We start from the raw sequence: 69,710 nt of genomic DNA on the forward strand, positions 1-69,710 counted from the left end.
ATTATTTGTGAAAGAATTTAAATATTTATATAAATAATTTAATTCTTGAGAAGAATTTTATAAAAATTTCTAAATAATTGATTTCTTTCGACTAATTTTATGCAAATTCTAATTTAAATTGAATAATTGCATTCCTGAAATATTTTAAATTTAAATAAATGAATTCTGTTTAGAAATTTTATGAAAATAGAAGATTTTGAAAATCATTTAACTGCGAAAAGTTTTTAAAAATAATTAAATTTTACAATGAATTCTATTAAAACTTTTAAGAATAATTAAATGTCTGTGTGGAATTTTATTAAATTTTCATAAAAATAATTGAATTCTTGTGATGAATATTGTTAATTATGAAAATAATTACATTTTGCAAAGAATTTTATTAAATTTTTTTTAAATATTTGTATTATTAAGAAAATATTATTTTCAAAAATAATTAAATTCTTGCGATGAATATTGTTGTTTATGAAAGTAGGTAATTGAATTTTAAAAAGAATTTTATTTAAATGCCTCAAAATAATTGAATTTTCAGGAACAATTTTGTTATTTATCGTAATAATAGAATTCGTTTATTTAATTATTTATAAATGTATAAATAATTCAATTCTTGTGAAGAATTTTATTAAAATCTAAAAGAATAATTCGATTACTTCAAAAAAATCTAAATAAAATTGGATTTAAAAAATTGATTTCTTTCGATCAACTTTAGATATTAAAAAATATTTTAAAATAATTGAATTTCGTGTGAAAAATTCTAATATTTTTGAAAATAATTGAATTTTTCATAAAGAATTTTAAGAAAACATTTTTTTTAAATAATTGATTTTTTCGAGGAATTGAAATTAAATTTTTAATAATAACTACAGTTTTTAATCAATTCCTGTAAAATTGTATTAAAAATAATTGAAATCCTGCGATGAATTTTATTGTTTATGAAAATAATTGAATAGTTTCAAAGAATCCTATTAAAATTTTCAAAAATAATTGAATTCCTGAGAAGAATTTTATTATTTGTGAAAATAATTGAATAGTGGAAAAGAATTTTATTCAAATTTTTAAAAATAATTGAATTTTCAAAAAAAAAATTTATTCTTTTTAAAAATAATTGAATTCTTATAAAGAACTTTATTAAAATCTAAAAGAACAAATTCAATTATTTTAAAAAAAATTTATTTAAACTTGTTTTTCAAATAATTTATTTTTTTAGATCAATTTTATTTAAAAGTATTCTAAAATATTTAAATTCCTGTGAAAATTCAAATATTTTTGTAAATAATTTAATTCTTAACAAAGAATTTTAAAAAAAAATTTTTTATAAATAATTGATTTTTTCCAGGAATTGAAATTAAATGTTTAAGAATATAACTACAGTTTTTGATCAATTCCTGTAAAATTGTGGGTATTAAAACTAATTGAAATCTTGTGATTAATTTTATTATTTATCGAAATAATTGAATAGTTTCAAAGAATTTTATTAAAATGCCTCAAAATCATTGAATTTTCGTGAATAATTTTGTTATTTATTGACATAATTAAATTTTTGAGAAGAATTTTATTAAAATCTAAAGAATAATTGAATTATTTAAAAAAATTTTATTTAAATTAAGTATTAAAATTTAAAAATAATTGAATTCCTGAGAAGAATTTCATAATTTATGAAAATAATTGAATTATTGCGATAAATTTTAATAAAACTTTTAAAAGTAATTGATTTTCTGTGAAAAAATTTGTTAAATATGAAAATAATTAAATTCTTCATAAGAATTTTATAAACATTGTTTTAAATAATTAATTTTTTCGAAATATAATAAATATAATGAAAATTTTATTTTAAATAATTGAATTCATGTCGAAAACTGTATTTGTGAAAATAATTGAATTTTTCGATCAATTAATTTAAAATAGCATTAAAAATAATTGAAATTCTTCGATGAGTTTTATTTTATTTATGAAAATAATTGAATTCTTGCAAAGAATTTTATCAAAAATTTGTTAAAAAAAAATTGAATTTCCATGAAAAATGTTATTATTACCTAGTGAAAATAATTGAATTACTGGGAATAATTGTATAAAAATTTTCTTAAATAATTAATTTTTTTGAAATTTTGTTTAAAATGCTATTCTAAATTAATTGAATTCCTGTGGAAAATTTATTATTTATGAAAATAATTGAATTTTGAATGAATTTTATCAATTTTTTTTTAATAATTGAATTCTTTTGCGAAAATTGATGAAAATACTAGTTATTGAAAATAGAAATTCGAATATTTTTTGAAAATAATTGAATCGTTTTAAAGAATTTGATTATAATTTTTTAGAACAGTTTTTTTATTTCTAGCATTAGCGAATATTCTTAAAAAAAATTTTTAAAATATTTGCATTGTTCGAAGCAGTTATTTTAAATTTTAGGTATTAAAAATAATTGAAATCGCAATGAGTTTTATTAGTTTAGTGTCTGAAATCTAAAAAATGTCCCCAAATAGAAGCATAAAGTTAAAAAAGCAGTAAATAGTAGGTTTTAGTAGATGAGTGCGAAGCCTATTGAATATCGTTTCCGCCATTTTGAATTTTGTAATTCTGACTTTAAATCCGTAATTAGTAACAAAAGAATAGAAAATCTTTTAAACACTACCGAATTTATTTAATAATTCAATAATTTCTTTAAATGCATTTTTGCAAAAAAAAAAAAAAAAAAAAAATTACACCAAAGCTGAGAATAAAAATTAGGAAAAAGAGATTGCAATTGTATTACAAGTGTATATAGTGGGTGAAACGAAAATGCATCGGGACTGGAATGTAATTCATTATTATTTTATCCATTCGGTGGTGTAGCAAATCCCGCGAGGAACTTGATACGTGGTTTAATCACAGTACTATATTGCTCGTTTCATTCTACACAAATCGTGATCTCACGCATCTGCTTATGAATGTGTCAGTGGCTACTATGCAACGCCAATATATATCTATGAACGATATATCATAAAGTATATTGTAGAATGTCTGGTGCTCTTATTGCGAAATCGACACGTCTGTATAATTGTTTCAATTACTGATAAACCAAGTCACCAAGTGTCTTTAAATATTTCCTGAGTAGAAATTTCATTAAAACATCAAATTACATTTTTACACTATAGATTTTTCATTTTTTCAAACTATGGGCAAAGAATTGCAAACAAAATAAAAAAAATTATTTTTTTATTCTTAAACTATATGGGCAAAGAATGGCGAACCATTTAAGGAAAAAAATTGTTTTTTTTATATTTTCAAACTATCAGACTTCGCACTCGATAATTTAAAAAAAAATTTTTTTTAATTGAATTTCTATGGAAAATATTATTATTAGTGAAAGTAATTGAATTATTGTGAATAATTGTATAAAAATTTTGTTCAATAATTGATTTTCTTGAAATTTTTTTGAAAATGCTATTTTAAATTAAATATAGTAAAAAAGTAGTAGATAGTAGGTCCCCATACTTTGCCATATGTTGTCCATGGTTCAAAATTTCAAAAATAAGAAAAATTGAAAAGACTTTTTTTAAATAACAATATTTCCATACCTAATGGTTCTATAAGTATTTGAAAAAATTAATAGCGGATCGAAACTTCTCGGAGATATTGAATTTTTTGTCCTTGTGCACAGCTGCACACAGCACACAGCGAATCAAAGAGGCTAAATTCAAATTTATATTTAAAATCATTTATAGTCCGTAAATTGCATTTGAATTAAATTTCTCTTTCTCAAGACTAATGAGAGTAGAATATAAGTTAATAAATTTGAAAATTTCTTACTCTACCAAATAGTTGTCACTGATTAAAATAGGTTACCATTTTTTGACAGATTCAGATTTGCATTCATAAAGCCAAAAAAATAAAAAACAAAAGTGAGTATTTAAAAAAAAAATTTGCAATTTGTGGAAGAAATAATATTTGTACATTAAAGTATTTTTTTCAATTAGTGCTCAACAAAGACAAAAGTCAGCATCTTTAACGGAGAATAATGAACAATTTCGAGGCGTATACGCGAGAGTGCGAGACAATATACAAAGAACTCAATAGCTTTCAAATTTCAATGCAAGGACAAAAGGATTTCCAATAATCAGTCAAAGATAATGTCACAACCTCCTGCAAGTCAAGGGGTTCTATATTTTTTTTCTCCTCTAAAGAAAGATAAATATTTACTTTGAAGTAAAATAGTCGAGGAAAAAAGGTGAATTATTGACACACGGACTATTAAGTCAATACAAACGACATAAGAAAATGATGGTAGATTGTTGTCTGAAAGGTGAAAAAACTGCCATTCCTTAACTTCTACAATTTTCACCTTATTCTGTGTTTTTACTTAAAGAAATCGAATTCGTTTGTTTGTAATAACTAATAGTAATCGGAAAATTTTTAATATTGTTGATTACAAATCAGAATTTAATTTCAAAATCCAAAATGGTGGATTCAAAATGGCGGATGAAATTGTTAAAAAAAGTTTTAAAATACAACTAAAATTACCCTTGTACAAAAATAACTGTTTTTGTGTATCCACATAAAATACTTTTAACATAAACTTCATTTGACATAAAATCCATTTTACCACAATTTTCATTTGATAAAAAATTTATTTAACATAATTTTCATTTGACAGATAAATCACTGGATATAAATTTCACTTTACGTAAAATTGTATTTGACATACAATTTTATATAAAATTCATTTAACATAACACACATTTAAAAAAATTCCCATTTAACATAAAAATACTTGACATAAAAATTAATTTTATGTCATATAAAATTGAAGTCAAATGAAATTTCTAAAAAATAAATTTTATGTCAAATGAATTTTATGTCAAATGAATTTTACGTTAAACGAATTTTACGTCAAATAAATTCTTTCATAAATGAAATTTATGTCAAATTTATGTCAAATGACATTTACGTTAAACTCCTATGTAAAATGATAATTATGTCAAGAAAGCTTTATGTCAAATGAATTTAATGTCAAATAAAATTTAAGTCAAATAGATTGTATGACAAAATCTATGTCAAACGGCATTTACATAAAAAAAATTGTACGTCAAATAGATATTATTTATGACAAGCAAACATTATGTCAAATGAATTTAATGCCAAATAAAATTTAACTCAAATTAATTTTAAATCCAATAAATTTTTTGTCACAATAAATTTTATGTCAAATGATATATAAATGTCAAATGGCATTTTTGTTAAACGAATTTAAGTCAAATAAATTTTCTGTCAAATCAAAATTAATGTCAAATTTCTGTCAAATGAATTTTTTGTCAAATAAAATTCATGTTCATTAATTTCAAATAAAATTTTAATGTCAAATGAATTTTCTGTCAAATTTCGTTTCACAGATGTTACATCCTTCTATCAAATGATATTTACGTCATGTGAACTTTACGTCAAATAAATTTAATGTAAAATAAAATTTAAGTCAAATGAAGCTAATGCGAAATGAAATTTATAGCAAAAAAATGTCAAATGACATTTTTGTCAAATTTATATCAAATAACATTTACGTTAAACGAATTTCACGTCAAATATCAAATTTCTTCTGACAGAAGTGATTTACTTCTGTCAAATGATATTTATGTCATGTAAGCTATATGTCAAATGATTTTAATGTCAAATAAAATTTAAGTAAAATGAAGTAAATGTCAAATGAAATTTATGTCAAATTTCATAAAATAAAATTTATGTCAAATTTCATAAAATAAAATTTATGTCAAATTCAATTTAAGGCAAATTTCTTCAAATTAAATTTAATACAAATTTCATCAAATTAAATTTATGTCAAATATAACTACTGTCAAATGAAATTTATGTCAAATTTTATAAAATAAAATTTATGTCAAATAAAATTTATGTCAATTAAAATTTAATGTCAAATAAAACTTCGGACAAATTAAATTTATGGCAAATTTTTGTCAAATGACATTTACGTCAAATAAAAGTTTATGTAAAATAAAATGTAATGTGAAATGAAACTTCTGTCAAATGAAATTTATGGAAAACTTCTGTCAAATGAAATTTATGGAAAATTTCTGTCATATGACATTTATGTCAAATGAAATTTATGTCAAATATATGTCAAATGACATTTACAATTAATGCATTTCACGTCAAATGTCAAGTTTCTGTCAAATTTTGTCTGATATATGTTACTTACTTCTGTCAAATGATATTTACGTTTATGTAAACTTTATGTGAAATAAATTTAATGTCAAATAAAACTTAAGTCAAAGCAAGTTAATGTCAAATGAAATTTACGTCATGTAAACTTTATGTCAAATGATTTTAATGTCAAATCAAATTTAAGTCAAATGAAGTTAATGTCAAATGAAATTTACGTCTAATTTCATAAAATAAAATTTATGTCAAGTGAAATTTATGTCAATTAAAATTTAATGTCAAATGAAACTTCTGTCAAATTAAATTTATGGTAAATTTCTGTCAAGTGACAATTATGTCAATGAAATTTATGTCAAATAAAATTCAATGTGAAATGAAATTTCTGTCAAATGAAATTTATGTTAAATGACATTTATGTTAAATGACATTTATGTTAAATGACATTTATGTTAAATGACATTTATGGCAAATGAAATTTATGTCAAATAAAATTTAGTGTCAAATGACATTTATGTCAAATAAAATGTAGTGTCAAATGACATTTATGTCAAATGAAATTTATGTCAAATAAAATTTAGTGTCAAATGACATTTATGTCAAATGATATTTAAGTTCAACGCCTTTCACGTCAAATGTCAAATTTCTGTCCGACAGATGTAACTTACTTCTGTCAAATGATATTTACGTTATGTAAACTTTATGTTAAATAAATTTCATGTTAAATAAAATTTAAGTCAAAAGAAGTTAATATCAAATGAAATTTGTGGCAAATTCTGTCAAATGAAATTTACGCCAGGTAAACTTCATGTCAAATGATTTTAATGTAAAATAAAATTTAAGTAAAATGAAGTTAATGTGAAATAAATTTTTAAAAAAATTATTTATGTCAAATAAATTTAAAAAAATAATTTGTCAAATAAATTTTCTTTCAAAATGAAATATATATATCGTATAAAGTTTGTGTAAAATGAAATTTTTTGTAAAAAAAATTTTACGTCAAATAAATTTGTCTATATTTCTAATTTTTGTCATTTCTTAAAAAATAAACGTAATGAATAAGTTAAAAAAATTTTTTTAAAATAAATTTTACATTTTAAAAATAATTTTCTTTTTTTCACCTCATTTCTGCGAATAACTATCCTACATTCGAAGACAGTTTTATTAAAGTTAGTAAACTTTAAAGTTTAAATCTTTCTACTAATGTTACTGTAGATGACATTTTAATTATTTTCATATAATTAAGCAACTATAACGTATGGTGGAAACGAATGTGTATATATACGTATTTCGTATATGACAGGTTTGAGGTTTGATTCTACATGAATTTTGCGTGTCACTTAATGGTAACAAGCGAGGAGGGTAAATAGTACACGAGCCGAGTGATAGACAGTTAAAGCAAAAGTAGGTCAGGAATATTTACTAATAAAATTAAATGTCAAATATTACTCAAGAGATAAAATAAATCCAACTGTGTCGTAAATCATTACTTTTTTACTTCTGTTTAAGCAAAAATATTTACAATATTGTCTCATTATATGGTAAAATAGTATTTTATTACTCACCCCAACTTTTCAAGCAGATATATCATAAAAATTTGAACTCACCTGAAAAAATAAAAATTACTTACATTATTTTACATATTAAAAATATAAATAACGATTTAAAATTATTTTTTATGCATTAAAATCATAATGTTCTAAAATTATTATTACTTTCTTTTATGCAAAAGAAGAGTCAGGTTTTAAAATTTCAAAATAGCGGATCCAATATGGCGGACGAGTTATTGTATTAATAATTTGATTAATACCTATTATGTAAAAAAAGTCATTTATTTTGACTTTGAGAAAAAATTTTAATTATTTTTTTCACTGCAATAATAGTTTATAGCCTTGAAAAAATTTAAATTGTCAAAACTGATAAGAAAATAAAAGCAATAAGCAAAAATTACTAATTTCTGTTGTTGACAAAATGAGTGAATTTTATTTCCTTTTTTGCAAAAGTTATATAGATAAACATAAATTTTTATCTTTTAAATTTACAATTTCGAAAAAATTTTATGCGCTACTTTAAAATACATTTTATTGATATTAAATTAACTATAATTAATTCTTTTTGTAAAAAAATATCATTTTTTATACAAAACAAATAATCTATAAAATGAATATTATATATTTTACCTGAATTTACAGCTTTTAATGGAAAATGGATCATAATTATAAAAATAAATTTTTTAATACAAAGTAAAAATGCAAAGTACTCATAAAATTGAGTGTAATCCCCCAATGATAAAGGACCATTTTTTCTATTTTATTTTGTATGACCATAAATATTTTAATGTAACCATTTATATTCTACATACGTTATTTATTTTTTTTTATAATTTATAACAATATCATCAAACATGATAGATCGAAAAAAATGTATTTTTAATGACAAGTGCTATTATTATTATTATAAGGCGTTGTACTCAAGAATTAATTTTAAAAACGTAGCAAAAAGCAGCTTTAAAAATATAGAAAAAAGTTATAAAAAAGTAGCTATCGAAAAATTAAATTTGACTACTCAGTTTTTTAATAATTTTCAAATTAAATTACATTCAAACCAAGAAACTTTTTTTTAAAATTAATATTTAAATACCCATTTATTTTTCCACAGGAATTAAAATACTTTATATGAAATTTTAAATAAAATTATTCAAAACTTTAATCATTTTATTTCAAAATAAAAATTTTAATATTAATACAGTTTTACGACAATTAAAATTTTCAAAGATTTCAATTTAAAAATCCTTTGAAAATTAACTATTTTTAAAAATCCACACTACAACTATAGCTTCTAATTATTCAATTATTATCTAAAATTTTAACTGTAATTCAATATTAAATCCTATTATTCTTATTAATTTAATTATTTGAATTTAAAAATTAATAATTTATTCAATTTAATTTATTTTATTAAAAATGAATTCTTATAAAAAACATCAAAAATTTTTAATTTTTTTAATTTTTAATATTTTAATTTTTTAATTTTTTAATTTTTTAAATAATTTAATAATATAATTGCATTTTTCGGGGAATTCATTTAAAATTGTATTAAAAATAATTCAATTTACATTGAACTAATTAAATAATTGAATTTCTGGTAAAACTTTATTATTTATTAAAATAATTGATAAAAATAATAAAAAAAAGGTAAGATTTGTAAAAGTACAAATTTAACTGTTTCGAAAAAAACGAGGAAAAAAATTGAAGTTCGTAAGAGAAATTTAATTGAAATAATATATTTATAATGAAAATAATAAATTGAATTTTACAAAAAAAATTAATTAGGTACTATTTCAAAAAATACAGAAGTGAATTTGATCAACAAATGTTGAACTTTTTAAAAATATTTAAATTCCATCTAAAAAATTGTATTCAAATTGTATTAGAAATAATTGGAATTTTTTGAAGAATTTTATAACTTGTAAAAATAATTGAATTCTCACGACGGATTTTATTAAAAATTTTATTTAAACAATAGAATGGTTATGGGAAATTTTATTGAAATTTTATTATAAATTTTTAAAAATAATTGCAATTTTATGAAGAATTTAATTAAAATTTTTTGATAATTTTTTAATTGAAATTCTTTTGAAGAATTTAATAAAATTTTAAAGAATAATTGCATTTTTCGAGGAATTTATTAAAAATTGTATTGAAAATAATTCAATTTACATATTAAACTAATTAAATAATTTGAATTTCTGGTAAAATTTTATTATTTATTAAAATAATTGATAAAAATAATGAAAAAAAGGAAAGATTTGTAAAAGTACAAGTTTAACTGTTTCGAAAAAAACGAGGAAAAAAATTTAAGTTAGTAGGAAAAATTTAATTAAAATACTGAAAATAATTGAATTTTTCTCAAAGAAATTCATAAAAATTTTAAAAAATACAGAAGAGAATTCGATCAACAAATTTTGTTGAGCTTTTTAAAAATAATTAAATTTTATCAAAAAATTTTATTAAATTTGTATTAAAAATAATTGAATTGTGTTCGGAAATTTTATTGAAATAGTAAAGATTGAAAATAATTGAATTTCGAAAAATTTTTGAAATCAATTAAATTTCTATGAAGAATTTTATTAAAATCTCTTCAAAAGAATTGTTTTCGAAAATAATTTAATTTTGCAAAGAATTTTAACAATTTTTGTTTTAAATAATTGAATTATTTTGGGAAATTTTATTGAAATAGTAAATATTGAAAATAATTGAATTATTTTGAGAAATTTTATTGAAATAGTAAATATTGAAAATAATTGAATTTAGAAAAAATTTTTGAAATTAACTAAAATTTTTTTGAGAATTTCATTAAAATCTTTTCAAAATAATTGTTTTCGAAAATAATTTAATTTTGCAAAGAATTTTTGTCAATTTTTGTTTTAAATAATTGAATTCTTTTGCGAAATTTCATGAAAATACTAGAAATTGAAAATAGAATTTCGAATATTTTTTGAAAATAATTGAATCGTTTTAAAGAATTTGATTATAATTTTTTAGAATAGTTTTTTTATTTCTAGCACTAGCGAATATTCTTAAAAAATTTTTAAGAATGTTTGCATTATTCGAAGCAGTTATTCAAAATTGTATTTAAAATAATTGAAAACCTGCAATGAGTTTTATTAATTATGAAAATAATTGAATTTTTTTCAATTAATTTTTTTAACATTTTTAAAAATAATTGAATTCATGTGAAAATTTTTTTATTTATGAAAATAATTGATTGTTTGCAAAGAATTCTACAACTTATGAAAATAATTCAATTCTAACGACGAATTTTATTAACAATTTTATTTAAATAATTAAATTGTTTTTGAGAAATTTTATTGAAATTTATATTGAAATTTATATTGCAGGAATTTGTCGTCATTAACCAATTGAAAACACTGAAATATTAAAATACACTTTTAGTTAAGTGTCATTAAATAAAATCAATAAATCAATAACTTCAATTCTATTTAAAAAAATATAAAAATGAAATTTAAACGTTTTTCATTATCCATTAACTTTATGTGTATTGAATAAATAATTTCAGCGAACAATTTTTATTTTCACATTTTCTATAAATATATTTCTTGGAAAATTTGTTTTAATTGAGAATACTTAACTAAAAGTGTTTCCATTAAATTTAAAACAACTTTACTTATAACGCTAATAAATAGAAATTGATAAAATATTATCAAATTTCTAGTTAGTTGGAAAAAAAAATTTTTTTTCTTCGACGAAAATAAAACCTATTCCTGGAAAGTATTTCAAATAATGCAAACAGAAAATCGTATATTTATCTTCGTAAAACATACAATATAACTTCAATTGTATCAATATCAAATTTTTACCTTCATAGATATTTCTCGTACTTAGATTACAAATAGCACTATATGGCAAAAAAACCGACCACAATGAGAAAAAAAAATTTCTTTTTTTTTTTTTATCGAACTGACTGAAATGAATCAGCAGCTACTTGGGACGCGATTAATTCACACATAATAGACAATGGAATGTTATATTAACAATCTCAGCGCCAATGGATAAGTGTCAAGTAATATAAAACCGGATGAATCGTGCGAGCCAAAACATGTTTAAGCAGGAGCAGTATATGTAGATTAAATACGGAAAATACAAATGAAAGAGCAAAGATCCATGGATATATAGAATTTCCTTAGCTTTAGGGAATAAAACAATTTTTTTTATTGATATCCAATTTAGGTGCCGGGAAATTCTAGAAAATTTAATTTTCTATCATTCGGTCAGTCGTTGGAATATTGTCCGAACATTTTAGTTTTATAATAGTTGGAGTTTTTTGTTGTGGCCTTTGGTCAAGAAATTAACCATTTTTTTTTATTTTTTTTTCCTAATACAGACTTCCCACTCATCTACTAAAACCTACTATTCACTATTATAATTAAATTCTTTTAAACAATTTAATTATTATTTTCAAAAAATTTTCGAAATTCAATTATATTCAAAAAATGTTCGAAATTCAATTATATTCAATATCTAATATTTTTACAAAATTTTGCAAAAGAATTCAATTATTTCAAACAAAAATTGATAAAATTCATCCGAAATTCAATTATTTTCAAAACCAATAAAATTCCCAAAGAAATTCAATTAATTCAAAATAGCATTTTCAAAAAAAAAAAAAAATCAATATTTAACAAAATTTTTATACAATTCTTCACAATAATTCAAATACTTTCACTAATAATAATATTTTTCATGGAAATTCAATTTTTTTAAAAAAAATTTTGATAAAATTCTTTGCAACTATTTAATTACTTTCATAAAATTTATAAAAGTAATTGAATCTAATTATTGTCATAAAAATAATAAAACTCATCGAAGAATTTCAATTATTTTTAATAATATTTTAAATTAATTAATCGAAAAATTCAATTATTTTCACAAATAAAGTTTTTCACAAAATTTCCATTTATTTAAAATAAAATTTCCATAATATTTATTATTTTTACATAAATAATTCTTCGAAACAATTTAATTATGTCGGTAAATAATAAAATTATTTACGGAAATTCAATTATTCGGAGTGACTTTAATAAAATTCTTTTCAAAATTCAATTATTTTCATATATAATAAAATTCATTGCAGAATTTCAATTATTTTTAATACAATTTTACGGGAATTGCTAAAAAATTAAAATTATTTTTAAAATTATTTGGAATAATTAAATTATTTATAAAAATATTAGAATTTTTCACAGAAATAATTATTCAAAATTATTATTTCAAAATAATTAAATTTTTATGAAGAATACAAAAATAAATTTTTTTAAAATAATTAAATTCTTTCAAAAAATGTAATTAAAAATATATTGAAAATAATTATTAAATGCTAATAAATAAATTATATCTAAATTTTTTTCTAATAATTGAATTCGTTTGAAGAAATTTAATAAAATTGTTATTAAGAATAATAAAATTGCATTTTTCGTAGCAGTTTTTGAATATTTTGTATACAAAAATTATGAAAATCGAGAAAATAATTGAATTTTTCTAAAAAGTTGATTACAATTTTTAAAAATACATAAGTGAATTTGATAAACAAAGTTAAACTTTTAAAAAATAATTAAATTGAATTGAAAATAATTGAATTGTCTTCTGAAGAATTTTATAACTTATGAAAATAATTGAATTCTTATGACGAATTTTATTAAAAATGTTATTGAAATAATTGAATTAAATTTTATTAGTTATATAAATAATTAAATTTTTTAAACGAATGTTATTAAAAATGTTTAAAAATAATTGAATCCACTGGGAAATTTTTTATTAAAATAGTATTGAAAATAATTGAATTTCTAAAAATTTTATTGAAATTTTCTGAGTTGTTTCAATTATTTTGATTCAATTATTTTGAGGCATTTTAATAAAATTCATTTAAAAATTCAATTATTTTCAAAAATAACAAAATTTGACAAAGAAATTCAATTCTTTTTAAACATTTTAATACAATTTTTCACAACAATTCAATTATTACAATTCCTCGAAAAAATCAATTATTCAAAAAAAATGTTTTTCTTAAATTCTTTGGAAGAATTCAATTATTTACAAAAATATTAGAATTTTTTACCGGAATTCAATTATTTTCAAATATTTTAATAAACTTGTACGAAAGAAATCAATTATTTTAAATACGATTTTAATTAATTTTTTTTTGTAAATTCAATTATTCTTTTAGATTTTAATAAAATTCTTCATAAGAATTCAATTATTTACATAAATAATTCTTCGAAAGAATTCAATTATTATAGATAAATAACAAAATTATTCCCGAAAATTCAATTATTTTGATGCATTTTAATAAAATTCTTTGCAAATTTCAAGTATTCAATTATTCAATTATTTTCATCACAAGAATTCAATTATTTTTAAAAACTTTTCTCAATTCAGTGATTTACAATATCTACTATTTTCATAAAATTTCCAAACAGAATTCAATTATTTAAAAAAATTTTTGTAAAAATCTTCGTTATAATTCAATTATTTTCATGAATAATAAATTTTTTTCAGGAATTCAATTATTTAAATTAGAATTTGCATGAAATTAGTCAAAAGAAATTAATTATTTAAAATTTTTTAAAAAATTCTTCGCGCAAGAATTCAATTTTTTTCTAAATATTTAAATTCTTTCATGAATAATAAACTTCGTTGCAGGAATTCAATTTATCAAAATATATTTTTTAAATTTCACGAACTGGATATAATTTTCAATAGAAAAAAAATTTCAAGTCAAAAGTTCAAATGTAACCTAAAAAATTTATGTTAAAAATAATAAATAAAAAACATATTTTTAAATTTGAAAAATTTTAATTTAACTTTATTTAAATTAATTATTATACACGAAAAAAATATTTCACCTGGAACAGCGTTAATTTTCTCTAGAATATCGAAAGTGTTAATACTGAAACATCTAAAAATTTCGCTAATATAATAAAATTTGTACTTAGTTGTTTCAGATAAAATTTTCTTTTGCTTGTAAGATGGCAAATTACAGTTAATTTATTGCGAAAAAGATTGTTTTTTAAATTCACATTTGCAAATAATTTTAAGGTCGTTTTTCGTTTACGAACAGGGTGACGAAGCAATTCTATATGCTATATACATAAATACATACTGAAATGAATTGTTTACAAGCATTACATTATCGTATATTTTTTTTTTTTTTTTTTTTTTTTTTTTTTGTAGGAACTTTAGGGAAGGCTAAACCTGTTGAAAAGTGAACACGTCGAGAACTCTTTCGCATTGAAAAAAAAACGACAAAATATTCTATAAGAGCATAAGATGAAGCGATGATAGAATTTTCATTCAAGACACATTCTCGAAATTTGAATATCCAAAGTAAAGTGGATTCCGAGATCTCTTTGCCGGTTCACCCAGTGACTAAATTATATGCGAAAAGAATGCAAAAATTGTGAAATATTTTAGGGATTTTTTTATTAATATTTATTAGGATTATAAATTTTCTTTGAGAGGGGGGGAGGGAGGAGGAGAAAGAAATAGAAGGAAAACAAAGAGTTTATAAACTTCTTCAATATATTTATTTTTATACCTGTTGCTTTTTGTAATTTTTTTGAATATAAAAATACTCCAATTTAAAAATAAATTAATTAAATATTTACAGATCAAGAATTTTATACTAAAAGAAACAAAAAAATCGGATTTTAGAAATTTACCAAAAATTCGCTCCTGGTTTTCCGTTTTAAAGACAATAGAAAATTGTTAATTTCGTCATTAAAAAAAAAAAAAAAAAAAAAAAAATTGTTTTTGCATCAAATTTTCAATAAATACTAAAATATTATAAATATTTAGTTTTAAAGACCATAGAAAATTGTTACTTTCATCATTTAAAAAATAAATAATAAAAAAAAAAATTTTTGTTTTTGCATCAAATTTTCAATAAATACTTAAATATTATAAATATTATCAAAGAGATGAAAATAAACGTGTTTCTGTTCATATTTCACTAAATACATACTGTATGATGAACTGGAAAGTGTCTCTTTAGTAGTCTAAACAACAGACCCCCCATCTGCCAAACGGAGTCAAAGGCACTTTTTTTGTGATCTATTAGGAACGCCGCCAAGAATTTTTTAATCCCTCAGAATCTCTCACTAATTTCGGAAGAGAATTTTGGAATTTTTCTTTTTTGCAATCAAAACTGTTCATTAGGAAACGATTTCGAATCTCATCGGATATTCTCATTAGGTTTTTATTAATTATGCATTCAAACAACTTCCCCAAATTTGGAAGCAGGCTGACCGGTCGGTCCCAATTTAAAACATTTTTTTTTTTTTTAAATTTCTAAATGCGAATTCTATTTCGAACCTAATTTCATGTAAGTTGTCAATACGAAACTTTGTTTAAGCGTAAAAATAAAATAAATAAAAAAATAAAACAGTTTTAGCAAAAAAAAAAAAAAAAAAAAAAAAAAAAAAATTCTTTTAGAAAATGTTGTTAAAATTGGATTGGAAATTGTTGAAGAAAACTTTTAAGAAATAATAGTAAATGCGGAAAATAATTATGAATTGTATTTTCTGAAGATTTACACTGTCCGTCTAATGTGTTGAGGAAAGGGGTGGAATTTTCGAAATAGAACTAAAAATGGTAATTGATTTATAATTCGAGACGTTTTTATCATTGCTTTTATATAAGGATTGCCACTACTGTACCTTTCTTTCTTCACTGAAAAGGTAAAAACACCACAAGATAATGTTTTATTGAAAAGGAAGAATATGGTATCAAGAAAGGAAGAGCAGCAAGTCTTCATAAGGACAAGTGGAATGTCGTCGCGTCTGGGTCACCTTTAATGGTATACAGATCCTTAAGTTTGGTCAAAATAGATATCTTTTCACTTCGCGAATAACTTTATTTTCAAAATTTTATTTTATCCGCAAAGACGACAAATTTTTTCGATAAAATTATTAGAATATCGTTTATGATTATTGATATTTTTATTAACTTTTTTATATTAATGATTCAAAATTTTCGCTACAGTGACAATTTTATAAAATTTCGCTTAAATTTTATTAAATAGAGTAAGTTGGGAGGTGATGGCTATAATTTTTTGAAAGTATTATAAAAATTATTAAAAAAGCGATTTTTGTCTAAAGTTTTATTGACAATTAAATTAATTTATTTCTTTATTTTTATTCTTTATTAAGAAGTTATCTTTATGTTTTATAACAATATTTTTAAAGTTGATTAATTTCAAAAATGTTTGAATTTGAATTTAAAATATTTTTAAAAAAAATTGTTTTCGAATAATTTTACAATTAAAGATATTCGTAAATAAATTTAACGGAACATTTTTTTTTTTGAATAAAATTTTTTTCTTTTTTTTTCTAAAAATTCAAAAATTTTCAGTTTCATTTTCAATTAAATTTTCTAATTGACAAATAGAATTTATAAACATTTTTTTTCCTTTATTTTTAAAAAACTTTGAATTTTATTAAAACAATTGAAATTAAGAAATAGAATTAATGCAAATTATTTCCTTATGAAAATTGAGAATTTTCTAATATCTATCTATAATTTTCTAGTATTTTTCATAAATAAAAAGGAGAATAATTTGCATAATAATTTAGATCAGTCAAACGAAATTTGTTATAGAAAAAAGCATTTAACAAACAAAATGGATATATTTTTTATTTGTTAATCATAATTTTTGAAAAATTTTCTAATTTGTAATATTATTTTATTATTAAAAATCATGAAAAAATACCTGCATATTTTTGATTTGTCAAAAAATATTTTAAAAAAAAAAAGAGAAACAAAAGCATACACAGAAACTCACTTTAAACTGCGGACAGAATGAATGAAAAAATACGGAGATCTGTTAATTTTTGACAGTTTGAGAAATTCAATAACTAAACTTATTCGATATGAAATAATTCTTTAGTTAAGTTTGAAGTTAGTTTCTGTGTATGCTTTTGTTTCTTTTTCTTTAAAAAATATTGTTTCACAAATTGAAAATATTGCAGGTATTTTTTCATGATTTATAATAAAATAATATTAGAAATTAGAAAATTTGAGAATAGTTATGATTAACAAATGAAAAATATACTCATTTTGTTTATTATATGCTTTTTTCTATAACAAATTTCGTTTGACTGATTCAAAGTATGCAAATTTTTCCAATTTACATTTTATATTTATGAAAAAAAATTTGAATTAAAAATTTTTAAATTCTATTTTCTTTAAATTATTAATTTTATTTGAAAAAGTACCAGCAACAAATCGTGCGCTAAAGCGCACGGCTAACTTCTTACTACCTTTTTTAAATAAAATTAGCAATTTTAAAAATAATAAAATTTGAAAATTTTTCAATTTAAATTTTTGTTGAAAATACTAAAAAAATTCAATTTTGTAGAATTTAAAAATAATTGCAAAAATTCTTATTAAATTCAACTATGTTCAAATCTTGAAAAAAATTCTCGTAAAAATCTCAATTATCTTTATAAATAACAAAATTCTTCTCCAAAGTTCAATTATTTTCAGAAATTTTTCTAATTTTAATGATTTTCAATATCTACAATTTTAATAAAATATTTCCCAAAACGAATTCAATTATTTAAAAAAAATTTTAATTTGAAATTTTAGAAAATGACAATTTTGAATGAATAAATTAAATAATAAAAATTTCAGAGGAATTTTATTATTTACAAATTTTTTATAAATTTCTTCGCAATAATTCAATTATTTTCATGAAGAATAACACTTTTTTAACCAGAAATTCAATTATTTTCATAAATAATAAAATTCTATAGGTATGTAGGTTTTCAATTATTTTCATAAATAATAAAAATCATCGCAGAATTTCAATTATTTTTGGTACAATGTGAATGGAATTTCTCGAAAAATGTAATTATTCTTAGATTTTGTATTAAAATTAATTTTCAAAGATTTTAATGAAATAATTATTAACAATACGATTTTTTTGAAAAATAATTTGAATTAAATTTTTCGTAGAATTAAATTAATTTCAATAATATCAAAATTCAATTATTTTTAATATCTACTATTTCAATAAAAATTCACAAAAGAATTCAATTATTTAAAAAGAAATATATTATTAAAATTCATCGCAAGAATTAAAGTATTTTTCATAAATAATAAAATTCTTCTCAGGTATTCAATTATTTGCAATACAATTATTAAAAAATTCGATTGTATTCAATAAATTAAAGAAATTTTTCAAAAAAATTCAATTATTTTCCAAAAATTTTAAATAAAATTCAAGAATTAAATGTTTAATTTCAATTATTAAGAAAGAGGATTATTATAAAAACTTGAAAGAAATTATTCATATAAAATTCAATTACTTTGAAAACGTAATTAAAATGATTAAAGAAAGTCCATTATTTTAAAGAAACTCAAAGAAATTCTTCAAACGAATTTAATTAAGATTATGTAAAATTTTAGTAAAATTCTTCCTAAATTCAATTATTTTCATAAACAATAAAATTCTTTGAAGAAATTCAATTAGTATCAAATTTTTTGATAAAATTCTTTGCAAGAATTCAATGATTTGCAATTTTTTTCACAATAATTCACTTGTTTTCATAAACAATAAAATTCAACGAAGAAATTAAATTATTATCAAATTTTTTTATAAAACTAATAACATAAGAATTAAATTATTTTTGAAAATTTTAATAAAATTCGTTGCAAAAATTCAATTATTTAAAAAAAGTTTGATAAAATTCTTCGAATCAATTCAATTATTTAAAAAAATTTTAAAAAACTTCTCGGCAAAAATTTCAATTATTTTCAAAAATTTTCCTCAATTCAATGATTTTTATAATATCTACTAAAATTTTTCAAAAGAATTAAAATTATAAAAAATTTTATTGAAATTCAGCGCAAACATTTAATTATATTCATAAAATAATTAAAATTTTACAAGGAATTAAATTATTTTCATAAATAATAAATTTTTTTTAAGGAATTCAATTATTATTTTCATAAAAAATAATTTAAAATTCTAGAAAATAATAATTGAATTAAAATGATGAAAATAATTTTGATGAAGTTACAGTAACAATATTCAAAATTATAATGTAAAATAATGATTTTATCTCTCGGTCATCTTTAATTTATTAGAAAACATGAAGAAATCGATCACTCCGAGTCTTCGACTTTTATAAGTTGTTTAATTTAAAAAAGGTTTGAATTTGAAATTTTTGAATGTCTTAATTCCTGTGGAAAATCCTGTTCCAAAGATAAGATTAAAATATAAATTGTGCAAATATTTTTCTTCTTTTTCTATAAAACAAAATAATAATTTTCTTAAAAAAATTGTAATTCAAAAATTAAGAAGTTAGCCGCGCGCTTTAGCACGCGAATTATTGCTGGTTATTTTATATTTAGTGTAATGTGTGCCTATTCTTTTTTTTGTAAAAATTGCATCTTCTTATTTTATAATAAAAATGACAATTTATTTACAATATTTAATTATATTAATTATATTAATAATATTAATAATACAATATCCCTACTGTATATTTTTAAATAAAATTTCATAATATTTGACCCAACATCATCTAAACTTGCAGCAACATTGACAACATTGCCTATCAATATTGTGAAACTTGCAATAATATTCTCAATGTTGCTGCAAGTTTAGATGCTGTTGGGGTGATACTTGAAGTATAATCACAGATAGTAGCAAAGTTTCTGCAAGCACTATATTCCGATTGAAACTTTTACTTTTGGTGATTTGTATAATATACACTTGAGGAATTTCGCCCTATGAAGAATAAGTATTAATTTTCTATATGAATCTAATTCTGTCCAGCAATGCTATATATAGCTTTTCTAATTAAATTGCGAATCAAGATCAAAGTAAAGTCGAATATAATGGTCAAAATGACATGCTTTGATGAAATAACTTTGAGAAGTATAGTGAATGGTAGTAGTAGTAATAGATCCAACATAATTTGATGAGATACTAACTTAGTGCAAACTATGCTACTCTATTTACTTCAGTAATCGATGGAATCATCTAGTAACTTTGTTATCAGTGAAGCATGCTGTGGAAATTTCATCAAACCGCGTGCCTTGTGAAATACACGCACGTGACACTGATCTAAATGCTTGGTCAAACGCGCTAGGCTATCTGATAACCACACACGGCTTTCGCTAATGAAGATTTACTGCTTTGCTACAAACACCACTCTATTACCAATCAGCAATTGACTGCAGGGAAATACGTTGCGTAGACAATATTCGAAAGTACTGTAAAGCGATATCAGCAAATGCATCCCCTCAAAACGCAAGCGGTTGGTATACAAAAGGTCATCAGCAATTTGTACACATACAGTTTGTATGCACGCAATATTTCTCATTATGTTTAGCAAGAATTTTGATGGTTCAATGCAAAATGGTTTTACATTCCTAAACATGCAAAAGCTGGAAATAATTTATTTCTTTGAATATATTTTTTGTCCTAGCTGCACGAAAAGTATATCATTTTGGGCACTTAAAGTGGGCGCAAAGTAACTGATTCTCGCCCGGGGCCGGGGAAGCGGGCGCAAAAGTTCTTTTACGCCCGCTGACGTCACACAAGCGGGCGCAAAAGTACTTTTGCGCCCGCTTCATCTAGCCCGAGCGGGCGCAAAAGTACTTTTACGCCCGCTTGCTGTACTTTTGAGCCCGCTTCGCTCGTGCCCTCAATGCCATACTTTTCATGCAGTTAGGACAAAAAATTATGTTCGCAACATGGGCGCAAAGGTGATTACGACTTTGGCGAGATTTCGGGACCTCGGGGACACTTTCGCACCCTCGGCTTCGCCTCGGGCGCGAAAATGTCCCCTCGGTCCCTTCATCTCGCCATCGCCGCAATCACCTATTTTGCACCCTTGATACGATAATAACTATTGTTGTTATGGAAAAAAACAGATTGGGATTGGGACCTATTAGAGAGAAGAAATTTTTGATTTGCTCAAAAAGGGATATGGGGACGAAAACGTCTTTGTTCTAGAAACGTTCCTAAAACGTTTTTAGAACGCTTCATGTCCTCCACCTAACGTCTTGAAAACGTTTTATGTTCTAAAAACGTTCTTAGTACGTTTCATGTCCTCCACATAACGTCTTAAAAACGTTTTATGTTCTAAAAACGTTTTTAGAACGTTTCATGTCCTCCACATAACGTCTTAAAAATGTTTTATGTTCTAAAAATGTTTTTAGAACATTGGACGTTCTTAAGCCAATGTATCGGACATGAAACTAAAAACTAAGGAAAACAAAGAAAAAAAAAACGTTTTAGGAACGTTTGCAGAACAAAAACGTTTCCGTGCCCATAGGGGATGAATCTTATGTCTAGAGGATGACTTTACCTTTGACTATAAAAAATCTTTATTGTATTTTAATTATTTTTGACAATATATAAACTTCAGTTCGAAAAATTAGTTCTTTACGCGGTAAAACAGAAGAAAAAGCAAGCAGAAGAATTTTGTAACATATAGAAAAATGATATGAATTATTTCATTTTTCCTTTCTTAATTTATTATGATGAGCAACTGTTGTTCCTTAAAACTTCTCTATATTTTGAAAAGTCATCTATTTATTATTTATTAAAAAAACATTTTCGGAAGTATTCATATTGGCCGATATCGATATATAGAAAAGTGAGATTTCATTTCCCGTAGTGCCTTCGTACTCGATGAAACTGATCCCATTTGGAGGGTCTCCAAGCAGACGGCACTTTTGAGCATTACCTCTACTGCAATATTCGGTTTCGTTGAGCTGCTGACAATATTATAGGCGAGGAAAATTTCTTCTCCGGTCCTTTCGTTTCGAGGTAAAATTTTTTCACAAACTTTTGCGAGAATAATCCAAAAAATGCGATATATAGTTCGAGGGAATTGTCCCAAATATTTTCCACAGCGAGAAATTGAGAAAAATTTAAACAGATAATTTGGAAAAAATTTTTTATACTGTAAGCTTCGCACTCATCTACTAAAACCTACTATTTAATAATTTTGTTACGTTATGCTACTATTTGGGTACTTTTTTTATATTTCAATCACTAAAAACTACTATTTATGTTTTTTTTTTTAGAATTTTCACTACTTTAAATTCGCTAATACTAGAAATCAAATAACTATTCTCAAAAATTACAATCAAATTCTTTAAAATGATTAAATTATTTTCAAAAAATATTCGAAATTCAATTATTTTCAATTATTTAGTATTTTTATAAAATTTAGCAAAAGAATTCAATTATTTAAAACAAAAATTTATAAAATTCATCCAAAATTCAAATAACTTCTTAAACAATAAAATTTCCACAAAAATTCCAATAATTTAGAATAGCATTTTCAAAAAATAATTTCAAAAAAATCAATTATTTAACAAAATTTTTATACAATTCTTCACAATAATTCAATTACTTTTACTAATAATAACATTTGTCATGAAAATTCAATTATTTAAAAAAAATTTTTTTGATAAAATTATAAGCAAGAATTCAATTATTTTCATAAATAATAAAACTCATCGAAGAATTTCAATTACTTTTAATACTATTTTAAAACAATTAATCGAAAAATTCAATTATTTTCACGAATAAAGTTTTACACAAGAATTCAATTATTTTATTTAAAATAAAATTTTCATAATATTTATTACATTTCGAAAAAAAAATTAATAATTTAAAACAATGTTTATGAAATTCTGATATAGAATTCAATTATTTTCAAAAATAACAAAATTTTAAAAAGAAATTCAATTCTTTTTAAACATTTTAATAAAATTTTTCGCAATAATTCAATTATTTTTATAAATAATAAAATTCTTCTCAGGAATTTAATTATTTTTGAAAAATTCAATAAAATTCTTTGCAACTATTCAATTATTTTCATAAATAATAAAATTTATCGCAGGATTTTAATTATTTTTAATACAATTTTATAGGAATGGCTCAAAAAATGTAATTATTCTTAAAAATTTAATTTCAATTCCTTGAAAAAATCAATTATTAAAAAAAATATTTTTTTAAAATTCTTTGTAAGTATTCAATTATTTACAAAAATATTAGAATTTTTCACAGAAATTCAATTATTTAAAAATATTTTAATAATATTGATGGAAAGAAATCAATTATTTTGAATAGAATTTTAATTAAATTTTTTTGAAATAATTCAATTATTCTTTCAGATTTAAATAAAATTCTTCCCTAGAATTTAATTATTTACATAAATAATTCTTCGAAAAAATTCAATTATGTCGATAAAGAACAAAATTATTCCCGAAAATTCAATTATTTTGAGGAATTTTAATAAAATTCTTTGCAAAATTCAATTATTTTTATAAATAACAATATTCATCAGAAAAATTCAATTGTTTTTTAAAGTAATCAATTTTTTTTTAAAATTCAATTTTTTTTAAAAATTCTAATAAAATCGTTAGCAAGAATTTAATTATTTTCAAAAATAACAAAATTTTTCACAGAAACATAATTCTTTTAAAACATTTTAATAAAATTTTTCGGAATAATTCAATTATTTTAATAAATAATAAAATTTATCGCAGGATTTTAATTATTTTTAATACAATTTTACAGGAATTGCTCAAAAAATGTAATTATTTTTAAAAATTTAATTCCAATTTTGTCGAAAAAATTAATTATTAAAAAAAGCATTTTTTTTTTTAAATTCTTTGGAAGAATTCAATTATTTACAAAAATAATTCTTCGAAAGAATTCAATTATGTCGATAAATAACGACAATTCTTTGCAAAATTCAATTATTATTTTAATAAATAACAATATTCATAACAAGAATTCAATTATTTTTTAAAGTAATACATTTTTTTCTTGAAAATTCAATTATTTTAAAAAATTTTAATAATGTCCTTGAAAAAAATATCGAAATTTAAAAAACTGTTAATAAAATCGATCGCAGGAATTTAATTTTTTTATAAATAATAAAATGCTTTTTAGGAATTCAAGTATTTTCATAAAAATTTAGTAAAATGCCACACAGACATTTAATTATTCTCAAAAATTTTAATAGAATTTTGTGTAAAATTTCATTATTTTTAAAAACTTTTCGCAATTCAATGATTTTTAATATTTACTATTTTTATAAAATTTCCAAACAGAATTAAATTATTTAAAAAATTTTTGTAAAAATCTTCGTAAGAATTCAATTCTTTTCATGAATAATAAAAATTTCTCAAGAATTTAATCATTTAAATTAAAATTTGCATAAAATTGGTCTAAAGAAATCAATTATTTAAAATTTTTTTATAAAATTCTTCGCAAGAATAAATTATTTTTATTAATATTTAAATTCTTTCATGAATAATGGAATTCGTTGCAGGAATTCAATTTATTATCAGGATAAGAAAGAAGTAAATATTTTTTATGAAAATTGGGAAGAAGTCGGGAAAATAAAATATAGAATGAAATTTTTTTTTTTTTTTTTTTTTGTGAAGTGTCTAAAACGAGGTTATTTGATCGTTATGTTTAATTTTTCGATAGCCACTTTTTTTAGTTTAAAAGCTACTTGTTTCAAATTAATTATCTAGTGCGAAGGCTGATATTGTAAAATGGGTCAATTAGTAGCAATGGTGTAATAAATTACCCCACTGTTACTAATTACCCCATTTGACTAGATTTAAAAAATATTTCGTATCGTTTTTTTTTTGGGGGGGGGGGGGAATTCAAGAAACATTTTTGAATTTCTATCTGAAAAATATTCCTATTATCTTTTGTAGAAATTTACAAAAATCTTTCGAAATTATAATGATTTTATAATAATTAATATTTTATTTTAAAATAATAATAATTTATAATTAAATAATAATTTTAAAATTCAGACGAAAATGCTTCAGTTGTTTTTGTATTAAAAATATTTCTATTGTTGTTCTTATAAAAAAATAGCAACAAATTTGAAATTTTAATATTAATATAGAAATTATCAGAAAAATACACTGAATTTTAGAAGTGATGAATCGCGAATTAAGTATATAAATGTCTGGAGCAAGTGCCGAGTCAGTAATCAACACAAATTACGGTGTAAGGTCAAGTCGTTTAACTCAATGAGTGTAATATGTGAACAATGGGTCCGTTAGAGAAATTGGTGAGAAGTTGAATTTCCAAATCCCCCAAAAATATTTTTACTTTCCTGATGATTCAAGAAGTTTACTATATATATATATATATATATATATAAATAAATTTCACTCAAAAAATTATAAAATACAATTTTATTTTATTTGTAATTTTTCACACAATAAGTAAATTCTCGTTTGTTTATAGAAATTTTAATTTTAAACAATTTCAATATTTATGAAAAAAATTATTTTTTTTATTTCATAATTTTAGAGACTGAAGTTATTTAAAAAAAAAGTACAAAATAACTTTAGCATTCAAACGATGAATGTATTTTCCCAAACAAATTTTATTCACTTCAATCTACCAAATTCGTTTGAAACTCGTTACTCGGTGATTTTCATTGTCGCTGATTACGATTCTCTAGTGAATTTTCAAGAATTCAAAATGGCGGATCCAATATAGCGGACAAATTCACAAAAATCAATTGAAAACTCTTTTGTTGTTATGCGCGAAAAATTTTTCTGTTGACGATTACAAACAGAATTTTAAATTGTATTTTTGTAAAATAAAATTTTTTATTTTGATTTTAAAAAAATTTTTTACATAATAAAATGTATACATAAAAAAATTCCTGAAATTAAAAAAATTTTCTTATATTTTTAAGTATATTGTTATACAGGTAATTTTGAAAAATACTTTCTAACCCTTTTAAGAATAGTGTGCGTGTATTTTTTTTCCAGAAATTTCAGAAGTTGTATACCTCCTAAATCTGAATCCGAAATGAGTCCGGAATAATCCGAAAGCTGTTTGAAATAAATTCGCATTTAGTCCGGTTTTCCCGCTTTCGTCGTATTTCATGCTTCGTATCGTACTCGTATACGATAAATCTACTGCAAATCTGATTTTTGTTTACTTTATTCTTCTACTGTGTTGAAAAAAAATTCGATATAAAAAATGGTTTTCAATTCTGCAGACTAAAGTTTAACACCTTATACGCTTTGATATTTAACTTATACTATTATATATATATATATATATATATATATACTAGGGGGGCTTCGCCCCCCTGCGCGCTTCGCGCGCCAACCCCCTAACTATTTTTAATATTTATTTTAATTTTTAAAATCATGGTATCTTAATATGATGGCATAGTAATGAGTTAGAGTAAATTATAATAGGAGATATTAAAAAAGATAGCTAATAGAGAATTCTACTTTACGGAAGTGATTATAGTGTCAACTTTTTCAAGTTTGACACTCCTCATAGTAAATTTGATAATTCTTTTTTCTCAGTGTCAAAAGTATTATTGGGCCCCTTTTTACCTGCAGTTGACATAAATGTTGGCGTAATGTAAGGGCCATTAGGGGCTGTCCATAAATTACGTAAGTCATTTTTTGGGTAAATTTGACCCCCTTCCTCCCTCGTAAGATATTTTACATACATTAGCGCCATTTTTCCTATTGTTCGCAAGATCTTGCTGACCCCCCTCCCCCCTAAATGTCTTACGTAATTTATGGACGGACTAAAGATTTCGACGTAAAATAATAGACGTTTGTGGGCTTCATTTTTACCCGTAGGTCAAAACTGACCTTAAAATTGACCTAAATTTTGAGGAAACAGTAGGTCAGAAGGAATTTTCTTGGCAATTTTTGACGTGTAGGTCAAAACTGACCTTAAAATTGACCTAAATTTTAAGAAAATATCAGATCAGAGGGAGATTTCTGGTCAAATTTTAACTTGTAGGAAAAAACTGACATTAAAATTAAAGTACATTTTGAGGACAGAAAAATAATTTTAATAGAATTTTAAAAAAAATATGTCAATTTATAACATCTTTTATTGATTGAAACTTAATATTGAAATTTAGGTCAAACTTCTTTTAACCAATAGGTCGAAAATTCCGTCAAACTTTAATATAAGGGTACGAATTTTTAAAAAATCCTAATTAATTTGCTTTTTTCATGTATAGGCTAAAAAATATGTCAAATTTGACCTAAATTTTAAGGAAAGGTCAGGTCAGAGGAAGTTTTTTCGACAATTTTTGCGGTGTAGATGAAAACTGACCTTAAAAATTACCTAATTTTTGAGGGCAGAGGAAATTGTTCGTCAATTTTTTCCGTTAAGGTCAAAACTGCCCTTAAAATTGACCTACATTTTGAAGGTAAAGGGAATTGTTTGTCAATTTTTTACCTGTAGGTTAAAACTGCCCTTCAAATTAACCTAAATTTTGAGAGCAGAGGGAATTGTTTGTTAATTTTTGACCTGCAGATTAAAACTGCCCTTAAAATTGACCTACATTTTGAGGTCAGAGGAAATTATTTGTGAATTTTTGACGTTTAGGTCAAAACTGCCCTTAAAATTGACCTACATTTTGAGGGCAGAGGGAATTGTTTGTCAATTTTTTACCTGTAGGTTAAATCTGCCCTTAAAATTGACATAAATTTTACGGGCAGAGTAAAACGCAATTTTTAACGCTTAGGTCAAAACTGCCCTTAAAATTGAACTAAATTTTGAAAGCAGAGCGATAAGTTTGTCAATTTTTAACTTTAAGTCATAACTACTCTTAAAATTGACTTAAATTTTGAGGGCAGAGGGGTTAGTTTGTTAGTTTTTTACCTGTAGGTTGAATCTGCCCTTAAAATTGACCTAAATTTTGAGTAATTTTGACCTGTAGGTTAAAACTGCCCTTAAATTGACCTGAATTTAGGTCAAATATAACTTGTTTCTGACGATGGACCTACCTTGACAGTGGGCCAACCTTGACTATGTTCCCCCTACTATAAGGGTCCCTTAAAACTTTCTGAAACAGCGGCGGCGGCGATATGATTTTATATTAATAGGGATAGATATGTATATATATATATGTATAGGGGAGGGTAGGCTACATTGAACCGGGTATTTTATAAAGTCCAAGAACTAATAAAATTTTACTAATTTCGATCAGGTTTTTGTATGAAAATTAAACTGAAGTACTCCTTTAGTTAATACACACGTAACAAACACAAATTATTATGATTAAATAGTAAAATTTAATTTTTTTCTAGCCAGTTACACTTTTCTTATTTTGAAGGAAGTGTGTCTACATTGAACCACCTTTAATAAAACACTACAATTTACTTCTAAAATAATATTTCCACTTACACATTGTAAAAAATCTTATTTTTCACTCAAAAAAATAGAAAATTGTTGTTAAAGAGTTATTATTTGTTAATATAGGAGATTAATATATTTTGATGTCAGGTTAGGTAGGTAAAGTGTCAGTTTGAGTTTATTTCGTTCACAATTGTGATGAAAGCATGTCTTCCAGTATTTTGCTTACTAATTAGTAGAGCAGACAACTTTACAACTCTTAAAATTGAAAATTCTTTGCTTTTTCGGGTGGTTCAATGATGCCGCACTCACTGTATTCACATGACATTCACAACAAAAATTGTTTATAATAAATTTATGTAAGAGTTAAAATTCTTTATCACATCGGAATATTGAAGTTGGCACCCTAAGCTAAATAAATCACAAGTTTACTAATTTTTAAAACTTCCTATTTCAAAAGAAAACTTGATTATATTTCCACAAAATTTTTTGTTTTGTACGTAAAAAACAGTTTTTTTGGTTTTTCTTTATAAATAATAAACCTACGTGCCCGAAATTTTTGGACATAGTTTGTTTCAGTAAAACTAACTTATATATTAAATAAGAAAAAATTTCACTCAGTCATTTCTCAGAAAATTGAAGTGGTTCACTGTTGACGCTGGTTCAATGTAGCCTACTCTCCCCTACAGAATTCATAATTATGGAAATTTTAAATTTTTATTATTGACGATTAAGAATTTTTGGTCAAAATTGAAACATTCAAAATGGCGGATCCAATATGGCGGACATTTTTTTAAATATTACTCGAATTTCCTTAAAATTACGAATATTGACAAACTGGCAACAATTCTAACTATAACTTCTTACTTACTTTTTTAAATAAACTTGGAAATTTTAAAAATAATATGTAGAATGTAAAAATTTTTAATTCAAATTTTTTTTTCATAAAAATAAAATGTGAATTGGAATATAGTTTTAATATTATTATAACTAAAATAATAATATATTCTGACACAGGACATGCAGGAAAAAGTCAGAAATATTTATTAAAAGTGCTGAAAAAAATTAAATTTTTAGAAATCATAGGAAAATTCTGAATTTTTGGGTCTTTTTTGTTTGACTCAAACTATAAAATTACCGCACGACTTATAATACAAAACCTTCAATTTTTTCAATTTCTGCCAAAAATTTCTTTTTTTATAACTTAAATCTTGAACAACTATCATAAAATAAATAAATTATTTAATGAATAATTTTACTTAAATATCTCAAAATTAATTTAAATTTAAAAGAGTTGCGTTTACAATTTTCATAAATAAATGAACTTCAAACGGTTACAATTTGAAATTTTATAAAATTTCAATTTCAAATGGATTTAATTAGAAATTTTAAAGTGATTTTTGAAAAATTTTACTAATTCAAATTATTATTTTGAAATTAGTTATATTTTTTTAAAATATTTACTTAATTATTAAAAATAATGGATTTATAGAAGAATTTTAATTAAAAAAACTAAAAAAGAATTGAATTTTGGAGAAGTTACAAATGATTGCAGAAATTCAATTATTTTCAAAAGTAATAAAATTCTTCGCAAAAATTCAATTATGTATTCAAAAATTTTTAAATTAAATTCTCCTCAAAGTTTAAATTATCTTTATAAATAATAAAATTCTTCTCTGAAATCCAATTATTTTCAAAAATTTTCATCAATTCAATGATTTTCAATTTCTACTATTTAAATAAAATTTTTCAAAATAATTTCAAAAATATTAAAAATTTCACAAGAATTCAATTAAAAAATTATTTATAAATTTCTTCACAATAATTCAATTATTTTCATAAATAATAATATTTTTTACATGGTTTCAATTATTTTCATAAATAAAAAAATTTTTTTGCAGGTATTCAATTATTTTCATAAATAAATAAAACTCTTTTAGGAATTCAATTATTTTCATAAATAATAAAATTCTTTTTAGGAATTCAATTATTATTTTCATAAATAATATTTTTTACATGGTTTCAATTATTTTCATAAATAATAACATTTTTTATAGGTATTCAATTATTTTCATAAATAGTAAAATTCTTTTTAGGAATTCTATTATTTTTAATACAATTTTGCAGGAATTGCTCAAAAAATGCAATTATTTTTAAAAATTTAATTCCAATTTTGTCGAAAAAATAAATTATTAAAAAAAGTATTTTTTTTTTTTTTAAATTCTTTGAAAGAATTCAATTATTTACAAAAATAATTCTTCAAAAGAATTCAATTATGTCGATAAATAACGACAATTCTTTGCAAAATTCAATTATTTTAATAAATAACAATATTCATAACAAGAATTCAATTATTTTTAAAAGTAATACATTTTTTCTTGAAAATTCAATTATTTAAAAAAATTTTAATATGGTCCTTGAAAAAAATATCGAAATTTAAAAAAATTGTATTCTCGTAGAATTTTCTAATAAAAATTTATTTCAAAATTAGTTTCAATCAAAATTTTAGCTTGTAATTGAATATTAAAAAAATTATAAAGTAAATTTTTAGAAATAATTGGATTTTTAAAAAAATATTGGAAAATTTGAATTTTTTATACTTTTAACTGATAATTCTGTATAAAATAATAATCGAATTGAAATGATGAAAATAATTTTGAAGAAGTTACAGTAACTATATATTCTTATAAAATGTAAATTTTTATAAGTTGTTAAATTTCAAAGAGGCTTGAATTTGAAATTTTTTAAAATCTTGATTCCTATTAGAAAATAATAATATTTAAATATTTATTTAAAAAAGAAGGATGTTTCTGAATAATTTTTTTAATTATTATGCAAATATTTAATATTTTTTATAAATAAAAAGGAGACAAATTTGCATACTTTAGATCAGTGTTAAACGTAATTTGTTATAGAAGAAAGCATATTATAAACAAAATTTATTTTTAAATCATAATTAATTTTTTAATTTTCTAATTTCAAATATTATTTTATTATACCTAAGCCAAGAAAAAATACCTTTATATTTTCGATTTCGATAAAAATAATTATAGAAAAAATAATAAAAAAAAAATTAAAGAAATAACGATAAAAATAATGATAGTAAAAATTATAGGAAATAATGTTTTAAAACAAGGATTTTTTAAATAATATAGAAAATATATTTTACGCATTCAAAAGTTATTAAATATTTGATTTTTTTATTGAAAAATAATATTTTTTTAATGTTTTATTTTTAATTATTGTTATTGCTGTAGAAGAAGTTTTCTGGATCCACCATTTTTAAATCTGAAAATCTGCCTTTATATTTGAACTAAGCGATCCTGAATACCTCAGAGTAATAATGAATTTCAAAATGAATCCAATAAATTTAAAAAACAGTCCGCCATTTTAAATTTTTAAAATCTGTAAGTACATATAAATAATGCCAAGGAAAACCATTTTAGAAATTGCTTCGGTGCCGCAGTTGATTAATAATATCTATCATCATTCAATTACGATGATCTTCCGTTGTATCAAGTTACATTCAATTTCGAGTGATACATCTGGGAATGTTCACTTATTACTCTGCAAGGTATTCTGAATTGTAATTAAAATCAGTTCTATAACATTTCACACGTGAATAATTTTTTTCAACATATCACTTATTGTTCTTCGATTTATCTATTTTTAAAATTAAAACACCTTTTCTTTTGGAATTTATTTTATTTTTTTTTTTATTTTTTTTTACTAAAATAATTTTTTTTATTTTTATTTTTTATGAACATTTTTTTGAAATGAAAAAACTGGGTGGAAATTTATAAATTGTAGAATTGTAAATTTTACTATACTTTACAAAACTAATCATATAAATGCCATAACAAAATTTATCAAATTTTTTACAACTGATTTAAATAAAAATGCAAAATTTAGCAAATTTTGAATGTTCACCTTTAGAGAATATATGACGTAAATTTTATTTGAAATTTTAATTCTGAAATTCGTCTATTTTAACTGGAATAATATATATTATATTTATATATGTAATGTAGTATGTAATTGCAAAAATTCAAGCTTAAGTCGTCGTTTTGGATAAAAAAAAAACAGAAATGAACTGCAAACTTTTATTCACGCAGTTTTATCGAGTAAAATTCGGATGAAACTAAAACTTACTCTGCTTATTTATATTAATGTTCAGAGGAAGTCGTGAAGCGAATAAGCTCTCCCAGCTTTTACTGAAAGTTGATATATTATTTTATATTTAATCTTCACTCAAAATGTACAAAACTTACTAATTTTATTATACATTATTCACACTACTTACATTATTTTACTTTCATTTATTTATTTATAAAATTTACTTATTATATAGAATTAAATAAATAAAAAATTTTTAAATATAAATTAAATTATTAAGAAAAATAAAATTAAACAATTGCAGATTCAGGCTGAGTAATTAATTTTAAAAAAGTAGCAAAAAGTATCTTGAAGCCTGAAAAAAGTAGTATTTAAAGTTGCTATCGAAAAATTAAGTTTACTTGTTTTAGTCGATTCACAAAAATCATAAAAATTTGATTCTTTATTTTCTTGACACTTTCCTGATTTCCATAAAAAATATTAAGTTTATTTTTTTATTCTGGTAATAACTTTAATAATTTAGAAATTTAAAAAAAAAAATTCAGAATTTTTCTAAATTTTTATGAAATTTAATTATTTTCCAAACTTTTAGTTGCAATTTTCCAGAAATTTGATTATATTTTACAATAATTTTTAAAAGAAATTTAAAAGTAATTTAAAAAGTAAAAAACAACTTCCTTTTAAATATAAAATTTATTTCAATTAAATTTCAACAAAATTTCCAATTAATTGTAAATTTTAAAAAATATTTTCAATTTTTACGAGATTTACGAAATTATAATTGGATTTTATTTTTAAATCAATTCTTATTAAAAGAATTCAATTTTAAGAATTCAATTTTTAAATATATAAATAAAAAAATTATTGAATAATTGATTATTTCTTAAAATAGAATAATAAAAAATTTTATCAAAATTTTTAAAAATAATTGTTTTCTTTAGAAAAATTTTAATAAAACTTTTGAAAATAATTACATTTTTCCAGGAATTCATTTAAATATGTATTAAAAATAATTGAATTCCTTTGAAAATTTTATGATTTATGAAAATAATTGAATTCTTGCACATAATTTTACTAAAGGTTTTTAAATAATTGAATTTCTTTAAAAATTTTATGATTTATGAAAATTATAAATTTCTGCAAAATTATTAATTATAAATTCTTGTATAGAATTTTATTAAATTTTTGTAAATAATTGAATTTTTTAAAATCATTTTACGAAAATTTTAATGAATAATTTAATTAAAATTGTATTAAAAATAATTGAATTCTTTCGATGAATTTTATTGTTTACGAAAATAATTGAAATCTTTCGATGAATTTTATTATTTATAAAAATAATTGAATTCGTGCGAAGAATTTTTATAAAAATCTTTTTAAATAATTAATTTCTTTTTAATTCCTTTGAAAATTTTATTATTTATGATATTATTGAATAAAAATTTTTTTTTTTTTTAAATAATTGAATTCTATAGAGAAATTCTATTAAAATTTTATATTATTGAAGATATTTGAATTTTAGATATAAAAATTTCATTATTTATGAAAATAATTGAATTCTTGCTAAAGATTTTCCAAAATTTTTTAAAAATAATAAAATTTTTTCAAAGAATTTAATAAAAACTTTTACAATTATTTCTAAGATGAATTTTATTAAAATTTTTCAGAATAATATTTTTATTCCAACTATTAACAAATTTAAATGTGTGTAAATTTTCAACAACAAAGAAATAGAAAAAAACGTAGTTTCTAAATCTCACACATTTTAAAAAAAGTATCCAAATAATAATTAATCGTATTAAAAGTAAGAAGATTTTAGTAGATGAGTGCGAAACGTACAGGATGATTTTTATATTCAGTATTAAAAACTTTCATTCTCGAAATTTCTATTAAATCTTTTTGTATGAAATTTTAAATAAATTTTTATCTAAAATTTTATTAAAAAAGAAGATTTGAAACTAACGTTAATTTGTTGTACTTTATATTTATCCCTAAAATTTTTCATTTCTTTTTTCCATGTTTTTTTTTGAAAACTTTATTTGATAGACAAACATTTTAACTTTTATCAGATATTTTTTTGTTGAAATTGTTTCTTATAAAAATATTTTTAACTGTGAAAAGCTTTTTGCAAAAACACAAAAAGTTCCGAAAAAAATAAAAATATTTTCTAGAAGTTATTAATGTTCGCTTTTTGTTAAAATCGTAAAAGAATAAAAAGATAGTAGAAAAATGATCAATATTTCATTTCATTGAAAACCGTAAAAAAATATATTCTAAAAGTTATTAATATTTTGTTAAAATCGTAATAGAATTAAAAAACATAATAAAAGAGTTATTTATATTTGATTTTAGTTAAAACTATAAAGGATATAAAAATGTAAAAGTTATTAATATTTCATTTTAAAACAGAAAACAAATTTTATTCTGCTTTTTGTTAAAATCTTAAAAGAATAAAAATTCTAGAATTGAAAAAAAAAATTTTGTAAAAAAAATATTGTAGAGGTTGTTTTTTTATTTCTTTAAATCGTTTTTATAAAATTTTTCCTAAAAACAGCCTAAGTGATTATTTTGATTTCATAATTTTTATATTTTCCAAGTAGTAAAATTTATTATTATTATTATTATTATTTTCTAAGTGGATAAAAATTTTTCTATTTAAAAATAATAAAAATATAATGTTCTAAAATTATGTACCGTTTCTTTGTTCATATTTCCAACACACCGACTCTCTTAAAATGTATATTTCGTTAAACGCGTTTCATTTCAATTTTCATACAAACTCTTATTTTAGCGACATGGTATAAAATTTCGTTTCTCGTCAAAGAAAAAAAGAAAATATTTTCCAATTTTGACAATTTTGTAAAATTAATTTTACATTAACATTGTCGCTTCTCTTATTGTTGTTTTTTTTCTTATAAAGGCAAAAATCAGTGGATCAATGCTCGCTTATAAACGTGAAAGCAAAAGTTGAATGTTGGTCAGGATAGTAGTAATGGCGAGTGCGTAACGCACTCGTAGTTGGAAGAGTGTGCTCAGTTCTCGGCCGACGAACCAAAATAGAATTTCAAAATAGACCCAATATTTTCATCGTCTCACATTTGCGCCACTTTGCCGCCACCACTGCCGCCGAAGTCGTCGTTATTGTCGTGCACGGAGAAAAAAACTTTTAAAATTATCTTGTCATTTAAGAGAAAATTTGTATCAGCGATTTTTTTTTTTTTTTTTTTTTTTTTTAATCAAACACTGTAAATATTTACTCTCAATTTGTAATTCATTCATACCTTGTGTCTTAATCACACGGTTTTATTTATACTTCCGTTATATTGTATTTGCTTTTTCAAATCAGAACGAAGAGTACGAAAATAAAAAAATAAAAGATTTTAAATATTATATAAAAATAATAATATTAAGCAGTATAATTTAATTTTAATGCATATTTATAAGCAAAAATGACTTTATGCTTTATTGTCAAATATTTAAATATTCATTATCAAAAATAAAATGAAGCGAAATTGAAATATAATTTTAACAAAAACCGCTGCGAAGTTAAAACGCCAATATAATTATGTTAATTTTATGAACACTTCACTTAATGATAAAAATTTCATTTCATAATTTTTATAAATTTAATATTGTCGTATATTATTGGAAATTAAATAACAAAAGACCAAATTAGTAACTTTTTATAAAATTTTGATTTTTAAAAATATTAATAACTTTGGTTAATATTATCGAAAAGTGTTCGATAAGGGGTCAAAAGATGCGATTCAGAAAGCACTACAAACTTGAAGGAAAAAAAGAAAATAAGTATAAATTTAGTACAGAAAAAATTAATGTTTTTCAAAATTTTGATTTTTTAAAATGTTAATAACTTTGCCTAATATTAATGAAAAGTGTTCGATGAGGGGTTAGGAGATACGGCTCAAAAAGCCCTATAAACTTGAAGAAAAAAATCAAAAAAATATTAAATTTATTACCAAAAAATAAAACTTTTTCAAAATTTTGATTTTTTAAAATATTAATAAATTTGGTTAATATTATCGAAAAGTGTTCAATTAGGGATTAAAATATGCGGCTTAAAAAGCACTACAAACTTCATAAAAAAGAGAAATTAAATATAAATTTATTACAGAAAAAATTAATTTTTTACAAAATCTTAATTTTTTTAAATGTTAGTAACTTTGCCTAATATTAATGAAAAGTGTTCGATGAGGGGTCAAAAGATGCAACTTAAAAAGCTCAATAAACTCGAAGAAAAAAAGCAATCAAATATAAACTTTTTTCCAAAATAGAAACTTTTTTCAAAATTTTCATTTTTTCAAATGTTAATAACTTTGTCTAATATTAATGAAAAGTGTTCGATGAGGGGTCAGAAGATGCGGCTTAAAAAGCACCACAAACTTGACGAAAAAAAGCAATTAAATATAAATTTATTCCCAAAATAAAATTTTTTTTCAAAATTTTCATTTTTTGAAATGTTAATAAATTTGGCTAATATTACTGACAACTGTTCAATAAAGTGTAAAAATATTCAGTTAAAGAAATTACTACAAAGTTGAGGGAAAAAAGCAATTAAATATAAATTTATTACCGAAAAAAGTAATTTTTTTCAAAATTTTTATTTTTTTGAATGTTAATAACTTTGTCTAATATTATTGAAAAATGTTCGATGAGGGGTCAAAAGATGCGGCTTAAAAAGCACCACAAACTTGAGGGAAAAAGAGCAATTAAATATAAATTTATTCCCAAAATAAAAACATTTTTCAAAATTCTCATATTTTGAAATGTTAATAACTTTGGCTACTATAATCGAAAAGTGTTCGATGAGGGATAAAAATATGCGGCGCAGAAAGCACAACAAATATGAAGAAAGAAAATTAATTAATTTATTCCCAAAAAATTATCGACGTTTAATTAATCAAATTTAATTATTTCTTTATAAAACAATAATTTGCCGACTAATACTTTGTAATTTCAGAATAAGGAGATACGTAAAATACGTCCTGTTACAATTATAATAATTATTATCAACGGTGTGCAATATATGCCCAACAAAAGAAACCGAAAGACCAAATAATGCTGCTCAGGTTACAAGAGACCGATTAACAATGACCCATCTCAGGTCTCTGCGCAGACTATGGATTTGTTTAATGAATTCTTAAATAACTCCGACATTTGATTGGAAATCGGAATCATTGAAGAATTCCAAATTAAAGCTAAATGAAAACGTAAACCTTTCGAAATTCCGACAGTAATTACTTATCATAGTTCCTGAAACTGAATTCTCCACTTGGCCTTAAAAAAATAATGAAAACTGTACAAAGTGGGAAATGGAGCATTCAGGTTCTCTGGGAAAAATCGAAGATGCATTGCAGGAGATACTAAAGTTTTGCGTCTACCATAGAAGAACGTGAACCGAACGATAAAGCACGGCTTGAGAAACCTTCAGGTCTTTATCAAGGAAGCGAAGAAAAAACGTCAGGAAGTAGATAACGGTGATGAACGTCTTCAGTGTATACTATAAAGGTAGTGCTGAGGAAAATCGCGAGACAAGAAATGAAAAGAGTTCAACAAGTATACACTATAACGCTCTTAGACACCTTGTTTGCCAAAATAAGTGCCAAGGGACCTGATAGTCCAAAAGTGTCGAAACAGTATCAAGAAGAGGATGAACCTCCCGAGAAAATGGAGTGCGAAAGTAAGTAAGAGACTCAGCCCTAATTTTGAGAAGAACGTAAGCAATGAATCATCAATGATGATTATAGAAGCTGAGGAAAGTTTATTTTGTTGCCACTTCGAACATGTCTCTCGAGGAAGTTAATTTAGTTTTTCGTTCTAAGAGAAAGTCAAAATCTCCAAATTCTAAAGACTTTCATCAAGAGGTCATCAACTAGATGACCGGAAAGTATTTAGAATTTGGAAGCATTAATCGAGGATCTTTCTTCTTGTAGCTTCATACTCTACATTAGCCAAATCATCAATAAAAGTAAAGATAGTATGATGACATTACTTGAAGGGTCCTCTTTATCTTATTGAAAAGTGTTCGATGAGGGATCAAAAGATCCGACATAAAAATCACTACAAACTTGTAGAAAAAAGCAATTAAATATAAAGATATTATCAAAGAAAGTAAATTTTTTCAAAATTCTCATATTTTAAAATGTGAATAACTTTGGCTAATATTGTCGAAAAGTGTTCAATGAGGGATCAAAATATGCGGCTCAGAAAGCACTACAAACTTGAAGAGAAAAAAAGCAATTATATACAAATTTATTCTGAAAAAATTAACTTTTTTAAAAATTTTCATTTTTTGAAATGTTAATAACTTTGGCTAATATTACCGAAAAATATTCGATAAGGGGTCAGAAGATGCGGATCAAAAAGCACTATAAACCCGAAGGACAAAAGCAATTAAATTTAAATTTATTATCAAAAAAAGTCAATTGTTTCAAAATTTTCATTTTTTGAAATGTTAATAACTTTGTCTAATATTATCGAAAAGTGTAAGATGAGGGGTCAAAAGATGTGGCTCTAAAGGCAGTACAATCTTAAAGAAAAAAAGCAGTTAAATATTAAAATATTCAAAAAAGAAGTAACTTTTTTCAAAATTATGATTTTTTAAAATGTTAATAATTTAAGCTATTATTAACGAAAAGTGTTTCATGAGGGGTCAAAAGATGCATCTTCAAAAGCATTACAATTTTAAAGAATAAAAAGCAATTAAATATAAATTTATTACTAAAAAAGTAACTTTTTTAAAAATTTTGATTTTTTGAAATGTTAATAACTTTGGCTAATATTACCGAAAAATGTTCGATAAGGGGTCAGAAGATGCGGCTCAAAAAGCACTATAAACCTGAAGGACAAAAGTAATTAAATTTAAATTTATTATCAAAAAAAGTCAATTGTTTCAAAATTTTCATTTTTTGAAATGTTAATAACTTTGTCTAATATTAGCGAAAAATATTCTATGAGGGGTCAAAAGATGTGTCTCCAAAAGCATTACAATTTTAAAGAATAAAAAGCAATTAAATATAAAATTTATTACTAAAAAAGTAACTTTTTTAAAAATTTCGATTTTTTGAAATGTTAATAACTTTAGTTAATATTGTCGAAAAGTTTTCGATGCGGTATCAAAAATTGCGTGTCAAAAAGCACTATAAACTGGAAGAAAAAAAAAGCAATTAAATTTAAATTTATTGTCGAAACAAGTATTTTTTTAAAACTTTTATTTTTCAAAATGCTAATAACTTTAGGTAAAAATATCGAAAAGTGATCGATGATGGGTTAGAAGATGCGGCTTAAAAAGCCCTATAAACTTGAAGAAAAAATCAATTATATATTAAATTTATTACCAGAAAATGTAACTTTTTTCAAAATTTTAATTTTTCTAAATGTTAATTATTTTGGTTAATATTATCGAAAAGTGTTCGATAAGGGGTCAAAAGATGCGATTCAGACAGCACTACAAACTTGAAGTAAAAAATCAATTAAATCTAAATTTATTAGCATATAAGTAACTTTCTTAAAAATTTTTAATTTTTGAAAATGTTAATAACTTTATTTAATATTACCGAAAACTATTTAATGAGGGGTCAAAATATGTGGTTCAGAAAGCACTACAAACTTAAAGGATAAAGAGCAATTAAATATGAATTTATTCTTAAAAAATTTACTTTTTTTTAAATTTCCATTTTTTTGCCATGTTAATAACTTTGGCTAATACTACCGGAAAGTGTTCGATAAGGGGTCAGAAGATGCGTCTCAAAAAGCACTATAAACTTAAAAAAAGAAAGCAATGTTTAAATTTATTACCGAAAAATAAAAGAAATGTACTAAATTTGATTCTTCTTTTCATGTATGGAAAGACTACTTAGTAAAAAAATTTTGCACTCATTTCTTTTCCATCGCTTGAAAATATCAGAAGTTATTAATAAAATAGTGGAATAAAAATTAATTTTTAAATATTTTAAAACATATTTTCAATTTCTCAAAAATAGTTTGAATTTATTATGTCAAACTTTGAAGGTATCTAACTAATTAATTTCAAAAAAATTTACTAAAAAAGTCTAAATTTGTTGCGATCACTCTGCAATGTAGACTTATTGCCTAAAGACTAATTGGATGTCTGCGTCGATCGTTAAAATTTTAGGCTTTCCACTTGGATTGCAAGGAGGTTATGCACAAAAAAATCCTTCTTTTCTGTACCCTTGGGACAGTAGATCAAATTCACACCACATCATCAAACCAGAATAGCCAGCAAGAACGTAACTAATCCCTGGACGAAACTTTCAAGTTAGCGATACATTAAATTGCGCCGGACTGTCTATATAGTGCTTCGATAATAACTTCCAATTCATAATTAGCAACCTTTCTCTAAAACTCTAAAATTGGCAAATTTTAAAACAAAATTGATCAGTTTAAAAAAAATTTTTTTTTAAATTGTCTTGCAATTTTGTTTATTTAAAATCAAATTTTTATTTCTTAAAGAGCAAAAAAATTTTCGATTATAAACTTTAAGTCAATACTTATCGGGTTACAAAATATGTATGAATTTTATTCTTAATGCTACTTTTTACATATATAGCGATAAAGTAGTTGAATTTTCGTGTGTTCAGTAAATAACATTCTGCAACGATTGTCATATAACTTTTTTCAGTTCCAAGCTTTAAAATTTAAGTTTCCGTTTAAGTTCCACTTGAGATTTTTTACAACCTCGCGTTCTCTTTTTATAGTGCTTCAAAAAGTGTCAAAATGACGATTTTTTGATACTTTAACGCCATTTTTTATGGCGTGGATTAAATAAAAAAAATTCAAAAATATTTTCCTCTTTAATGACACCAAGAGTTTTAAAAACATTTCTGTAGATTTAAATTTCCGCAAACTTGAGTTTTGTATTCATTTCATTTTTAAATTATGGAGAGAAAATTAAAAAATGAAAATAAAAAATCTTCAACTTTTTTTGAAGTGTTGATAAAATTTTGCGATGCGAGAATAAACTTTTTTTATTATATAAATTTTTCCTAAAGAAAACCACTGAATTTTCTATTAGAAACTTTACATTATCTAAAAAGTGATAAATCCATTTTTGAAAAGTTTTTTCTAATAATAAATTCAATGCATAATGTAGGAAATATATTACGACCAAAAGATGGTGTTTAAAATAAAAAAGATTCAAGAACTGATTTATTAGATTTTTTTTAAGTGGTTGTAAAATATCTAAACTTTTTTAGTATAAAATAGTGAATATATAAGGACTGAGAAATAGCTATCTGCTGTATTCGTCGGTCACTAGAACAGATCAGCTCGATTTAGTAAAAATAGATTGCCTCTGGATAATGATAGAACGTTAGTTGGACTAAAGAATTTCACGTAGCGTTCACTTTCCACTAATGTGTTAAATTTTTCAAACCTTTCAATTTTAAAGTACACTGGAAAAAATTGATAAATTTTTAATACTAATAATTTTTCTTTTATTCCTTTAAAGATATAGGTTTAATGGATTGCAACAAACATTAAATTGTCCAAATGTTGACATGTAAAAATTTTTTAAAAATTGAAGAATACAAATAGAATTAAAAATTAATTTCTAATCTAAAAATTTTAAAAAGTTATGCTACTAGTTGGGTACTATTTTTAGATTTCAGCCACTAAAAAATACTATTTCTGTTTTTTTTTAGAATTTCTACTACTTTAAATTCGCTAACAGTAGAAATCAAAAAAACAATTCTCAAAAATTATAATCAAATTCTTTAAAACGATTCAATTATTTTCAAAAAATATTCGAAATTCAATTATTTTCAATTTCCAGTATTTTCATAATATTTTGCAAAGAATTCAATTACTTAAAAAAAAATTGATAAAATTCATCCGAAATTCAATTATTTTCATAGATAATAGAATTTCCACAGGAATTCAATTTTGATTAAGAATAGCATTTTCAAAACAATTTCGAAAAAATCAATTATTTAACAAAATTGTTATACAATTCTTCACAATAATTTAATTACTTTTACTAATAATAACAATTTTTCACTTAAATTCAATTTTAAAAAAAATTTCTGATAAAATTCTAAGCAAGAATTCAATTATTTTCATAACTAATACAACTCATCAAAGAATTTTAATTATTTTTAATACTATTTTAAACTAATTAATCGAAAAATTCAATTATTTTTACAAATAAAGTTTTTCACAAGAATTCAATTATTTAAAATAAAATTTTCATAATATTTATTATATTTCGAAAAAATTAATTATTTGAAACAATGAAGAATTCAATTATTTTCAAAAATAACAAAATTTTTACTTGGAAACTCAATTATTTTCAAAAATTCTAATAAAATCGTTCGCAAGAATTTTCAATTATTTTCATAAATACTAAATTCTTCTCCGGAATTCAATTATTTTTAAAAATTTTAATAAAGTTCTTTGCAACTATTCAATTATTTTCATAAATAATAGAATTCATCGTAAGCTTTCAATTATTTTTAATACAATTTTACAAGAACTACACAAAAAATGAAATTAATGTTAAAATTTTAATTTCAATTCCTCGAGAAAATCAATTATTTAAACAAATGTTTTTTTTAATTCTTTGGAAAAATTCAATTATTTTCTAAAAATATTAGAATTTGTCACAGGCATTCAATTATTTTCAAATATTTTAATAAAATTGTTCGAAACCCAGTGGGCACACTTGTTCAAAAGACATCCTGAAGATGTCTTTTTCGGTACGTCTTTTGGACTTTGTCAAAAGACGTCCTTAAGCCGTCTGTAAGATGTCCATAACTTGTCCTTGCGTAGTATATCCGAAGGACGTGCATAAGACGTCTTAAAGTCGTTTTAAAATTGTCCTATGTCCGGACAATTGTCGCCTTTGGGATGTCGAAATGATAATTTTTCACGCTATGTCAATTGACGTCTTTAAGTCATTTTTTGGACAAAAAACTATTTCTATAACTGAAACTTTCAAAACTGTGTAATATTAAATAATTTAAAAAATTTTGTATATTTAGGACAAATTTTTTACAAGGATTTTTAAAAAAACAAAATTTTTGAAAAATAAAGCATTAAAATTCTTTTATTAAATTATATTTTCGTCTTTTTGTCATTCTAATTTTTAGATATAAAATAAAAAGAAAATAAAAATTTGTTGACATATCAAATTATAAAAATTCGTTACAAATATCGATTGTAAAATTATTTCGAAGCTTAAAAAAAATATTAACTATATTAAATTGACTTCTTTGGGTCGTTTTTAAGACACCTTTATTAAAAAAATAGCTTTCCAAATTATGAGGGTGTGTAACAAGAATTGTGAAAAACTTCCCTATCTTTTTCATACTTTATCCTTGACATTTTACAAACAATTATCCTACAAAAAAATTGCTATGCATAATATCTAAATAACGTCCCCCGAACGTCTTTTGGGCATAAAACTTAGAAAATTTTGTATATAAGATTGCAATATTTATCAGAATAACAATTTAGAGATAATTTCAGATTAGAAATGTTTATAAAACAGCTTTTTGCATAATTACAGCTTTTAAGTTGAGAAATTTTTTATTTAGGATAAAAAAAATTACCCGAAAAATTGCTGTTTATAATGTCTTAATGACGTCTTTAAGATGTCTTTTGGATATAAAATGCAGAAATTTTTCCTATGAGAAATAAGATTGCATTATTGAACAAAATATCAATTTCGAGTTTATTGTAGAGACTAAGAATGTTTACGAAAAAAAATTTTTTATACAAGCTGTTCATTTAAAAAACCTCTTTAATTTAGCATGAAAAAATGTACCTGAAAAACTGCTGCATATAATGTCCCATTGACGTCTTTAAGATGTCTTTTGGACAAAAAAATTAAAAATTTTTTGCTACGAGAAATAAGTTTGCAACATTAAGCAGACCAATAACTTTAAATATGACAGTTTCATTGAGGATACAAATATTAAAAAAGATAGTTCATCTAAAATACTTCTAAAATGTACTTGTTTGCAATTCAATTATAAAATTTCCTATTAGTGTCTTTAATACCAAAAGTTTTAAAAAAGTAGTTTTCGACACAGAACTTCCTGCAAGTTAAGTGATTTTATTCCGAACCTCAAGAAATGTAAATATTTTATTTCTTTAAATATTTACTTTGATAATTAACAAAATTAAAAAAAAACATTTTAATTGTTACATAGAAAATAATCAATTGCTTTTATCAGAAAAGTACAAAAAATTCGATAAAAGCGTTTGAAAACTTTTCCTTATTTTTCCATTTTTTATTAGATTTAATTAACTACATTTTTAGTAATTAATAAAACTGAAGCATATATCATCTAAAAATTTATTGTTATACACAGTTTGTTTTGACAGGGCGTGTGGACATGAACTATAGACAAATAAGAATGGATCCCATGTGAAGCAGAAAATCATTATGGGGAATCCACACTTCGATCTAAGATGCATATAAGCGGGACCATCAGGGTACGGTCCCATGTTGAGCAGAAAACACAATGAAAAGCAGAATTTCGTGAGAGTGGAAAGGATAGTGATATCTGACTATCTCTCTTGCACTCACGAAATTCTGCTTTGCATTCTGTTTTCTGCTCAGAATGGGACCGTACCCTGAAGGGGTATTCTATACCTCCGGTGGATTGGTCAAGCAATCGGCTCGATGAATTTTCACGGTCGGAAAATGTACTTTCATTGCGGGTATTTTTGAATAAGTAAATGTTGAAAAGGTTTTTACTTGCAAATTTATTTAAAAAAATGATTTTATCATAGAAATTCTTTTGAAAGTAATGTTAAAAAACATGTTTTATTTTAAAAGTTATCAAATTTTAATTCAAAATGTTTTAATTTTCCAAAGAAGTGTAAAAAGCCTAATGTTTTTGAAATGCTAGTACATACGGTACAGACTGTTTGTTATGAATGTACATAACCTAGCGTTGTGTTGTCTGTTCATTATTATTTAATATAATAATAATTAAATCATTAAATTTAGAATATAATAATATCACAAGCACGACAACACAACGCTAGGTTATGTACATTCATAACAAACAGTCTGTACCGTCTGTACTAGCATTTCAAAAACATTAGGCTTTTTACACTTCTTTGGAAAATTAAAACATTTTGAATTAAAATTTGATAACTTTTAAAATAAAACATGTTTTTTAACATTACTTTCAAAAGAATTTCTATGATAAAATCATTTTTTTAAATAAATTTGCAAGTAAAGCAGAAATCGTGCGATAGAAAGAGATGAACAGATATCAGGTTCTCACTCACTCACATGGTTTACGCTTTACGCCGACGCTTTCACGCCATCATGGGACGGTACCTTTAGGCTTTTTTCCTACATCGAGATATTTCGAGTTCGAGTATGACGTCAGAAAGCTGGAGGGAAAACAAACAGACGACCCAATGTAATTCTTATGGGAGGGAAAAATTTTGATACATTTTTTCAATGCTTTGCAGATTTTATAAATTTTAAACACTTTATATTTACATATATGGAATTTAAATGAATTCTATAAAATAATAATTGTAGTGGAATTAACACTTTACACTTCACAGGAACTTGAAAATATGCTAAAATGTATGTTTTTGAGGTTAGAAACGTTTGTTTACAACTATTTTATACATAGAGATAAGTGGTAAGCAGACGTTCCTAACCTTAAAAACATACATTTTAGCATATTTTCAAGTTTCTGTGAAGTGTAAAGTATTAATTTCACTACAATTATTTTACAGAATTCGTTTCAATTACATATATGTAGATAGAAAGTGTTTAAAATCCATTAAATTTTCAAAATATTGAAAAGAAAATGCCAAATTTATTTCTCCCATAAGAATTGCATTGCGTCGTCTGTTTGTTTTCCCTCCAGCTATCTGACGTCACACCTGAAATCGACTCTGACGTCACAACTGAAAAAGCCTAAAGGCCAACGCAGAATAGATCTGTAACCGGAACCGCAATCGTAAGCGTAACCGTAAGAATGAGTTAAAGAAGGATAGGTATATTGTTTATCCTTCTCTAACTCATTCTTACGCTTAAGGCCAACGCAGAATAGATCTGTAACCGGAACCGCAATCGTAACCGTAAGCGTAAGAATGAGTTAGAGAAGGATAAACAATATACCTATCCTTCTCTAACTCATTCTTACGGTTACGCTTACGATTGCGGTTCCGGTTACAGATCTATTCTGCGTTGGCCTTTACGGTTACGATTGCGGTTCCGGTTACAGATCTATTCTGCGTTGGCCTTTATGAGGTCTGTTCTCGTTGCCTGCTTTTTCTTATGGCACGGTCACACCTCGGCTCCCTGCCTGCGCAGGTAGACGCCACGAGAGTAAGAGAAAGAGAACAAATAATTTGAATTGTCTGTCTTTTTCACTCTTATGTGTTATCATGACGATCTGCAGGCAAGCAGGCAGCCGAACTGTGGCCGTGCCATTACATGAGATAGAAAAGGGCGCAAAAATATATATCTGTCCTTTTCTAACACATACTAAGCGTTTGTGAACGACGTTCGCAAAGCAGTTGCGCTTAGGCCTTTACATTTCCTGCACTAGATGGGACTGCACCATAAGTCAGAGGAGTTCCCCATGCAATTTGATTAGACGAATTTTTATGGTGCTATTACTAAATTTGATTGGTTGTGATAATTAATCCATTTTTACTGACTCTGAAGTGAAAATGGAAGATTTCTCGTAGCCAATCAAATTTAATGATACGACCATGAAAATTCGTCGAGATTTAATCAATTTAGAACATGACTATTTGAACTACGGGGACTAAAAGGCCAATAACCAAATCAAACAAAATTGCTTGACCAAAATACCGGAGTTCCCCGTTTCTGAGTATATTCAGAAACGTGAAGCAGTTTTCTAAGTTGAAAACGAGTTTTCTATCTTGGAAGCCATTGGAAGTCGTGCTAGAAAATTATTATTATGGCGGGATGATTTGAATGTCAGATTGTAATAAATTGTGATTGGTAGAAAATATGACATTCAAATAATCCCGCCATAATAATAATTTTCTAGCATGACTTCCAATGGCTTCCAAGATAGAAAACTCGTTTTCAACTTAGAAAACTGCTTCACGTTTCTGAATATATTCATAAACGGGGAGTTAAACAAGCGCCTTAAAGAAGAATCCAAATAAGGGTGCGATCCCATGTGAGCAGAATACGTCGACCAAAAGCAGAAAATCATGAGAGTGAAAAAAACAACAATATCTATATATCTCTTTTGCACTCATGATTTTCTGCTTTAGGTCGACATATTCTGTTCACATGGGATCTCACCCTTCCTTCCCGGGACCCAGTTTGATGTGCAGAGACTGAGCATGGCACAAGATATTATTATTATATTATATACTATTATTGTTATTGCCCTACATATACTTTTAACCTTGTTACACTCACTGATCAACGCAAAACACAGCTTTTGAAAGTAAACATGTTAATACATCCTCATATTTAGCACCATATTGTGCTTTCTTTTATTCTAACGATGCTCATCTATTAGTGGGGGTCTAACAAATTAACTATTAAAAACTTTCATGTTCTTTGTTAGGTTGGATCTACATGTCAACGAAAAAATAAAAAACACGATGCGCAAACGCGAGACAAATCTAACACATCATCGAAACTTTTCTAAAAGTTGAAATTACCTTGAATGCAATGTTCGGAATCTTTAACTTTGGCTGCTTCGCAAAATAAACATTGTAAACGAACTCATTCACCCAAGATTAACAACCTCTCGATACGTTTCGTATTCTTTTTATTGGAGTGTCTTTGAGTCGGTAGTGTTTGTTGTGTTGTAAGAAGATTCCAGAAAGAAATGAATGTGACATGTCTGCTGATTTATGCGGTAAGTTTATTTTAATTCCTTTCTTATTAAAAACAGATATACGAACACAATACGCCGCCATGGGACTCCACCCCAGTAAAAAAAGAAGTATTGAGTGGAGCGTTTAGGAATTGAGTGAAGCTCTGAGCCAATACGGATTCGAGTAAAAACCGTATTGGGACGTTTGACTCAATCTTTTTTTCATCCGCCGAATACGGTCTTATTTTAGCATTAAAATTAAAATCACATGAGCAGAGTACACATTATAAATTGAAAGCACAGTTATCCTGGAATGTAAAAATGCCGATTTCGATAAGAAACAGTGAATATTTTTTTATTCTTTGTTAAAAATTGGTAAAAGCAAAATTTGATAAGCGCAACTGAATTTACCATGTGAATAAATGAAGTGGTAAGTTTAAATGGACTAAAAGAAATCTACTGTTACCGACAGAAAGTTCCTAGAGAATTGTAAAACAATGAAATTTCATTGTTTTGTTGAATTTACCACAATTCTCTAGGAACTTTCTGTCGGTAAAAGTAGATTTCTTTTAGTCCATTTAAACTTCCCACTTCATTTATTCACATGGTAAATTCAGTCGTGCTTGTCAAACTTTGCTTTTACCAATTTTTAACAAATATTCACTGTTTCTTATCGAAATAGGCATTTTTACATTCCAGGACAATTGTGCTTTCAATTTATAATGTGTACTCTGCTCATGTGATTTTAATTTTAATGCTAAAATAAGACCGTATTCGGCGGATGAAAAAAAGATTGAGTCAAACGTCCCAATACGGTTTTTACTCGAATCCGTATTGGCTCAGAGCTTCACTCAATTCCTAAACGCTCCACTCAATACTTCTTTTTTTACTGGGACCCTCACTGCAGGTTTTTGACATAAAATACCTGGTCAAAATATGGGATATTTTACTGAATAAAACCACGTAATTTACCTGATATATTTTACGCGCCCAACCCTGCGTTATGTTTATTTTATTTATTTATATTTATTCATCCAGTCGATGGTTTGACCAAAACACCAGAGGTATAGAAGCACCTTTATTATAGGTCTACCGAGATTTGCGAGAATTTTCTTGTAGAAGTACCATACAGCCATCACCTATGAGGCCGCAGTCCCATGACAGCGTTTTGCGTTGCGTCGTAATGGGAGAGAAAAAGACGCAAATATACGTTTGCTGCATTCACTCTTATTACAACGTAACGCAAAACGCTGCCATGGGACTCCAGCCTTATGCTGATTCCACACTTACCCAATCGCTCCGCTTTTCCGTGGCGCTTCGCGTGAGACAGAAAAAGATAGAGATAGTCTATGTCTTTTTCTATCTCACGCAAAGCGCCACGGAAAAGCGGAGCGCTGGGTAAGTGTGGAATCAGCATTAGGGTGTAGTCCCATGGATGGCAGCGTTTTGTAACTAGGCCATGAGGGTGGAGTCCCATGACAGCGTTATGCGTTGCGTCTTAATGGGAGAGAAAAAGACGCAAATATACGTTTGCTGCATTCTCTCTCATTACGACGCAACGCAAAAGCTGCCATGGGACTGCGGCCTGAGTGCAAATATAGCGAACGTATATCTCCATCTTACGGAAGCTTCTACGCGCCACCCTGCGGCACTCACTCGCTTTACGAGGCACAAGGCAAATGTCGTTTGAAGCACCCTGCTAGTGAATGCCTTGTACGATGCCTCGGTGTGTGCCTCGTAGGGTGCCTCGATGCGTGCTTTGTGCGACCAGTAGTAGACCAGTGTTTTGAAATTTTAAACGGCTTTAAATGTAAATCAGAATTCTCAAAAAAAAAATTGACTAGTTCAGGTTAAATTAATAGCTAATTGCTGTTAATATTTTTAAATTAAAAAGTGTAAATTTTAGAATAATTGAAGGGTGGCATGACAAAAGGGAGTCAGCAACAATTTTTCGAAATTGAGATATTTTTAGAAAAAAATCAGGTAAATTCTTTTACACAGTTCTGTAAAAGGATTTTCTTGTAAATTGTTTTTTAAACTCGTTTTTAATAAAAATAAGAATAAGACAATAGCCTACATATTTTTACTTACAATGCAATTCAGTTAAAAAACAAAAGAAATGAATATTATTATGAATAGATTAATATCGTTAAAAATATTTATTTCTTTTTTATATCATTAAATATATATTAAATTTCTCTGAAAAACTGTATGTCTATTTAGAAATAATTTTTATTCTTTATCTAATTTTCAATAATTTAAATATTATTCTTCTGTTAATTTTTAAATATTCCTGTTTGTAGTTTACATTTGATAATTTCTATACTTTTTACTTTCAAAAGTTAACATTAAATTAACAATTTTCTTGAAAACAAACAACTTTTTCAAAGCAAACTTTTTTGCATTCAATTCGTCATTTCAATATTAAAAAACTAATTTTTCAGTTTTTCTTTAAACTGTATATTTTTTAACAATTATAATTTTATAACAAAATATGCGCATTTGACGTAACCACAAAATAGTACACTTTTACTTATTTTTCTCACTAATATGTAGGTTGTAGGTTTATCTTCATAAATTTTATTTCTACTGATTGAGCGAAATAGTATTTCCAAACGGTTTTTTTTAGATTTTTCTTTAATGATCAGAAAAAATTTTTATTGTGTTATTTTCGTTTCCTGTAAAATCGTTAAATTGTTGCTTGACCATTTTTGTCATGCCACCCTTCAATTACAAATTTTGTTGAATCTTGTTTTAGATTGTAGTGAGGGTGTTGAAATGTTTCTTTTACTTGAGTATAAAATGTCAAGGTTATGTTTTCACCATTTTCACCTACCAAAAAAGTTATTTATGACAAGCTGCAAGTACGATTCAATATATTTTTATATATGAGGATTGAATTCAATAATTATTCAAGATGTACATATTTGCTTAAAATTTTTAAGACAACTAGAGGTTATATAACCTATCTCTCAAGTAAAAATACATTTCAACACCCTCACTACAATCCAAAAAAAGATTCAACAAAATTTGTAATTATTCTAAAATTTACACTTTTTAATTTAAAAATATTAACAGCAATTAGCTATTAATTTAACCTGAACTAGTCAAATTTTTTTTTTGAGAATTCTGATTTACATTTAAAGCCATTTAAAATTTCAAAACACTGGTCTACTACTGGTCGCACAAAGCACGCATCGAGGCACCCTACGAGGCACACACCGAGGCATCGTACAAGGCATTCATTAGCAGGGTGCTTCAAACGACATTTGCCTTGTGCCTCGTAAAGCGAGTGAGTGCCGCAGGGTGGCGCGTAGAAGCTTCCGTACCATCTCTCTCACACGCATGGCCTAGTTACAAAACGCAACGCAAAACGATGCCATGGGACTTCAGCCTTAGGCTTTTTCAGTTGTGACGTCAGAGTCGATTTCAGGTGTGACGTCAGATAGCTGGAGGGATAACAAACAGACGACGCAATGCAATTCTTATGGGAGAAAAAAAATTTTGCATTTTCTTTTCAATGTTTTGCAAATTTAATGGATTTGGAACATTTTTTATCTACATATATGTAATTGAAACGCATTCTGTAAAATAATTGTAGTGAAATTAACACTTTACACTTCACAGAAACTTAAACGCTGCCATGGGACTTCAGCCTTAGGCTGAAGTCCCATGGCAGCGTTTTGCGTTGCGATTTGTAACTAGGCAATGAGTGTGAGAGAGATGAAGATATATGTTTGCTATATTTGCACTCATGGCCTAGTTACAAAACGCAACGCAAAACGCTGCCATGGGACTCCACCCTAAGGAGACCGAACGACATGTATTGAAAGTGGACCTGATTTCGGTTCCCTCTTAACATCGTGAAAACACCGAATGCAACACTAGCGCTACTCGCGGGAAAATGAAGAAATAAACTGCATTTTTTTAATAATCACATGCCAGTTTACTATTTACACTTGGCGAATAATAAATATTTATCACTATATTTGACTACGCTATAACCATACTACGCTGCACGTTGCTGCACATACATAATTGTAGGTTATATTATGAATTTCCATGACAGTTACCACTTTTCTCACAAGTAGCGCTAGTGTTGCATTCGGTGTTTTCACGATGCTAAGCGGGTACCAAAAAGTGGTACACTTTCAATACAGATTTCGCACGGTCGTTCGGTCTCCTTATACTACTCCATGGCTAAAATGTATGTTTTTGAGGTTAGGAACGATTGTTTACCCTTATTTTATACATTTTATACATAGAGATAATAGTGGTAAATAGACATTCCTAACCTTAAAAACATACAATTTAGCATATTTTTAAGTTTCTGTGATGATGTGTAAAGTGTTAATTTCACTACAATTATTTTACAGAATCCGTTTCAATTACATTTATGTAGATATAAAGTGTTTAAAATCCATTAAATTTGCAAAACATTGAAAAGAAAATGCAAAATTTTTTTCTCTTATAAGAATTGCTTTGCGTCGTCTGTTTGTTTTTCCTCCAGCTATCTGACGTCATACTCGAACTCGAAATATCTCGATGTAGTGAAACAGCCTAATTGTCGCAGTTTGGATGTTTCACTCTATGTGGATAAACCTTAATGTTGAAGGTTGAACTAGTAACGATACACCGGAACGGCGGAACCGGAAACCTGTCTTTTCTGTCGAGTCATCAATGGAAGCCACATCCAGCTCTTGCCAAATTATCGGAATTTTATTTTATTCCAAACAATTACATAGTGGTATGTAATTCATATTTTATGAAAATAGTGTTATTTGAAATTATATTTCGACAAATAGTTTTTTATTCATTATTTTAACAATCATAGTGTCCGACTATATAGATATAAAAAGTTAAAGATTCTGAAAATTTGGAAAATTCGTCCTTCATTTTATTTTCTGTTATTTTTGAATATTTTCGATATTACATCATAACAATTTTTAAAAGAAAAATGTTTATATAATTACAATTTCTATCAAAATTTTAATTTTTGTTTTTAAAAAAATGAATTCAATAAGATTCTTTTTTGAATTTGATAGGAACAATTGTTTTAGAGAATAAGTCTAATTCGATGAACTTTTCTTTGCAAGAATTGAATTTTTTGTAAATAATAAAATTTTTTGAAAGAATTCAATTATTTATTATACAATTTGTATGTAGTTCAGCGAAAAATTTAATTAGTGTTTTTAAAAAAAATTGTATTATATTAAAAAATTTTGATTAAATTCTTCGCAAAGAATTCTGAAACTAAATTGAAACTAAAAAGTCTAAACTAAAAAACTAACTTACTAAACTAAATTCTGATATTAGACATATTTAATTATTCATCCACTCTCCTTCAGATGATGGTGATTTATGCGAGCAATTCAACTCAATTCAGTCTACAATTCAAAAAAATATTGCCGGCGATTTAGAAAAAAACATCGTCTGAAGTTTCGAAGAGATTGGAGGATATTCGAACGCGTTACGCCTTCTAAAGACTTTTGTTTATGATCTCTGCAGATTTGTTTACTTTTCGTTTTTAATACTAGGAAAATTCCGTTTGGATTTGAAACTGATAATAAGGTAAACAAAAAATATTTATGTATTTGTAAGTTAAAAAAATCTTTTTTGAAGTTAAGTTGTTTTTTAAAATACGATAAGATTATAATTTGTTTTCGTTAAAGAAATAGATGAACGAAATAGATAAATGCAAGGTATTTAAATACGCAAAATTATTGTATTGAATTGTTAAGGATTTTTTTATCCTTTTTATCAATATTAAGATGAGATTTTTAATGTCAAAGATATTTTTAATTAAAGATGAATTGTGTGATTTAAAGGGATCAAAAGTTTTTCTCTTTGAGAGATAAAGTAGTTGACAACCATTTTTTAAAGTCAGTTTTAAACTTTTGTGTACTTTCATTATTTAATTATTCTATCGATTATTCGTTTTTGAACATCACAACACTATTGAGGAAGTAATTTTTAGAATTTTTGCTCCCAGATATAAAAACTGAAATATCTTAAGAAAAACGTATTCATCAAAATTTTTAGAACATTTTTTTCTTATATGGCATTAAAAGTTTTGAATAATCTTGTAATTAAGGAAAAGACAGGATTTTAGAAAAGTATAATTAAAATTTTTTAGGCCTTTGCACTTATCTTCAAAAATCTATTTACTAATTCAGAGTTGCCACGCAACCTGGAAAATTGGAAAACCTGGAAATGTCAGGTAATTTTATAAACTTTGAAAAAACCTTGTAAAGTCAGGGATTTTCAATCGGAATCCTGGAAAATTGTTGTTTTCTAAAATTATTGTGTTTATTCTTGAAATCTAATTTCACTTAAATGTTTCAAAATTAATTCAATTTTAAAAGAATTGCGTTTACAATTCAATGATTTTTAATATCTACTACTTTAATAAAAATTCCTAAAAGAATTCAATTAGTTAAACAAAATTTTAATAAAATTCAACGGAAACATTCAATTATTTTCATAAATAATAAAACTTAATTATTTTTAATACAATTTTAATGGAATTCCTCGAAAAAATTTATTATTCTTAAAAATGTTATTATTAAAGAAATTTAATTATTTTAATAACCTTTGCTACAATTTATTTATTAGAATTTGAGTATTATTTTTAATGAATTTATAATTAAATTTCTTTAAAGAATAAAATAATTTTCAAAAGTTTTAATGAAATTCTTTGCCTAACAATTGAATTTTTTTCAAAATAATTTTAATAAAATTCTTCTCAGAAATGCAAGTATGTTTAAAAATTTACAAATATTCTTGTCAAAATTTTAATTATCTTTATAAATAATAAAATTTTTCTCAGCAATTCAATTATTTTCAAAACTTTTAATAAAATTCTTAGCAGAATTTCAATTATTCAATTGTTTAATAAAATAATTATTTTTATAGTTAAATAATTGAATTTTCATAGAATTTTCTAATAAATATTGATTTAAAAATGAATTTCAAATTAAAATCTTTCAAAAATTTTTTGTGCATGATTTATTGCACCCTAATTATTATGTTTCTTTATCTAATGTTTTATTCAATGTCGTTTAATTTAAGTCCCAAATTTAATAACCAATAATTGGTTTATTTTATTATTTATTATACTCGTTTTAAAATAGATGGTCCACTTTTTCGAACAAAAATATTTATAATGTAGTTTCTTGCTTTGTTAAGTACATATTTTTGTAGTTGGTAGTTCAAACGGTTTAAAGTTTTTCGAAATTCAAAATATCATAAAAATTTCCAATACAAAGTTTGTAATAAAGCAAAAAGCTTTTTACGTAATCGCTTTTTTAGTCTCTGTAATAATATCGAGTTTATCATTTTCGTTAAAAGTTAAAACCGGAATCTCATTTCTCGGAGGAAAAATTTCTAAGTTCTATGTCCAAAAGACGTCCCTAGGACGTCCCGAGGACGTCAATTGGACATTATACATTGCAATTTTTCAGTTACGCTTCTTCATCTTAAGTAAAAGGTTTTCCAAATAAAAAAATTGGTAATAAAAAGCTTTTTTCGAAAACCGTTTTAGTCTCTGAAATTATATATGAGTTTATCATTTTCGTTAAAACTTAAAACTGGAATCTTATTTATCGGAGGAAAAATTTCTAAGTGCTATGTCCAAAAGACGTCCCTAGGACGTCCCGAGGACGTCAATTGGACATTATACATTGTAATTTTTCAGTTAATCTTTTTCATCTTAAATAAAAGGTTTTCCAAATAAAAAAATTGGTAATAAAAAGCTTTTTTCGAAAACCGTTTTAGTCTCTGTAATTATATAGAGTTTGATATTTATATTAAAAATTAAAACTGGAATCTTATTTCTCTAAGGAAAAATTTCTAAGTTCTATGTCCAAAAGACGTCCCTAGGACGTCCCCGGGACGTCAGTTGGACATTATACATTGCAATTTTTCAGTTAAGCTTTTTCATCCTACAGGCCTCGGATATCTTGAAAAATTGTCAAAATTTCAATTATCTTTATAAATAATAAAATTTTTCTCGGCAATTCAATTATTTTCAAAACTTTTAATAAAATTCTTGGCAGAATTTCAATTATTCAATTGTTTAATAAAATAATTATTTTTATAGTTAAATAATTGAATTCTCGTAGAATTTTCTAATAAATATTGATTTAAAAATGAATATGAAATTAAAATCTTTCAAAATTTGAACTTTTCATATTTTTAATTAAGAATTCTATAAATTTAATTTTTCTCAATAAGTTTAATGTAATTTTTTTCAATATTTAAAGTTTTTAATTTCTAATATATTTAATTGAAGAATTTCAGAATAATCGGAATTTCGTAATAATTTTAATCAAATTCTTTAAAACGATTCAATTATTTTTATAAAAAATTAGAAATTCAATTATTTTCAATATCTAGTATTATCATAAAATTTCGCAAAATAATTCATAATAAAAAAAAATTTATTCAAAATTCAATTATTTTTATAAATAATAAAACTTCCACAGGAATTCAATTAATTTTGAATAGTATTTTAAAAAAATTTCGAAAAAATCTATTCTTTAACAAAATTGTTATACAATTTATAATTTAATTACTTTCACTAATAATAACATTTTTCATTAAATTTAAAACAAAAGAAGCACATATTTTTTGGAAATTCAATTTTTTAAAAAAGTTTTGATAAAATTCTAAGGAAAAATTCAGTTGTTCTCGAAAACTTTTCGCATTTAAATGTTTTTCTATATTATCTACTATTTTTATAAAATTTCCAAATAGAATTCAATTATTTAAAAAAATTTTTGTAAAAATCTTTGTAAGATTTCAATTCTTTTTATAAATAACAAAATTTTTTTATGAATTAAATTATTTAAATTAGAATTTAAAAACATTATTCCAAAGAAATGAATTATTTAAACATTTTTATAAATTCTTCGCAAAAATTAAATTATTTTTATAAATATTTAAATTCTTTCATGAAAATTAAAATTCCAGGAATTCAATTTATTAGCAGGATAAGAAAGAAGTAAATATTTTAGATAAAATTAAGGAAAAAGTTAGGAAAATAAAATTTAGAATTATTATAAGGATATGAAAAAAAAGTTAATATTTTTTACGATAATCAGGCAAAGCGAAGGGGTAAATAAATAATCAAATTTTTGTGGGCAAATTTAAATTTTCTACTTATTAATTTTAAAGTTACTTTTTACTACTTTTTTAAAATTAAATTTTTGGTAAGGAGCCTACTGGTATACGTACGGGAAAAACGAGGAATTGAAAAAAATATCCGTGAATTTTTGGAAAATTTCGCTAATTCTTTAAAAATCTATAAAAACCCAGAGAAAAATATTATTTAAACAAAATATATTTTATTTGAGTGCGATTCCATGAGAGATCACATCGAACTAGCAGTTTCGAGAAGACAAGCCATGCTTATCGAGCTATGGGGGACATCCCAAACGTTAGTGTCGTGAAGAGCAGTCCAATCGACCTAATTGGGGGAACCAATCGAAATAGCAGTGTCGTGAAGAGCAGTCCAGTCGACCTAATTGGAGGAGCCAATCCAAGTAGCAGCTTCAGGGAGACGAGCCATGCTAGTCGAGCTAGAGGGACATCCCAAACGACAGTCGTGAAGAGCAGTCCAGTCGACCAAATGGGGGGAACCTATCGAAATAGCAGTGTCGTGAAGAGCAGTCCAGTCGACCTAATTGGGGGAGACAATCCAAGTAGCAGCTTCAGGGAGACCAGCCATGCTAGTCGAGCTAGAGGGACATCCCAAACGACAGTCGTGAAGAGCAGTCCAGTCGACCTAATTGGGGGAGCCAATCCAAGTAGCAGCTTAAGGGAGACCAGCCATGCTAGTCGAGCTAGGGGGACATCCCAAACGACAGTCGTGAAGAGCAGTCCAGTCAATTTAATGGGGGAGCCAATCCAAGTAGCAGCTTAAGGAAGACCAGCCATGCTAGTCGAGCTAGAGGGACATCCCAAACGACAGTCGTGAAGAGCAGTCCAGTCAATTTAATGGGGGAGCCAATCCAAGTAGCAGCTTAAGGAAGACCAGCCATGCTAGTCGAGCTAGAGGGACATCCCAAACGACAGTCGTGAAGAGCAGTCCAGTCGACCTAATTAAGGGAAGCAATCGAAATAGCAGCTTCCGGGAGAACAGCTTCAGTGACACTTTCAGGGAGGGCAGTCCAATTGATAGTTCCAGAGAGAGCAGTCCAATTGCTGTTGGTAATCCTAACGAGGGATTAAGAGAGGCAAATTCTGAAAACACTATCGCAGGTAATTGTTCTGCTTTCATATCTCTATCATTTATACTTTTTTGTGCATGATTTATTGTACCCCAATTACTATGTTTCTTTGTTCAATGTTTTATTCAATGTCGTTTAATTTAAGTCCTAAATTTAATAAGCAATAATTGGTTTATTTTATTATTTATTATACTCGTTTTAAAATAGATGGTCCACTTTTTCGAACAAAAATATTTATAATGTAGTTTCTTGCTTTGTTAAGTACATATTTTTGTAGTTGGTAGTTCAAACGGTTTAAAGTTTTTCGAAATTCAAAATATCATAAAAATTTCCAATACAAAGTTTGTAATAAAGCAAAAAGCTTTTTACGTAATCGCTTTTATTCTCTGTAATAATATCGAGTTTATCATTTTCGTTAAAAATTAAAACTGGAATCTTATTTCTCGGAGGAAAAATTTCTAAGTTCTATGTCCAAAAGACGTCCCTAGGACGTCCCGAGGACGTCAATTGGACATTATACATTGTAATTTTTCAGTTAATCTTTTTCATCTTAAATAAAAGGTTTTTCAAATAAAAAAATTGGTAATAAAAAGCTTTTTTCGAAAACCGTTTTAGTCTCTGAAATTATATATGAGTTTATCATTTTCGTTAAAAGTTAAAACGGGAATCTTATTTCTCGGAGGAAAAATTTCTAAGTTCTATGTCCAAAAGACGTCCCTAGGACGTCCCGAGGACGTCAATTGGACATTATACATTGCAATTTTTCAGTTACGCTTCTTCATCTTAAGTAAAAGGTTTTCCAAATAAAAAAATTGGTAATAAAAAGCTTTTTTCGAAAACCGTTTTAGTCTCTGTAATTATATAGAGTTTGTCATTTTTATTAAAAGTTAAAACTGGAATCTCATTTCTCGGAGGAAAAATTTCTAAGTTCTATGTCCAAAAGACGTCCCTAGGACGTCCCGAGGACGTCAATTGGACATTATACATTGCAATTTTTCAGTTACGCTTCTTCATCTTAAGTAAAAGGTTTTCCAAATAAAAAAATTGGTAATAAAAAGCTTTTTTCGAAAACCGTTTTAGTCTCTGTAATTATATAGAGTTTGTCATTTTTATTAAAAGTTAAAACTGGAATCTCATTTCTCGGAGGAAAAATTTCTATGTACTCTCTAAATCTGAATATGTGAAAATTCACATATTTGTACGTTATAAGTCGTCTTCTCGATCAATAAGTGCATATACACTTATAATAAGTGAAATTTCACTCAGAATAAGTGAAAAATTCACTTATTTATAAGTGTATATGCACTTATTGATCGAGAGGACGACTTATAACGTACAATAAGTGAAATTTCACATATTCAGATTTAGAGAGTAGACACCCGTTTCAGAAAGAACTTGTTTTTTCTTCTTTTTTCTAGTCTATACTTTTAACAAACAAAATATCTTCATATTTCTGAAATATTTAAATAAATAAAAAGTAATTAAACAATTTGGTAAAAATTTGAAAATTTTTAAAGTGCATACAATGCAGGGTGTCTACTGATCCTTGAAGTCCTGGAATACCTGGAAATGTCCTGGAATTTGAATAAATGTCCTTAAATGTCCTGGATTAAAAATTTTACTCAATTTTAAAAAAATAATTTTTTTGAGCCATCAAAAAATAATTTCAATTTGTCATTTGATTAAAGAAACTGGTATCTATACAATATTCATTTTTAACTTTTTTTATAATAAAATAAATATTTTTGTTTAAGTATAGGTTAATTTAAATTATTTTAAAATCGTAATATGAAATAATATTACACATGGTTGCCACAAAATTTTAATTTTATTTTTCCCTGATTTCCAGACAAAATTTTCAGGTTTTTCCTGACCCTGAAGAACATTAATAACTTCTTTTTTAAAATAAATATTTAATCATTATTATTTTTCTTTAGGAATTTATATTCTCAAATTCAATACCTAACTTACGAGAATATTATAATAAATTTAAGATAACAAAGTAATAAAATCATTATTTTATTTCATAAGAATATTGTAATTAAAAATTCAAATTTTCAAAGATTTTAAATTAAATTATTTTTAAAATTAAATTAATTCTAAAAATTCACGCTATAATGTTTTTAATATTCAATTATAATTTAAAATTTTAAGAGAAATTCATTTTTGAATAAATTTTTATTAGAAAATTTCTTCAGAATTCAATTACTAAAATACAAAAATAAATAATTTATTCAGTAATTACATGTTTTACAAAATTGAATTTTTATGAAGAATTTCATCAAAATTTTTAATAGCAATTGAATTTTTTCAGCGAATTTTATAAAATTATAAAAAATCTTTATTAAGAATTATTTGAATTCCTGTGAAGAATTTTATTTGTAAAAATAATTGAATTTCAGATAAAAATATTATTTATGAAAATAATTAATTTCTTGTGAAGAATTTTACTCAAATTTTTTTAAATAATTGAATTTTTCAGAATTTTTAAAAACTCTTTAAAAATAGTTAAAATTTAATACAAAATTAAAAAAAAATTTTTAAATTATTTAATTCCTGTGAAAATGTTTATTTTAAAAAAAATTGAATTCTTGGGAAGAATTTTATTAAAATATCTTAAATAATTGAATTGTTTCGAAGAGTTTTACAAAAATTTTTGACAATAATTGTATTTATAGAAAAATGTTGTTTTTTACGAAAATAGTGATATTCTATGGCCGATTTTATTGTAATTTTTCAAATTTATAGAGCATTTTATCAAAATTTTTAAAAATAATTGAATTCTCAAGAAAAAAAATAATTGATTTCTGGCGAAGGATTTTATTCAAATTTCTTTAAATAATTGAATTTCCTTAAAAATGTAATTTTGTGAAAATAATTTAATTCTTAAGGTGAAATGTTTTGTAAATAATTGAATTATATAAGAAAATTTTGTTAAAATTGCAATTTAATGAACTAAATCTTGTAAAGAATTTCGTCAACTTTTATTTAATTAATAGAATTATTAAGGGTGTTCGATCAAGAAAGGTATTTAAAAATGGCGGTCAGAAGTTATACTTTTTTTGATACGAATGTTTATCGTAATTGACACATTGATAGTAATTTGAAAAGAATCAGCCGGAATTTTGAAAATTTTTGCTTTAATTTGAGTCTAAGAAATTGAAGATTGTTTAACATATATGCAACAATAGGAAGTAAACTAAGAGATTTCTATGTACCTGGTGGGTGATGCCCTCTGAAGATATTTTTTAATAGCACTAATTTGTTTATATTTCGCTTGTGTGGTTCTAGTTTACTTCCTATCATTCTATTTATGTATAAATGTTTAATTTATTAGAAGAAAATGAAAGTACAACCATTCAAGATTCCGGCTAATTTTTTAAAAATTGTGATAAATGTCTCAATTGTGATAATAATCTATTTCAGATGAAGCATAAGTTCTGGCAGCCATTTTTAAAGGTTTTTCTTGTTCGAACACCCTTAAAAGATTTTTATTTAAATTTTTTGAAATATTTGAATTTCTGAGACTATTTTTTCAATTTTTCTTTATATAGGGTAAACGTACCAATTGTCGAGGATGGTTCCTGTTGTCGAGTAAACAAACTTTGAATTTTATTTAAACAGTGTAGCACATTGAAAATGAAAAAAAGTAATAAATATTAATTTTTTTATGCGTTATAAATGTAAAAAAAATATATTAATATTATATAAACAAACAAATGAGACATTTTAGACAATATTTTTTGGTTATTACCATGGTAACATCGACAAATGGAACACCCTCGGCAATTGGTACACTTACCCTATTTAAATTTTTTCAAAAATTTCATGAAGGGTGCAGTCTGGGTCTTTTGCACGTATTTTGAAGAATTTTTTTTATAGTGAAATTCATTTAAACATTTCTAAATTTTTACATATTATTACACGTATATTAAAATAAAAATAAAATTTTTCTTTATGTATTTTTTGTTGTTAATAGCGAAGAAATGGAGACTGTAAAAAAAATCTGAAAAATCTGGTTGACATGATATCTTCAGTCAGAACAAACAGAATCAAAAAATTCAAACGGATTATTAAAATATAGGTAAATGTTTACAGCTGGAACTAAAATAAAAAATTTGCATTGAAAAATAACAAAATGGCGGACTTTCTACTTTTTCAACGCTTCTTTTGCAACTAAAATTGTTTAAAAAATAGGTTAAAAATTATTTAAAAATTATGATTTTAGTTCAGGCTGTAACCATTTACATACATTTTAATAAACCGTTTGAATTTTTTGATTCCGTCTGTTCTGACTGAAGATATCATGTTAACCAGATTTTCGAGATTTTTTTTTACAGTTGGCCATTTCTTCGCTATTAACCCTCTGCCTACGCTGAGTTATCCCCACTCTAGCGCTTTTAAATGTAATTCCCATAGTCCCCACCAGGCGACCGAATTGTCGTTTTTTGTCGATAACGGTCACTTGAGTAGGCAGAGGGTTAACAACAAAAAATATAAAAATAAATTTTTTTTATTTAGTTTAATATATCTGTAATATGTAAAAATTTAAAAATGTTTAAATAAATTTCACTATGAAAAAAAAAATTCTTCAAAATACGTGCAAAAGACCCAGACTGGCCCCTTAAAAGATTTTAAATAATTAAATTGATACGAAGAAATTTATAAAAGAAATTAGTACCTAAGTAATTGAATTCCTGTTAAATTTTTATTAAAATTTTGTTTAAATAATAGAATTCTTTTGGAAAATTTTATTTAAATGGATCTCAAAAATAATTGAAATGAGGAATAATTTTGAAAATAATTGAAATTTTGCCAAGAATTTTATTAAATTTTTTGAAAATAATTGAATTTTGGAGAAGAATTTTATTATTTATAAAGATAATAGAAATTTTGAAGAGAATTTTAAAAAACTTTTAAACCTAATTGAATTCATGCGAAGTTATTTAAAAGTTATTTAAAAAGAAATTATTGTCAAATATAGAAAGAATTGAAAGGTTTGTATTAGAATTCTTGGCAAGTTTATAGTTTATAAGGCAAACAAAAGACACCAAAATTAATAATTTTTCTATAAATTATATAAATTAAATTTTTTTTAGTACTTTTAATAAAAATTCCTGACTTTTCCCTGAATTCCTTGACTTCCCTGACTTGTGGAAACCCTGTTACACATATAAATGTCCTGGAATTTTAAGTCATATTTTCAGTAGACACTCTGATATGATTTTAATTTTTTGAAAATTGTCTTGATCAAATTGGACAAAAATTTTCAAAGAAAATTCTATTATATTTAGTGGTTTAAGTAGTTACTAGTAATACTAAAGATTGTGGAAATATTAGTCCGATTTACCAACTTTTACTTTTGAGCTTAGTACACTTAAGAAAATTTGCCCTATATACAAATGCACGTTTTCAATTTTATATTTGTATATATTTATATATATATATATATATATATATATATATATATATATATATATTTCAGAGAATTCAAGGCGGATCAAAATTTGTCATCAGGGATGTGTTTGCTGTAAGTGTCATTATGATGTATTGCTACAGAAATGTAATATTATATTATATTACTATCTATATTACCTCTAATATTTATAAATGTTGGTAGTGTAGAAACATCTTAAATCCCAATCAAGTAATATTTATCGAAAGATATTTTTTAAAACAATAAAACCAAAAAATTAAATTTTATTGTTTTAAAAAATAGCTTTCGATAAATAAAGAATAATTTTCCATTACACAAAGTTCAAAAATGAATTTTTTAAAAGTTATGGTTAAAAAACTAATTTGTCCCATTGACTTCAATGCATTGTTTGTCCTCCGGTAAATCAGCTGATGTCAGCTATATTGGATTTCCCCCACCCAACTTGAAGTACCTAATTTACTCTGGAAAATTGAGATTTCAAAATTTGGTAGATTTGTGTTAAAAAGTTTCTTTAAGTAAAACTAAAAAAGATCAATTAAAAAATTCTTTTTTATTTTCTTAGTAGAAATCATAAGCTTTCAAATGATATAAATTAACTTGGATTTAGAGAATAATTTCCTAGATTTTTACCGATCTGAAAAAAAGTGGTCTGGTTTACCTCAGTCTCCCCTACACTCAGAAAAAAAATTTATTGCAAACAACGAAATTCTAGTTGAATCAACCAAATAAATACATTGCTACACAGTTAAGTTATATTGTTTCTTTAATTCAACCAATTTTCTTTTGTAGGAGAAATTCTGAAAAGTTTTCCAACAACCACGGAAACTGCGATTGAAGGAGTTATTGCGGATTGTTTCAAGAGGACTGGAGATCGAATTAAACGAAACATTTCAAAAGTTGGACGTGCTTATTAACTAGACTAAACAGCTTTAATTGCGTTTTATTTTGATCTTAATAAAAAAAATCAAAATTTTGTAGTAAGAGAAATACTATTTTAATAAATAAAATGTCCCTGAAATTTAAACCCATATTCTTTTTAACTTATTACAGTGGAACCTCGATTATTTGAACTCTTCATTATCCAAACTGTAAATCAATTTGTCCGAACTTTTTCGTCATATTAAGCAAAAACTTTTAAATTTTACATCTATTGGTACAAAAATCTTATAAAAACAAAGAAGTTTTAGTGATTATTCAGTGACTTTTAATGTAATTACTTAAAAGAAGACAAATCGATGGCTCTTAAATGAAAACATTATTCGCGATAGCGTTTATAAAACACATAACTCACGAAAACAAATAGAATACATGCTCATTTAAAATGACAGTTTTTTAAGGCTATGTTACAATTTTCAGGGTGTCTAGCGAACCGGGAAATCGGGAAAAACCGGGAAAAACCCGGGAATTTGGTTCGACCTCAAAAAACCGGGAAAAACCCGGGAATTTTCTATTTATAGGGTATTTTTTGAATTATGTATATAAAAAATTATAATTTTTTTCAAAATCGTCAAGGGTAAATTGATAGTATGAAGCAGTAGTAAAAATAATAACTTAAATTTTATTTAAAACTAACTTTAGTATAGGTTATATTATAAAAGTTAAAGGATTTGTACTATTATTATTTTTATATAACAATTTATAGGTATACAATACGTAACAAATTTTATAAGAAGAAATTGAGAATCTTCTGTGATATAGGAAAGGCAAAGATTTTACTTTTTAAAACTAAATACGGGGCATTCCATTTCAAAACGATCCTCCTTATAAACAATTGACATTGTAAGGCAATTTTTAAATCATTATTTCTTATATTTATTGAAGCCAAACTTTATTTACTATTAGTGGTTTTAAAACAAAAATTTCTCAACTTTATAATGGTAGAAATTTTTTTTTTTAAATAATAGAATTTATGAAAAAAATTAAGTTTGAAAGATAACCTTTTTGAATATCTCAAAACACGTCGCATCCGATTTTCTTGAAACTTATGTAAAAATAAAGCTTAAATATTCTAGTTTAATTCTATGTAAACATTATAATGTGCAATTCATGGTTTGAGAAATTAATTAAATTTTACAAGTATTTCAAAGGGTATAATGTATGTACCGAGCGGAATTTTTTTTTTCAAAAAAAGTTTTTCTTAAATTCCCCTGAATTGACAATTATATTATAAAGTTGAGAAATTTCTATAAGTGAAATTTTTATATTCTATGTCAAGTTTTTAGAAATTATTGTATAACTTTAATCATTGTAATTTAATAAAAACAATATTTAATTACGTAAATAATGTTATTGATAAACATTTAAATATGTTTTTAAATCCTTTGTGAATATCCGGGAAAATTATTCAAGAACCCGGGAAAAAACCGGGAAAAACCCGGGAATTTTAAATTGACGATTCGCTAGACACCCTGATTTTTAATATTTATTATTTTTAAAGTTCAAACAAATTGCAAAAATAGAAGTTACTAAAATTGTTTTATTAAAGCTAAATTAACTTTAAACGAAAATAATTGCAATTTATATCGTCCGAACCAAATCATGCCTATAAATTAGTTCGAATAATCCAGGTTTGACTGTATTTAAAAAATTCGGAAATTTAAAAAACATAATTCACTAAACATCCTGGTTTGGGGATACTGTATGTGGAAACTGATATTATCTTGAAAGTTGTTGATCTTGATCTTGAAAAAGTTGCCAACTTTTTTCTCGTAGGAAAAATTTCAAAGTTTTATGTCCAAAAGACGTCTTAAAGACGTCCCGAAGACGTCAATTGGACATTATATACATCAATTTCTTAGGGCCCCGCTCTTTGCCCTTACGGCTGCCCTGCTCAAAAATTTATCTAAGTTTCAAAAAAATATTTTTTTTATTAAAAAACTTTAGATCAGAATGCATTAAATTACATTTCAAAGCAACTGAAATAAACATTGAGTGACATTTTTCCGGAAATTCTATCACAAAGTTATGGAAATTTACGAGGGCACCAGCAGGGCCCCTGCTCGTAGCCACTATGAATGCCCTGCTCAACAATTTTTCTAAGTCCAAACAACGAACTTTTTTTTACACTAACAAATTATGTTTACAATGCGGGCCCACACGAGGGGCCCGCATGGATTGACCACAACATTAATTAGCAAAAATTTCTAAGTTCTAACAAAAAATATTTTTTTACATAACAAAAATTAATGATTATAATGATTTTAAACAATGAAAATCGCGTTTTTAACAAATATTTAATGTTACTTTTTTGGAAATATTGAACTCACATGAGGGCAAATCCATGAGGGCCCTCGCGAGGGGCCCGCATAGATTGCCCATATAATTGACTAAAAAAAATTTCTACGTCCAAAAAAAAAATTTTTTTTAAATAAAAAATTAAAGTTTATTATGATTCTAAACTATGAAAAACGCGTTTTTAACACAAATGTTTTGACATTTTTATTTTTAAATAATAAAAATATTAATTTATGAATATTTATGGTCTATTATTTTATTATTAACGTTGTTATTATTATTATTAAACTATTTAATTATTTGTCATGGTGTATTAGTGTCAATAAATAATTTATTGAATTATCAAAAGCAAGTCAGCAAGTCACCTACAATAAAGCAATATTTTTCAAGTAGGTCCCGTAGCATAGCCCCTACGGATTCCTTATGGCAAGAGGACCCCGCCGGGGGCCCTCACCATTTTTCTAAACGGGTAGTCTCTTTATCCTAAATAAAAGGTTTTTAAAATTTTTTTTAGACCTGGAATTGTCAGGAAATTTTATAAAGTCTTATTCAGAAAATTCAATTTTTTCAATTTGAATATTAAAAATCTCAAGTTTTCAAGTTCATATTGTACAACATTTTAACTTTAAATTTAGAGCTTACATTATTTAAATCAATGTAGAATTAGAATTAGAAAGTAGAATTAGAAAAACCAAAAATGTTTTTAAAATGTTAAAATACTCGTTTCATTGTGAAAAATTCTAAGCAAAACTAAATTTTTAAATTCCTATTATTTTTCTGTATATATTATTTTTTTATCTACTGTAAAATAGGTAAAATGGTACCTTAGAAGCAAAATATTGTACGTTATTGTTTATAATTTTTAGAATAAAATCTTTATTACAGCTAAAATTATTAATTATTTATTTATTCATTACTTAAATTTTAATTATTTATAAAATTAAAAATTAATAACTTATGTTATTAATAATTTACTTAAAGGATTTTATATTTTTTTTGGCATAAAATAAGATACAAATTTATCAAAACAATTTTATTTTTGGGTCTGGAATTTTTTTAAAAGTGTCCTGGAAAACCTGGAAAAGTCATGGAATTATAAAATCCATGTTCTGTGGCAACCCTGAAACATTTTTAGTCTATGTAATTATCTCCGATTTTTATTCAGCTCAACAACATAAAACAAAAAGGCTTTTTTATAAATATTTCTAGTATCTGTAATTGTGTAGAATTTTTCATTTTTGTTAAAATGGAATCTCATTTCTCGGAGGAAAAATTTCTAAGTTCTATGTCCAAAAGACGTCCCTAGGACGTCCCGAGGACGTCAATTGGACATTATACATTGCAATTTTTCAGTTACGCTTCTTCATCTTAAGTAAAAGGTTTTCCAAATAAAAAAATTGGTAATAAAAAGCTTTTTTCGAAAACCGTTTTAGTCTCTGTAATTATATAGAGTTTGTCATTTTTATTAAAAGTTAAAACTGGAATCTCATTTCTCGGAGGAAAAATTTCTAAGTTCTATGTCCAAAAGACGTCCCTAGGACGTCCCGAGGACGTCAATTGGACATTATACATTGCAATTTTTCAGTTACGCTTCTTCATCTTAAGTAAAAGGTTTTCCAAATAAAAAAATTGGTAATAAAAAGCTTTTTTCGAAAACCGTTTTAGTCTCTGTAATTATATAGAGTTTGTCATTTTTATTAAAAGTTAAAACTGGAATCTCATTTCTCGGAGGAAAAATTTCTAAGTTCTATGTCCAAAAGACGTCCCTAGGACGTCCCGAGGACGTCAATTGGACATTATACATTGCAATTTTTCAGTTAAGCTTCTTCATCCTAAATAAAAGGTTTTCCAAATAAATTGTCGGTAATAAAGCAAAAAGCATTTTTCTTAAACCCTTTTAGTCTCTGTAATTATACGAAAATTGTTATTCTGATCAATATTGCAATCCATTTTGCACGTAATATTACAGTCATATTAAAATGTCCGCCTAATGATATTACCGAG

At 24.5% G+C, this 69,710-nt stretch overlaps 1 protein-coding gene across 2 annotated transcripts; it reads left to right on the forward strand.

Annotated features, from left to right (window-relative positions):
• Window positions 1–48,173: 48,173 nt before the first annotated feature.
• On the forward strand, window positions 48,174–58,930 carry LOC122498879. Of its 2 annotated transcripts, XM_043606873.1 has the most exons (5): window positions 48,174–48,845; window positions 53,419–53,550; window positions 54,152–54,374; window positions 58,160–58,735; window positions 58,840–58,930. In XM_043606873.1, exon 4 carries the CDS (start codon window positions 58,225–58,227, stop codon window positions 58,726–58,728), a length of 504 nt encoding a protein of 167 aa, XP_043462808.1. In that variant the 5' UTR covers window positions 48,174–48,845; window positions 53,419–53,550; window positions 54,152–54,374; window positions 58,160–58,224; the 3' UTR covers window positions 58,729–58,735; window positions 58,840–58,930. The 2 variants fall into 2 exon arrangements, with proteins under 2 accessions (XP_043462808.1, XP_043462807.1); XM_043606872.1 differs by lacking the exon at window positions 58,840–58,930 and having other exon boundaries at window positions 48,186–48,845; window positions 58,160–58,765.
• Window positions 58,931–69,710: the final 10,780 nt, after the last annotated feature.

The sequence above is a fragment of the Leptopilina heterotoma genome, unplaced genomic scaffold (assembly GCF_015476425.1).
Source record: "Leptopilina heterotoma isolate Lh14 unplaced genomic scaffold, ASM1547642v1 Lhet_160, whole genome shotgun sequence".
NCBI lineage: Eukaryota > Metazoa > Arthropoda > Insecta > Hymenoptera > Figitidae > Leptopilina > Leptopilina heterotoma.

Bases quoted from the DNA above. Each gene is read 5' to 3' on its own strand.
- LOC122498879 (XM_043606873.1), top strand. From the start codon at position 58,225: ATGGGGGACATCCCAAACGTTAGTGTCGTGAAGAGCAGTCCAATCGAC.